Source organism: Apis mellifera, linkage group LG10 (genome assembly GCF_003254395.2).
Source record: "Apis mellifera strain DH4 linkage group LG10, Amel_HAv3.1, whole genome shotgun sequence".
NCBI classification, from domain to species: domain Eukaryota; kingdom Metazoa; phylum Arthropoda; class Insecta; order Hymenoptera; family Apidae; genus Apis; species Apis mellifera.
The window spans coordinates 12,186,884-12,247,831 of NC_037647.1; the positions used below are offsets into that span (position 1 = coordinate 12,186,884).

General features: G+C 45.0%; 1 long non-coding RNA gene across 2 annotated transcripts; it reads left to right on the top strand.

The window, feature by feature from the left end:
• Positions 1–26,537: 26,537 nt before the first annotated feature.
• Positions 26,538–58,302, top strand: LOC107965076. 2 transcript variants are annotated; one of them, XR_003305510.1, is made up of 3 exons: positions 26,538–26,624; positions 26,706–26,902; positions 44,018–58,302. It is a non-coding gene; the product is annotated as an uncharacterized LOC107965076 (long non-coding RNA). The 2 variants fall into 2 exon arrangements; XR_001704535.2 differs by lacking the exons at positions 26,538–26,624; positions 26,706–26,902 and adding an exon at positions 31,340–39,816.
• Positions 58,303–60,948: the final 2,646 nt, after the last annotated feature.

Here is a 60,948-nt window from a genome sequence, read left to right on the forward strand (position 1 = left end):
ACACACAGGTATATATAAATATACATATTCGAGTGTTGGCGTGATAGGCCGTTTTATTACGCGATCGATCCTAAAATTTATACGCGCGGAATAATAAAATTTGCTAGAGACGCGAGAGAAGGGCTATCGAAATTCATAAAGTTATAATAATAAAATTGAAAAGCAAGTTGGATTTCGCTTCGTATGACGGGTTTCGCGGTTATCGCGATAAACACGCGAATCGCGTAAAAAAATTTATAGCGGCATAACGCTCGGCTTCGTTAGTTTCCATTCGATTAAAACCACGGCCGAGAGGAATTTATATATATATGTATAAATATATATATATATATATATATATATACATATAGGTATTCCGCGGGTTGGCTAGTCACAGCGAGTCGGTTACGTACACTTGCTTGCACGGTTGCGAGCGGACCGTAGAAGGCGGGGAGCGCTCGTTACCATTCATAACGTTATCTCAAATTATAAAGTATCTCGCATTTCATATCTTTCCCTCCCCGTATCTCCTTAACGGCCGCCCGACAGGCTTAATCGACCGTTAATCGAACGAGCAACAGGCAAGTAACCTTAGTGGAAACGAGAATTAACAGGCTGACAGCTATACCTTATCGAGTATTACCGCGCTTATATTCGCGGCTATATTAGAAAGGTATAGGATAGGTATACGCTGGAATTCGTCGGTTAGGGGTGGGGATGATGACGAGGATACACCGCCGACAACGCCGCGCTTCCATTCGTAACCGTTCGCCGGATTGGCAATAGGGGAGGGGATGGAAATATTCGGTGCATTCAACGGCGTGTCAGATGAAGCTAATTGAACGTTAATCGAGCGGATAAGAGGCGACCAGTTTTGAACGGAAACGAGAGTTACGAGTTGACGGGTAATATATATATATACGTACGTATGGTAATTCTTGGCGATAATAGGGAAAAGGAGGAGAAGGAGAGCGAAGCTTAAAGCGACAGTGGCGCTAATTGACAGTGCTGCCACCGCGCGGAACCGCTGTCGCCTTCGGTCTTTTCTCCGTCAACCCACGTGCAATTAATCCAACGCGCGATCGTCGAAACGTTTGTTACACTCAACGAAAGTATCAAAAATCCATCGAGGGACAAAAAATCGCTTCGTCGTTGTTATTATTATTATTATTATTGTCGAGGAAATGGAAGGAGCAAGCGCGTTCTGTTAGCGTTACGTGTAAATCGTTGGGATGAATCATACTCGAGTTGCGTAGAATTTCGGAGCCGGGATATCGTGGGCATACAAAGTTTTCTGCATGGCCGGCCGCTATTTTCGTACGTCGACCGGGAACCGGCGATGGTCGACGACTCGCTTTGAACGAGATATCGCGATGTTGACCGCATAAATCGACGGTAGATACGGCGGTTAGTTCTCGCGTACGTGTAGACACGACACGGGTACAAACGCGGATACACCCACACGGTGTAGGATTTTAACGCGAGTCCGGGTGCCGGACAACCGAGCCGTACACGTATGTATCGAAAGTAATCTACCGTCGGATTACTTTGATGGCGCAGCCAGCCTAAGCGGATCAAAGAGACTTCTCTCTCTCTCTCTCTCTCTCTCTCTCTTTCCTCCTCCGTTTCCTTTCCTTTCGTTTCTCTTCCCCACGCTTTATCTTTGTTAGATACTTCACGGAGACGTGTCTAATGCGTTGTCCGCATTAATACCAACCGATCTCCTACACGCTCCACTCTGCCTTTCATCTCACGCTGATTTAACCGCGTTGTAAAAAGAATTTACTGGATCGTATATATCCGGACCGTAACATCCTCGGTGGGAGGGGGGAGGGGGATAGGAAGGAAGGGTGGGGAGAGCAAATCCACGCGCAGCCCGTCGTCGAAACTAAACGCAAAAATAGACACCCTGCTGCTCCTCCCCCTCCTCCTCCTCCTCTTCCTTCTCTTCTCTCGCTTCCTTCTTACGGAATACACGGGCGACGCGACGCGACGCGACGCGCATCGATAGTTGGCCGAGTGAGTCACGTAGCGCGGGTTGCGTTCAAACGGGGGCCACCTTCGGCCGTTCTCCTCTTTTTCAAATCATCTTTTACACGCGTTTTACCCAACCCAAGTTTTATGTGTCACAGGTGCGGTGCAAATTGTTCTCGCGGGATATTTTACACCACCCCCGTTATATATTTATAACCGTCGCCATGCTCGATACTCCAATTACGCCTCTCCTCGTAGTTTCTCGACGGAGAAAAATCCATCCGGGATGGGTATCGTTAATTAAAGAAAGAGAGGAGATGCGCGAGGAAACAAACTCTCCTCGTCGCAAATTTAACCGCGTGTCGTTGCGCCACGTTGGATACGTTCTCTCTTCGTACATACGTATATATATGTACATACACGCGTGACGTAAGGCTGTACAAGGTGGTGTCACAAGTCGGCGGCAATAGTCCGGGGGAACGTGAGAGAACGTTTAACGGGTAATCAAGATCGTATACAATGAAGAATAAGGTTGGTTAGGTGACAAAGGAGAGAGATAACGATCACCGTTCCCACAATGACTAACGCGATTATAGGATTGTGCAACGGTTTTATTAGTTTTGACGTGTCGCAACGTGTATACATATATCCTTATCTCGCGATCGCGCCAACAAATTGATTCAACCTTCCTATATATATATATATATATATATTTAAACTCGAATCGATTTTCCATCTGTGCGCGTATCATCCGTGGAACGGTGAGCTACTAGTAAATTTTCGAGGAGCGAGGAAAGGCTTGGATCGGACAGGTGTGGACGCGGCTGTAGCGTAATCGTGGTACGAAGCGCGGCGTCAGCGAGGGGTGAGATGCAACATATTGCCCCGTGGCCGACTCTTATCGACTGGGGGCAGACAGCAGCGAGCTGGTAGGAAGGCTGGCTGGCTGGCTGGCTGGGCTGGGCTGGGCTGGATGGAGGGCAGATTTACGAGGACCGCTCGGATAGCGAATGATAAACGCGAGTCGAGATAGCTTTATTTATTCGCGGCGTCCCTTCGCCTCGCCGGTTGGCGCGCCGATTGTCAGAACCGTGTCCGCGCCACGGGATTCCGCTGGGTCAAGATGCCTCCTTGACATAACGACTTTGTTTTACATACGCTGCCAACCGGCCGCTTGCCCCAACGTCGATATAACTTATGCGCATCCACCTTCATCCTTCCTTTTTTTAAAATTAACTCCAACCATCGATCTTCTTCCATCTCGGATCGAAAGTCGAGACCAAGTTGCACTGTGTGAATGAATATTTTAATATTACAATTTATTGCACGCGTATGTATGTTTAATAAGAAAAATGGTAGAAGAGAGGGTATGATAAATGCTAAAAAGTAGTTTCGTTGTTTTCCTTCCATTCTTAATTAACGTTAACGCTTCGAGTTATCGGCGAAAGCGTTCCCCCGAGAGAATAACACGGACATTTATGAAATATTAATAAAATTAAACGCTTTACAACCGTTGTAAAGGTATTTTTTCGATACCTTCCATTCCTTCCTATGCGTCCAAGATATTTCGTCGTGTATAAAACCTAGAAACAGAGGTGGTAGGCCTGCGTAGACGATAAAAGTCGTAATTTTGGTTTAAACGTTTTACGATTCTCCGGCTTCGTGCGTTTCGATGCTAACGTGTAATTAAAAAGAAGAAAAAAAAGAAGAGAGAGAGAGAGAGAGAAGAAATATCAAACGATTGAAATTTATCCTCATCTAACGGGCGTAAGATTTACACGTGGCAATGAATTATCTAATTGTCGCGTAAAACGGAACGATAATCGATAATGTAAAATCTGTATAAAACGTTCCGATTTTTTCCCTTCTCTCTCTCTCTTCTTTTCTTTTACGATTCGAACGTACAAATCCGTGGATCGAAAGGAAGGAAAAATATACGGCGCGATATAATGAACGCTTTCGAACGCACAGCGCTCGAATCGCTACGCATTGTTGATTGTTGGGGGAAATTTATGCGTTCTGTTCGTTTGAATTACGAGTAGAAAGTCGATAAGGTACATCGTGCGCTCACGATACAAGAATAACCCGGCATATTTACGATATTCGTTTCAATTTTATCTAATCGGCTCCAGGCCATTAATTATTAGTAGCTGTGAACAATTACTAACGTTTCGCGCTCCTCTTCCTCCGACTTTCTATCCGTATCTCGCACCCTCCCCCTCCTATTTTTCCCTCAAAAATCTCTCGCTAAATACACGCCTACTTTGCACTCGTTTCTCGAAAGAAAAAGCTCGTAAACCTTAAAAAGATCTTCCATCAATTAGTATTTTTCCTTTCGGTCGAGTAAATTTCGGAGATAAAGCTCGTCTTCCTCCAACTTTCTATCCATATCTCCTCCCCTATTTTTCCCTCAAAAATCTCTCGCTAAATACACGCTTACTCCACTTTGCACTCGTTTCTTAACAGAAAAAGTTTCTCGTATTGTTAAACGAGGATAAAAAGATCTTCCATCGATTTATTTCCGTTTCCTCGTTCGAGTAAATTTTGGAGACAAAACTCGTCTTCCTCTAACTTTCTATCCATAATAAAAATCTCTCGCTAAATACCTACTTTGCACTCGTTTCTCGAAAGAAAAAGCTCATATCGTTAGACGAGGCTAACCTCAAAAAGATCTTCCATCAACTAGTATTTTTCCTTTCGGTCGAGTAAATTTCGGAGACAAAGCTCGTCTTCCTCCAACTTTCTATCCATATCTCGCGCCCTCTCCCCTATTTTTCCCTCAAAAATCTCTCGCTAAATACACGCTTACTCCACTTTGCACTCGTTTCTGGACAGAAAAAGTTTCTCGTATCGTTAAACGAGGATAAAAAGATCTTCCATCGATTTATTTCCGTTTCCTCGTTCGAGTAAATTTTGGAGATAAAGTTCGTCTTCCTCTAACTTTCTATCCATAATAAAAATCTCTCACTAAATACACGCCTACTTTGCACTCGTTTCTCGAAAGAAAAAGCTCGTATCGTTAACCTTAAAAAGATCTTCCATCAATTAGTATTTCTCCTTTCGTTCGAGTAAATTTTGGAGACAAAGCTCGTCTTCCTCCAACTTTCTATCCATATCTCTCCCCTATTTTTCCCTCAAAAATCTCTCGCTAAATACACGTCTACTTTGCACTCATCTCTCGAAAGAAAAAGCTCGTTAGACGAGGCTAACCTTAAAAAGATCTTCCATCAACTGGTATTTCTCCTTTCGTTCGACTAAATTTTGACAAAGTTCCTGTATTTTCCTCGCTCGTTTAAGATTAATCGACAAAAGGGGATACGAATTGACTAGCTTTCGAAAATCGCGAGATAAGCAAAGTAATAGCTCGTATAAATTCGAAAATATATATTCCATTTCCCAGATCTTCTTCTTCCAAACGATCCTACGTAAAATAACTCTACTTTCACGGTAGCCACCTTGAAGAAACACCTTATCGTTCATTACCGAAAAACATTTCCAATTTTTCTTTACCTCCTCGAATGATTGGGATTCGAGAAAGAAGAGATGAGAATCACTGAGGTTCGGCGAGCAAATGAAAAGTGGAGAATGCGCGCGCGCGCGCGCGCGGTACCTTGTCGCGCCGCTTCGGCTGGCATAATGATTAGCAAGGGACCTGGACGTGGATATAAGTATGGGTACGCGCGGGGCAACACGCACGGGGGGGCGGGGGAGGAGGGAGGAAAGAAGGAGAGAAAGGAAGGAGAGACAGATTCGCCTGTCCCGTTCGTTTGTCCGTGCACCGTCGGCGGCATGCTTCGTGTCGGGCTGACAGCTCGTATCTACATTCTGCCCGCGAGAATCTTTATAAGCGTTCGTGGGCGAGTGACGAGCTCGATGACTGGCGGCCGTCACGCCTTGCCTCCGACTCCTGCCTTCCCTTCGCGCCGCCTCGTTAACCAGTTCCCCCAATCTCGCTATTCCTAAAATTTCCCAAACGTTTCCAATCATCCTTTATTCCCCTCCGATCGAATCGAGAAGGAAACGAGCTTTTTCTTTCACAGATAAAAAGACAGAGGTGGTTAAGGAAAAACGTTTCCTTTTCCAGTATTTTAACGCGACGTTAAACTGGTCTCCGCGCGTTCCTTGGACGAGGTAACGGTTTTCGTGGTGGAAGAAGAATTTGACACGAGTTTATAATTGGAAATGGACGGTGGACGATACGCAATAATGGGCAACGCCGTGCTTGTTGAATATTCGTGAGAATCGGGACTCGTTCCGTGCGGCAAAACGTGAAACAAGTTTCCCGCGTGCATTAACATTCTACGGTGTGCGTCTTTGAACTATTAAGAGGAGTCCAAAAACCAGTCCCAGGCCCCTGATGCATTATTCCGTTAAGTGGTTGTCACAAATTCGACCTTAATTGTAGGAATGACAAATGGCACGCCTATGCTCGGCTATGTTTTGCGTCCCCTGGACGGACGCCACCGACGTTACACAAACCAACGCGTCCACAGGCCTGGCCGACCATTCCATATTCGAGTACTAGGAAATACGGGCTTAATTAAGAGGGACGGCGGTGTTGCACGCCTTCGATTTTTAAACGTGTCCATTAGCTCCGCCCGATGTTTCTCATTTATCTTTACGTTTTTCTCAACCACCGAAAACCTTTCCCGATTCCGATTAACGTAATTTACACCGACGTAGCGAAACTCGATAAATATATATATATATATCTCTCTCTCTCTTTTCCTTTCCATAAATTCGGAATTCTCCGAGTGTGAATACTCGGCCGAGCTTTAAAAATAGAATGAAAGGCGACGAATCTCGGAGCCATCCTCCGCGATCACTTTCCACCGTTCGACGCTGGCGGAAACAAACTGGAACGAGCGGAGCGAGTTGAAATTAAGTTGGAAAACGGTAAGCTAAGTGCGAGAGCTAAGATCAAAGGGGGCCGCGCGAGTGACGGAAACCAGCTGCCAGACCATATCCCCGACCCTCCAGATTTATACATCCATTTTCTTCCTAACCTTACGGTTTACTTATGGCCCATCTTTGAAACCATCCACAATTTCTATATATATAGATATACAAACGAGTTAATTATTATCGTAAAATTTAACATTTCAAAATTTAACAAAAAGACTATAGAGATGATTCTAATATAAGTGAATCAAAGTATAGACGGTTGTTTAGGATTACGACACATAGAGAAAGAGAGAGAGAGGGGCACGAGATACATAATGCAGCAGGTATTGTGAACCGTACCACGCCCTCCTGCATACAATGCGCTCTACCGATGCATTCTATTGTTGTCTTTCGGAATAAACCCAGTCAGCCACCACCTCCCCCGGCTCTCTATATTATATCCTCGTGCGCATAATACATATTGCATTCGTTCAGTCTCGTTTAACCTGCCACTTTGCCACGCCACGTTTGACGGAACAGACTTCTCGAGAACGACTGTGTTAACTTTCAAATTCGCCAGGTAAACGAATACCATTTTCTTTCCTTCTCCAAACGAATCAAACCGTTGATTTGTATTCCCTCGAAACCTACAAGAAGCGAAGGAAGAACAATTTAATCACCCTTTTTCTATTCCTTATTCTCGAATCGAGGGAAGTCGACGAAGCGCAGTGCACTGTCACGCGACGTCTAACTGGAACGAACGTCCCTCGAAAACCGGTGCGTCTCATTGCGCGTGTCAATATCCCCCCTCCTCTTATATATATTGGCAACTAAGTAATTGCGGATTTTTTTTAGAAAATCAAAGACAATTTTTTGGAATGGAACTAAACAACTTTATTCTCTAATGCGTTGCCCTTTTGCCATCTTTCAGGCAGCATCATAATCCCACGTTCATGAAACTTGTGGTTTTTATTAGCAAAAAGCTGAATCAGGTACAATTTGATATCATCATCGTTATTGAAATTTTTACCATTCAAGGAGTTTCGTAAAGATCGAAACAAAAAGTAATCGGATGGTGCAAGGTCAGGACTATATGGTGGATGTGGCAAAACATCCCAACCAAGCTCCAATAATTTTTGCCGAGTGACCAAAGATGCGTGTGGCCTTGCATCGTCACGATGGGATACAACACCTTTTCGATTTGTCAATTCGGCCGCTTTTCTTCAACCGCATTGTTTAATTTCGTTAGTTGTTCAACGTAGACGACAGAATTGATCGTTCGGTTGGTAAGAGTTCAAAATAGACAATTCCTTCGTAATCCCACCAAACTGATAACAAAACCTTCTTTCGACGAATACCAGCTTTTGACGTTGTTCGAGCTGGTTCACGTGGCCTGCTCCACCATCTTTTCCGCTTGATATCGTTGTAAACAATCCATTTTTCATCGCCAGTTCTCAGTCGTTTTAAAAATGGATCATTTTCATTGCGTTTCTTTAGCAAATCGCAGCTGTTAATGCGTTGCGTTAAACGCTTTTCTTTCAGTTCGCGAGGAACCCATGTATCGAGTTTTCGAACATAGCCAAGTTGTTTTAAGCGGTTTTCGATGCATGTACGCGATACACGAAGCTTCTCTGCAATCTCACGAGTTGTACTGTGACGATCCGAATCGATTATCGCTTCGATTAGGTCGTCGTCAACTTCAACTGGACGACCAGAACGTCTTTTTCGTCTTTGAGTGAAAAATCACCAGAACGAAATTTGTCGAACCAATTTTGACACTGCCGTTCTTTTAAGGCTTCGTCGCCATAAACAGCACGTAACTTTTTGTTAGCTTGCGATGCGTTTTTCCCTTTGCGGAAATAAAAAAGCAAAATACGACGATAATGTTCCTTTTGATTTTCCATTTTTCAACGAAAACTACGCAACCGATCAAAAAACTTTTTTTACCGATTGACAGCTGAATAGCCAACTATCGAATAACAAAATGTGTTTTACATTTGGACTACGCCAGCAAACCTAAAAATTCAACTGAAGCCATCTACGAGTGAAATCCGCAATTACTTAGTTGCCGAAGCGTGCCCTTCGTTCCCTCGGATAGGAAAAGCGACGAATCCAGATCGAGAGTATAATAATAAGCACGAGAACAACAACAACAACAAGAAGAAGAAGAAGAGTTTGGAAAGTGTGGTGGCGCGACGAAGGGGCCCGCGCTTATGCAGGCCGCTCTTCCCGCCCGTTATTTATCACGGCCGCCGTAGGCGCGCAGGCGGCAACTTTGTGCCTGCGCTCGCCGCTCGCAGCCAGAATCGCGATACAGCCGGCCAGATATAATTTTATTATACCTGCGAAGTGAGCGGCGAGGGTAGTTTATCTGCAGTCGAGCGCCCTTCTCCTATGCCCGTTCCTCTCTCTCTCTCTCTCTCTCTCTCCGGTTCGCGTCGCGTCGTTTTACAGTACGCCATGCCATACCGCGCCGCGCCGCGCCGTGTCAGGGAATAATATAGTGCTGGCGGGCTCTAACGGCGGTAATGTATGGCCGACACTCGACGGGCAAAAGGGTACGGGAACTCGGAGGACGGCCGAGAGGGTGAACACAGGCCGAGCCACTCTGTCACGCAGTTTTCACTGAGCGCCTCTTCTTCTTCTTCTTCTTCCTCTCCTCCTCCTTTCTTTCTCCTCTTCCAGAGATTACCGCCTCCGATAATTACGACGTTTGCACCCACCGGGGCCGATTTGTCTTCCACGTTCGTGGAGGGGCTACGATTCCGTCCACCGCCACACGCTCACCAGACATTCTTCCTTTGCTTCCTTCCTTGCTTGCTCGCTCGCTCTCCTCGAATTCCTGCTCCTTGTAATATCGTGCTCGATCGCGAGGACCGATCGGAGGGGAGAGAGGGAGGGAGGGGGGAGGAAAAAGGGTGTTGGAGTAATTAACTCGTCGAGCGAAATATGCGGGGGATACGATGCGCGGTTTCTAACAATCGGCACGCTCGAAAAGGGTAATAAAATCAATGTTTATCGCGAACACGATATTCCAAGCGCAACGCCGGCCGATGGAACGCGTCGATTTAAACGCTTATCTGCACCTACCCGACCGCCGACTTCGATATAATTAATTTCGTAATATTCCTTGCCTCCGCCTCGCGCTTAATTGCGAGCAATTAGCGGCCAAGAGTGGCGGTTAGGCCGAGGGAAGGATTAAAGGGGGAAAAAGAGAGGGGAGCGTAGGTGGAAAGCGGCCTCTCGCCGAGCGTTTACCGGTGAAAAAAAAAACTAATTATCGCTCGAGTTTCGAGGAATCCGAGTACGAATTCCCATCGATCTGTCCTAATATAATCTTGTTCCTCTATGCTTTGAGAGGAAATATCAAGGAACAATTTCCAAATCGTTCAGACTTCAATCGAAAGGGAAAAGAAGAGAGGAGAGAAGACGAGAGAGAGAATCAGAAATATTGCACGTTTGCAGAGCGAGATTTTCGTTTATGCTTCGAGAGGGAAAATGAAGGAATCGTTCAGAAAAGAAGAAAGGAGAGGAAAGAGAGAATTAGAAAATGATGCATTTTTCGTCGAATCATAGAGCGAGATCCTTGTTTTCAGTTGAAAGGGAAAATAAAGGAACGGTCTCCAAATCGTTCAGGCTTCAGTCGAAAAGGAAAAGACAAAAGGAGAGAAGAAGAGAGAGAGAATCAGAAATATTGCACGTTTGCAGAGCGAGATTCTCGTCTACGCTTCGAAAATGAAGGAATCGTTCAGATTTCGGCCGAAAGGGAAAAGAAGAAACGTTGCACGATCGTTGAATCATTCGTAGAAATTCTCTTCTATGCTTTGGCCGAGAAGGAAAATGAAGGAACGGTCCTCGAATCGTTTAGGCTTCAGTTGAAAAGGAAAAGGAGAGAGGAGAGGAGAGGAGAGAAAAGAGAGAATTAAAAATTGTACATTCGTAGAGCAAGATCTAAGTTTCAAGACGAAAGAGAAAAGAAGAGAGGAGAGGAGAGAGAAAGAATTAGGAACGTTGGACGATCGTCGAATCTTTCGTAGAGCGAGATCTACGCTTCAGCCGAAAGGGAAAAGAAAATAGGAGAGGAAAGAAAGAATTAGGAACATTGGACGATCATAGAATCTTTCGTAAAGCGAGATCTACTCTTCAGTCGAAAAGGAAAATGAAGAAATGGTCTCCGTTCAGACTTCAGCCGAAAGAGAAAAGGAGAGAGGAAAGAAGAGGAAAGAGAGAATCAGAAACGTCGAATCGTTCGTAGAACGAGATTTACGCTAGCCGAAAGGGAAAATAAAGGAACGATCCTCGAATCGTTCAGACTTTGGATGAAAGGGAAAAGAAGAGAGGAGAGAAAGAATCAGGAACGTTGGACGGTCGTCGAATCTTTTGTAGAGCGAGATCTATTCTTCAGCCGAAAGGGAAAAAGAGAGAGAAAGAATCAGGAACGTTGGACGATCGTTCGTAGAAATCCTCGTCTACGCTTCGAAAATAAAGGAACAATCCCCGAATCATTCGTAGAACGAGATCTACGCTTCGAGAGGGAAAATGAAGGAAGGGTTCCCGAATCATTCAGATTTCGACTGAGAGAAAAAAGGAGAGAGGAGAGGAAAGGAACGTTGTATCGATCGTCGAATCATTCGTAGAAATCCTCGTCTACGCTTCGAAAATAAAGGAACAATTCGTAGAACGAGATCTACGCTTCAATCGAAAATAAAGGAATGGTCCTTGAATCGTTCAGACCTCAGCCGAAAGGAAAAAGAAGATAGAAGAGGAGAGGAGAGGATCAGGAACGTCGAATCGTTCGTAGAGCAAGATCCTCGTCTTCAGTCGAAAAGGAAAATGAAGGAATGGTCCCCGAATCGTTCAGATTTCGACCGAGAGAGAAAAGAGAGAAAGAATCAGGAACGATCATCGAATCGTCGTAGAAATCCTTCTCTACGCTTTGACTGAGAAAATGAAAGAACAGTCCCCGAATCTTTCGTAGAGCGAGATTTACTCTTCAACCGAAAGGGAAAATAAAGGAACAATCCCCGAATCATTCGTAGAACGAGATCTACGCTTCAATCGAAAATAAAGGAACGGTCCTTGAATCGTTCAGACGAAAGGGAAAAGAAGATAGGAAAGAAGAGAGAATCAGGAACGTCGAATCGTTCGTAGAGCGAGATCCACGCTTCGAGAGGGAAAATGAAGAAAGGGTCCCCAAATCGTTCAGATTTCGACCGAAAAGAAAGAGGAGAGAAGAGAGAAAGAATCAGGAACGTTGGACGGTCGTCGAATCGTTCGTAGAAATCCTCATCTACGCTTCAAGAGGAAAATGAAGGAATGGTCCTCGAATCGTTCAGATTTCGACCGAAAAGAAAGAGGAGAGAGAGAGAGAGAGATGGTGGAGCGGTAGCGCGAGATCCGCGTGTACGGTTCGGCCATAGAGAGAGAGAGAGGAAAAAAGGAGGGGGGGGGGGAGAGAAAGAATCGCGGCGGATCGTGTTCGTAATTAAACTGACGCGAATGGGGCTAATAAATTTGTGCGAGAGCATAAAACAAGTCTTGTAACTCTATCGAGGTAATTGCGGCGACCACGCCTCGTTGCCGTGGGCTGCGGTCGCCTCTCTTACACCTTTTCGCATACCGCAGTCCGATACCGGCGCGCTACAAACCGCCGTGCCCGGTGTAATATCTACGGTGTACCTTGTCAAAGCGTCAACCCGTGCCCGGTATCGGCGTCACCGCTTCGACAACGAACAGGAACAAACGATTAACGAGCCACCCGTTAACCCATAACGTGTCTATTCAATGCAAATTACGTACTAATGAAAGATAAATCTCGCATCGTCGAGACGCGCGCGTGTTATCTCTCCTCTTCTCCTATATCTCACACACATATATACATATATTTGCATAGATGTAGCGAAAATTTCGTCTCGATCGCGTGCATCGATGTTTCGTAGGGTGCAAAAAGGAGGGAGGGAGAGGGAGCGCGGCGTCGCTTTGAAACGAGCAGATTTAAAAATCAATTCTGTCGGCCGACCGTACGTGGTAATATAACGACGTTATTAAATGGTACAAAGGAACTCGCGCCATACGGGCCATTAACGTCGAGTAGACTCTCGAAAGGACTTCCGAGGGCGCTACGGTCGCCGATGTCGTCGGACACCGTTCGCTTTATACATATATACACGTGTGCGTGTTCGTAAAACTCACGACCGACTCGAAGAAGCTAACCGGTTCCTCGAGTCAAGATGGCCGCTGTGAAAGTGGAGGAAGGGTGAGAAGAAGAAGCGGAGAAGGAGGAGGAGGAGGAGGAAGAGGAGAAAGAAGGAGGAGGTAGGCAGCCGAGCAAGCAGGGTGGGCACACAGCGATCATAACTCAGGTGGCCGCGGACAAGCAGCGCTTGTTCCGTGCATTCGGAACACGGAACACACACGAGTTCGCCGACGTTCTGCACGACGTGCCTTCCATTGGCCGCCTCTCTCTCTCTCTCCCTCCTTTCCTTATCTCTTTCCTCGCCGATCGCTTCTTCTCTCTCTCCCTCCGCTGGAGCATTCGTGAACGTTCGTGGCGCGGACGGTGGCAGCCGCGGCACGCCACACCATCTCTCTCTCTCTCTCTCTCTCTCCCCCGTATACTCGCGTGCAAAAGTTCATCCATCATAAACCGCGGTTTCCAAGAAATTATCGAACCGCCGAATTTTCCCTCCCACGACGATTACGCGACTCTCGATCGAATCTACGTTAACAAACGAGGGAGAAAAGGAAGGAAGGCTCGTTCGGGAAGAGTCGATCGGAGGGAAGAGATTGGATACTTTTGCGCCGGATTGTACACCGCGACACGGTCGCGTCCGAAGAAGAACTGGATACGTGGTCGCCGTGTCCGTCCATCCGTCGCGCTACAAATGAAGACTTTAAATAATTTAGTCGCCGGCTGTAAATCCCGTCGGGGAGCGACGTTAATCGATACATACCGCTGTGTACGCCGTTATACAGAACGTTTATGAATGCGCGCTATGAATCACGAGATAATAATATCGTACGCGCGTTATAACGTTCTACCTACCCTTCTCTCCCTTTCAATCCGATCGTTTCCTTCTCCATTCGAAATCTCCCGAACGATCGAACACTTCGGGAGAAATTTCCAGGATGATTATATATTTGGATAAAAATTAAAGAAAAGAGAGAGAGAGAGAGAGGGAAGCCAATTCGGTTAACTAAATCGGGATGACCGAAGAGAGAGAGAGAGACGGAGCGTGACAATCGGAATTGGCGCGATACCTGATCGCGATGTTTCGGTTCCACGCGTGAAATACACAACGCGTTTTATTATTTAGAACCTCTTGTGCGCAGTTTCGCAGTTTGTCGTCCTTGCGGATATATTTAACGGACGTGGGCTCCCTCGGCCGGTTCAAGGTGCCAAGACGGATATAGATCGGGATGTAAATCTTGGTAATACACCCCGTTAAACGGGGGGGGGGCCGTGAACGATCCGGTTTTTCACGGTGGGGCGAAAATTTGACACAGGGTTGTCGATAACGTGGAAACGGACGTATAAACTAATTATCGAGTGGAACGGCTCGATGTAAGTCGGATTATCCGTGATCCGTTTTCGTGTAACGGTGGTGGTGGTGGTAATAGTGGTGGTGGTACGTCGGATCGATTCATTCTCCGGGAATGCCGCTAATAAATTAAGATAATAGCATTGAGATAGATGGACGGATAGACGCGTAGGCGTGGAGACGTGGCGGCGGACGATATTTTAGCGTGCAGTAGCTTTATGACCAGAGGTTACGAGCCAGGAAGAGCCATAACGCCTCGTATCTCGTTGCCTCGTACCCCCGCGTTCCTTGCATTTGCGGGAAAGCTCGGCACGGCTGCCAATTCCTAGCACCGTATCGGACCATAAACCGGGAACGTGATCTATGTTACCTTACACCCTCTTCTCTCCTCCTCCCATTCCTTCCCTCTTCGCCGGTCTGTTCGATCTCTTCTCGATTCCGTTCATCTTTCCATCGATTATCGTTATTAATATTATTGTAAATTTTGGAGGAAGAATCGGAATAAAATGGAGGGGAAGGATTTTTGGAACGGTACGTCGGTAAAGTGGAACGCGACAGGGTAGAAAAGCGCGCCCATCCAATACGAATAAATTAAACTATCCGGACGGTTGTGTATCGTAAGCACGAGTCGTAACGCTCAAAGGCGCGGTAATGAGAGTAAATCACGGATTTATGGCCGTCCGTCGGAGATTATACGGTAAACACGTATGCAGTTTATCGTGGGTAACTGCATTCAGCCGTCGTGAAGGCGCGCTCGCGAGCGCGCCTGTACACGCACGTGACGGCCCATATTTTTCGTCACCTAAATGCCGAAGGGAGACGTTTCAACACCGATATAATATTACCGGCCTATTCACTTTCAGCAACCTTCGCTCTGATGCAACTCCTCCAGTGCCGTAGCCTTCCCTCCTTTTCCCTTCCCCTCCTCTTCGTTTTTTAACAACGGAGAGAATATCGATTAGCGAAAAATCGAATAATCAGAAGGGATCGAGAATTATGGAGAATTATCTTCTTGCGAGAAGAAACTTTTGAAATGAAGAAACTTTTTTTGGAAAAAAAGTGGCGACGTCGCCACCCTTAAAAATTACGGCACTGTCTCTCTCTCTTTCTCTCTCTCTCTCGGTCGGAGAGAGACTCTTCCTATTCCCGTTCGTACACACGCCTATGGCCTCTGGATGCGGCTATAAATTAGGTTTTATGAGGGAGATAAAATGCGCGTTATTATCTAAACGGCGACGCTTTTACAGAGATCGTGGCCCACGCTATTTTTCGACCACGTAGTGTCTATATGTGTACGTAAGTAAGTAAGTAAGTACGCAAGGGGGACGTGCATTCTCTCGCGTGAAAATCGTCCACCCTCGAATACCTCGACCTTTTTTTTTCTTACAACGAATTTGCACGATAATTACACGATCGATTTTCGGGAAAAATTATCTCTCGAGAGAAGAAAATTTCGCTTTCCAACGAATACGAATACGAATGTCTCGTCGATACATCATCTCGGCGATGCGAACAAATTCCGTTTGACAAACACCGGTGATTTATTCTCTCTCTCGCCAACGCGCCGTTTCGATAATTTTAATCCGACTTCCTATATATATATATATATATATATATATAAATCTCCAACGTTTTTCAATTTAATCGTTTACTCGCAAGGAGAATCGAGGAACGTTTCCTTCTCTCTCTTTTCTTTTTTACCGACGCAACATTCTTTGGCAGTTATCGACCGATCGCTTTTTATCGATTTTTTCCTAGACGCGTCAGAGAGAGAGAGAGAGGATCCCGAAAGGAACGAAATCGAATATGAAGCCGTTACGCGGATGCAAATTAATTATTTCTCGCGGAGGGATGTTTACGCGGTTGAAAAGACGAAACGCGCGCGCGCGCGCGCGCGAGTTACGAACGACGTTCCCTATAATTTATAACGGTGGGTTTCGCAACAAGAGCAGTCAGAAATGACCACCCAGTGGCAGGGTAAAGGATGTTCGGTCATAACATCTGATGAAGCGAAACATTAACGAGGCGATATATCAGCGGCCTCTTATAGACGTGGCGTGGGCGGTATCTTGGACATCACCCAGAAGAACGAGCACGAAATGAAATGTGAAAGAAGTAATTTCTCGGGACTGGCGTGTCTGTTCATCCGAGTGGTAAGAGACTATTCGGCTTATTCAACCCTCCCTCTCCGCTCTCTTCCGACCGATGATGGACCGTCCACGCGAATCGATATTTTTCTCTCGCTCTTATATCACCTCCCATTCGGTTATACAGTTATTTACGTTATCGATCGATACGCTTCCCCCGACGGATCGATGACAAAAAGGGGGGAGGAACGTTCTAACGCTCCAGTCTCTAGACCTAGATTCCTGTTCCGAGAAAATATCGCGAGAACGTTTATTTGCTAATGTACTTTGGAGCGCGGCGGGCCGCGATTTATGCGTTACGAACGCGCGTTCCTAAAGTATCAAGGAAAGGCCGTAACAGACTACCCGTGAAAACATAATTCACAGATGTTACACGGCCGTTTATCAATGCCTCGGAGAAAAATTCACATCCTTTATTCCGCGAAACCTCCGATACTTTGCGCCCGTTAAACTTTGCCTGTCGAGATGCCCGTCCATCTCTCTATCGCCAATAACCCCTCCCCTTGCAAGAAAGAAGAAAGGGAGAGATTCAAAATTTTCCCTCCGTTAATTTTGTATCCACATAGAGGCCGATATACGAACAAACGAACATGTATACACAGCCAGCTTAAACCGAATGTAATCCGATCTATGATTTAACTATGGTTCCCAGGTTAATGAGAATTGTAATCTAGCGTAATCTCGAACGACTTTGTTATCGATCCTCTGTATATCTGTTCGAGCGTGTTAACATCGATTAAAAAGATTTTGCTCGAGGAGAGGGTAAGAATGGATGGAAGGAGGAAAGTGGCAGATTGGCGAAAAACGAAATCCCGTTTTAAAAACGGGAGAAGGAGGAGGTGGATGGCGTGGCTACACGGACGGCCAATAAAGGAAGACAATAAATCCTCGGAGAAAGATATGAGCGAGCATGACAGCGGCACTGTGTCGAGGCCCATTATTCATTGGCTTAAGCCGGACTCGAAGCGGCTAATGAGGTCGGCATACCGGCGTGTTCGCGGTGATCATAGCCGATGGACAGGCATAATAATCCGACAGAGATTGGCGATCGGCGAAACGTCGGCCGGCGTGGCACGGTAGCCGCAGATGGAGCCCGGGATACGGCTGGCCGTCGAGTGCGTGTCGAGGCCGGGCAAGAAACCATTCCTGGAACTGGTTAACTACGTCGTCGCGTCCCGACGACGCGTGTACCGATTCGTGTACCGATCCCGCCGATTAAGGTACGCGCTTTTCGCCTATCCACGCCACCTTCCTTTCTTTTTACTCTTCCTCTTCTTCTTTCTCCAACGTGGTCTTTTACTCGCCCGGTCAAGGATGATGCTTTATGATACGCAAGGTAATTGCACGTTGTTGCGGCCAGTCTCTAGCGAGGGATTTCGTTCCCAGCCGAAACTACCGGTTGCGATGTGAAAGAAACGATCGGCGCTAATAACACGGATGGAGATACGTTTACGTGCTTAACCAAATCGATTGTTTTTCCTTCCTTCGTTTTTCGAAAGGATTAACGTTGACTTTTACTCGCCTCGTGAGAGATAGGAACGTGACACGATACGTAGAAGATCGATGAATATTCGGATCTTTATCCCCCGGTGGCGCCGAATATGGAGTGGAATTCTTCTCTAGCGAGCAGTGTTCGGTTTCATGCATAGACCCCTCTCGTTACGACTTTCCGTCGTATCACGCGCGTGTAGGAAACGGAATGGTAATGGAATATCGGGTTCCTTTACCCTCCCTGTTACCCTCAACTTACCATTATTCCATATCAGTTTTATGAAAATATGAAACTCGTAGTTTTCCGCCGTATCCGATTTCTCCCATTTCCCCGCTATTCCCACGATGCTCCGTTATACTCTCTTAAAATAACTTTCTTTCTCTCCTTCAAATCTTCGAGAACGCTCTTCAAATCGTTAAAATTAAACTCTTAAGCGTATTCATATATATATATATATGTTTATGTGTATCAATAAAGGACGTTAAATAAACGTGGAACAAGTCGGAGAAATTGCGTTGACGTATGAAAAATACTTTGACAGGGTAGAATTTGCGTAGGTATCGCGTAATTGCGAATACCGTCGGATATCCGACGGGGAGAGACAGAGAGAGAGAGAGAGAGAGACGTATTAGAGCAGACTCTCGATCGGTCGACGACGCTTGACAGTTTATGATACGATCGCGTTACACATCGCCGTTTCGCCGCGTTGTATCGCGCCGCGTCAATTTATTTTTCGTTCACGTGTAAGTCGAACAAGTTGAATGATATAAAACGACAGTGGTACATGTTTCTTTCGACTTTTACACGACGCACACATCGATCGTGTCGCGAGATACCGCTCGAACCACTTCAGGAAAGCGGCTCGACTTTCTCATAACTTAATACAGGGACGGGCGAGCATGATTTTTACCGGGGCCCCGAACCATCGAAAATATTATTAACAACGCGATAACGCTTCCGTTTATTCTCATAATCGGAGATTATAAATATAAATAACGTATCTTGAATTTATATTAGGTTGGCAACTAAGTAATTGCGGATTTCATTCATAGATTGCTTCAGTTGAATTTTTAGGTTTGCTGGCGTAGTCCAAATGTAAAACACATTTTGTTATTCGATAGTTGGCAATTCAGCTGTCAATCGGTAAAAAAAGTTTTTTGATCGTTTGGCGTTCGTTGAAAAATGGAAAATCAAAAGGAACATTATCGTCATATTTTGCTTTTTTATTTTCGCAAAGGGAAAAACGCATCGCAAGCTGACAAAAAGTTACGTGCTGTTTATGATGACGAAGCCTTAAAAGAACGGCAATGTCAAAATTGGTTGGACAAATTTCGTTCTGGTGATTTTTCACTCAAAGACGAAAAACGCTCTGGTCGTCCAGTTGAAGTTGACGACGACCTAATCGAAGCGATAATCGATTCGAATCGTCATAGTATAACTCGTGAGATTGCAGAGAAGCTTCGTGTATCGCGTACATGCATCGAAAACCGCTTAAAACAACTTGGCTATGTTCGAAAACTCGATACATGGGTTCCTCGCGAACTGAAAGAAAAGCGTTTAACGCGACGCATTAACAGCTGCGATTTGCTAAAGAAACGTAATGAAAGTGATCCATTTTTAAAACGACGGATAACTGGCGATGAAAAATGGGTTGTTTACAACGATATCAAGCGGAAAAGATGGTGGAGCAGGCCACGTGAACCAGCTCGAACAACATCAAAAGCTGGTATTCGTCGAAAGAAGGTTTCGTTATCAGTTTGGTGGGATTACGAAGGAATTGTCTATTTTGAACTCTTACCACCCAACCGAACGATTCTGTCGTCTACGTTGAACAACTAACGAAATTAAACAACGCGGTTGAAGAAAAGCGGCCCGAATTGACAAATCGAAAAGGTGTTGTATTCCATCGTGACGATGCAAGGCCACGCGCATCTTTGGTCACTCGGCAAAAATTATTGGAGCTTGGTTGGGATGTTTTGCCACATCCACCGTATAGTCCTGACCTTGCACCATCCGATTACTTTTCGTTTCGATCTTTACAAAACTCCTCGAACGGTAAAAATTTCAATAACGATGATGATATCGAATCGTACCTGATTCAGTTTTTTGCTAATAAAAACCACAAGTTTTATGAACGTGGGATTACGATGCTGCCTGAAAGATGGCAAAAGATCATTGATCAAAATGGGCAACGCATTACGGAATAAAGTTATTTAGTTCCATGAAAAAATTGTCTTTGATTTTCTAAAAAAAATCCGCAATTACTTAGTTGCCAACCCAATATTTTTCTTTCTAAATTATCATGAATGTATAGAGGAAGGAAGAATGGAAGGGTGTGAATAAATTTTGCGAGGAAGGGACAGATGGGTCAGTGTCAACGTGTCTAGGATAGAAGACGAATGCCCCGGCCGAGTGCGTTCTCATTAGTGGAGCGCAGCGGGATCCGGGATCTTTTTCGTTTACCGTTCATCCTCCGTATTCCGTAAATTCCACGGAAGAGGATTCTCTCCAGGTGTTTGCCCAGTGTCAACGGAGCTTACCTGCCCGCCTACATCGACGCCTACCGACTAATCTTTCCATTCACTCGGACAAAGGTCATAACTAATGATCCCCTCCCGGTATATAACTACACCAGTCCTTGGATAAGATTTACTTCCTCTCCCTTTGTAATCCTCCAACTCCCCTCCCTCGTGTCGTGTCGTGTCGAATAATCTTGCTAATTTCTTGTCTTCTCGCCTTATCAATGGAGAAAATTGTATCTCTTTCTTTCTTTCGGGGAGAGAGAGAGAGAGAGAGGAGAGATATTTAACGGTATATTTCCTCTGGACGATGGATAAAAAACGTTTTGTCATCGATAGCGACGGGAGAACGTCTCGTTGGAATAGATATCGATCGGGGGAATTACTGGTTGATTTATAGGTTGCCCGGTTCGTTGTCGGCTTATTCTTCCACAATAATAATACTAATTTTCTTCTCTCGGTGTTTGTCGTTCGTTCGAAAGAGACTGAAACCGTGCTGGACAGATCGTATTCTTGTCGATGATTGTTGGGCGGGCTGGTCGGACAGGTCATAAATTTTCTCCCTTGAAAACTGTAATATATTCTATCCATTCTTGATGACTTTTATCGTATGCCGACACTGCGCTTAATATTTTTCACCGTTGATCGAGACAGATGGTTCTTTTTTTCTTTTCTTTCTTTTCTTTTTGCAACAAATTTCTCAAGAACGATCCGCCAACGATAATTGCGTGTTTCAATTAATTCAAGTCTTCTAATTTAAAGAAAAGGAAAAAGGTAAAAATTACGTTAATTCCCGATAAAAAGGTAGAGAAAACGCGGCGTTGTTTAATTTCCGCGCAAAAGGTATAGGGGTATAATTGCGAGGTAAAAGAGTTATAAGTTGTATCAAGTTTTATCTGGAAAGTAATTACTAGACCGCGTAACAGTAACGAATGACTCACGATTATGTTTTCCTTGGGTCGTTCGAGCTCTTTGGAAGGCGAAATGGAGCGGTTGGAGTTGGAGGAGAACGTTGGTGGGGGGAGGGGCGAAGCAAAGTAGTACAATCTGCGAGACTGCCACTTGGCCGTAACAGATACGCCAGGAAATAAATGTCTGTATAAAGGAGTTGGCAAGTTCCTCGGATGATATCAAGATGCCGCCGGCTAATACAGCTTGCCCGGAGAGAGAGAGAGAGAGAGACAAGGGTGAGGAAACGTTTCACCAAGGACGTATCCTTTTGTCCCGCACCTTTCTTATTCCCCCCTCCCACCGCCATGTATCTCGATATCAAAAGAATTTTGGCTTTATCTCCTCGGCTTTTATCCACCGGGGAAACGATATACTATATCCAATAAACAGGAATTATATTCTGCCCGAAGTGGGACTTGTGCCCGGATTCCGGAATAGCTTGGCTTCTCCCATTTTTCTTTAAATATTCTTCTTCCTATCCTATCTATATATACATATTCTATATAAATATACACACGTAAAAGATTATACAACTACATCATTGTATTCGTTTTATACCCGGAATAATTTTGCTTACCACGATTACTCCGCTATCTGCTCGAAACTACGTATATTTATTTAAATGCACGTCGACCGTCACTTATTTTTATTTTTCTTATTTCTTTTTTTTTCTCTCTCTCTCTCTTCGAAAAATACGAAAAACTCTTTCGTTTAGATAAATTTTGTCCTCGACTCGGTATCGCTATCTATTTCGTATTTATACCGTTTACGATGCGTTTAAACGACGCGTCAACTTGTATTTCCTTTTCGTTATGTTTGTCGTCGCGGACGAATGCAATGTGTGTATATTCGGTGTATACGCGGATCGCGAGAAACGAACGAAACTTGTATTCCGGGCAATTTTTGGAGAGGGGGAAGATGAATCGATGTCGCGGTTTCGAATATTATCGGGAGAGAGAGAGAGAGGGGAGGGAGAAGGGTTGCTCGTCCAATCTTGGTCGTAATCGTTCCGACGGAGCGTGCGAGAGAAGCCGACACATCGGACAGGGTGAGCACGATTCGTGACCACCTGTCCACGATCGAGACTCCCCTTCGAAGCAGGGGAGCGTGTTGTGTAGCGGTCAAGTGTACGGCCTGTACCCTGCGGCCGGGTATACTATTTGTTAATGCTCGTATACGATGATCGTATAGCCTCTGTACAAACGTGTCAAGTTGTCGCGGTGTAGTAACTCCATTCGTTGGCCAGAAACAGTTGGCCGCACGCTCGGTGTTTGCGTGTCACGGTGTTGTCGCTATTTAACCTTCTATTCGGGCGATGCGACTTTCGCGCCACTCACGTAACGCGGGCATTACCGACACCTGGCGAGGCCGGTTTCACTGCCCGTTTCCCTCGCATTTCACTTACGTAACGCCAGCTTACTTTACGCGGCCGCGAAACAACCACCCATCCAGCCGATTAACGCTAAATTATATACCCTTTAACTCTTCTCCGTCCTCTTCGAATTATTCTCGCTACCTTTACCGACCGTTTAACCGTTTCTCCAACTCCTCGATGCAACTCGTCCATCGTGCCATTGCCTTTTAACACCTGCCTTGGAAATAAATTAACACCGCTGTTCCACTGTTTTAAACCACATTTACTTTCCACGCGATCTTTATTGTAACGAGAATGAAATTTTTCGTCTTCCACTCCTCTTTTCGAATAAGAGCTTTCTTCTTCTTTCTTTTCTTTCGTACGAGATATTAGGAACCACGAACTTTCAACGAACTATACTTTACGATACGGTTGGCTGGACGGGAGGAGAGGTGGAAAAATTTCACGGAAATCAACGCCATCTCGCGCCCCAACGCTGGAAGCTTCGTTACTAGCTTCGTTGCTAGGATCGCGAGTACGAACGGATATTCCAGAACGAGAATGTTAATTTCGTTTAATTTTAATCGTTATACCTCCTTGTTATATCGCGATGGATGGACGAGTATCGAAGATACTTGTTCGATTAAAAATTTCCCAAAAGAAAAATCCATCGGCTTTTTTCCCTCGAACACGAGCACGATGATTTTTATAGTTGAAAAATAATTTTCTATTCCGATTCTATTCCGCTCGTGCGTTATTCCCGGAACTAGGCTTTTGTACGAGCACCAAGCTACGCCGGAGATACTTACGGCATAAATAACGATATCTCCGTTGGTCCGTATTCAGCTGCCGCTCCCTAACCAATAGGTGCCGCCTCCTATCACCAAAAGTGACTGACAACCACTCCATCAGCATCATATTTCGTAAACATAACGAGATTAGGTCGCATTGTGACGGGACTCCGAGTTAATTTACATTCTAATCTCTACACGCTACTGTCGGCCCGAATCCTCCTTCCCCCCCTCCCTCGATATCGATTTTATCTTTTTTCCACTGCTGTCAAAGCGCAAGCGGCCCGACAACTCTTTCTAAATTACGATTCACGTACGCGATACGACTTTTGTTCCGTGATATTTTCCTCGAGGAAAAATCAGATTTCCGTGGATAAACCGTGATTTAAGAAGAAAAGCTTTTTTTGAATAATACATGAAAATAGAGAATAGACGATTGCATAAATTGTATCTCGGATATAATAAGATGTTTAAATTAGTTTCCATTTTAGTATCTCGACGATTTATCGAATTACGCAATACATTTCGAGCATTAACATCAAAATCCAATCGAGCGGTGGTGGTGTTTAAATAGAAAAAAGAAATCTTGATTTTATTCGTTCGTTAATTCGCTTTATGAATATTGCATGAGACACTTTATTTTACGGAAGAATTTTTTCGACTTTATCGCCTTTTCTCATCGACGGCCACAATTCCGTGTTCATCTCCTCGTTACCCCTTACGAATCATAATCATCTATTACAACGCGGAAATTACGATCTCGTATCGAAATATATATACATTCTCGAATTGGATACGAATCGAAATCGGTCAATCACTCGTCGCGTAGATGCGCATGCGCGCTCGTCCCCGTCGTTTCTTCCCCGAGAGGAGCGCGATACTTGGACAGGATGCGGAGCGAGGGAAAACGAAAGAGCGCGTCAGATGGAATTAGGCATGCCTCGCCAGATTAACGGATCTGGCTTGACGCGTTGGCGGAGAGGCGCGCGGCTCAACCTCTGGTCGGATTGAATTAGTGGAACGAAGGTAACGTCCCCGAGCCATATACCGGTCAAATACATTTTGCCAATCCCTCCCCGATTATTCCAATAATATCATGATTTTTCGATCGATCGGTACCAAACTCTCGAATATTTTTTCGCATTTTTTTGAAAATTTATTCAATTCCGCAAAGCGGAAGTCACGAAATATACGCCGCGTCAAACTATCAGCGTCTTGGCGGGGAGGGTGGTGGCGTCGTTATGGGCACGACGTTGACGGACGGCTCATATACCGGTCAAATACATTTTGCCAATCCCCCTCTCCCCTCGATTATTCCAATAATACTCGATCACGATTTTTCGATCGATCGGTACCAAACTCTCGAATATTTTTTCGCATTTTTTTGAAAATTTATTCAATTCCGCAAAGCGGAAGTTACGAAATATATACGCCGCGTCAAACTATCAGCGTCTTGGCGGGGAGGGTGGTGGCGTCGTTATGGGCACGACGTTGACGGACGGCTCTCTTACGCACGGTTGACGGGAAACACAAATTGTGGGCGCAGCTGCGCCGATAGTAATCAAGAAACACGGTAGGTAGCGGAGTAGAGTGGCCGGATAATAATTCTCTCTCCGCCCGTGGAACAGTGTGTACAACGTATACGGACACGGGCCGCCGGGGGTTATGGGCTAGGAAGAGACGAGAGCGAGCGAGGGAAGGGGGGAGGAGGAGGGACGAGCGAGGGGCGAGATAAAGCGAGAGCGGGACAGGACTGGTGGCACTTCACAGGGAAACGATGTTGATCCAGGTCGATACCTGTCATCCGCTGCCCGATGCACTGTCGAGATTGCTCCTAGTTCAGGACCCGTCTCGCTTTACATCGATATTCGTGTGTCCCCCCTCCCCTCCTCTCCTGTCCGTACGATGAACGCCGCCCATAGTCCGCTGTTTAGCGACGACAGCCGCGACGCACACGGTATCCGCTTTGAAAAGGTGCAAACCCTTCGGTTAAAGCGACGAAATACACGTGATCATTACAGCAAGTTTGTGCACTCTCTTTTCTTCGTGGAATTATTCTTTGGAACGCTGTTCGTTCGAGTGTTATCGATACGAAATAACGTTTATCGCTAGGATTTTACGGATAACTCTCTCGCTTGTACTGAATTCTGAATTCAATGATAAAAATAAAGAGACGATCTATGATATTCAATATTAAAACCAGATACCGATTCAGGCTCAGCTTCGATTGAATCAAATGGAGTACGATTTAACTCAATTAACGTTCTAGTAAATATTATTAAATATAACGGATATAATAAAATTGCAAATTCGTTATCATTAATTTAAAAACTAAAGAAAATAAATTAATTTCAAATGAAACTATTGTTGACACTAATCGTATCGACCCTAAAATAATTACAATTAGAAATTCATCCAACGAATAATACTGGATAAACATTTAAACACAAAACTAATAATATAAATAAAATTCTAAATTCTATAAAATATATTGATCTAAATCAAGGATATAAAATTCATATAACCAAAGATAAAAAAAATATTATTATTGGTCTTAAATAAATATAAGATAATAACTTTAATGCATCGCTAAAAGGTTGAAATATACCGAATAATATAATTTTATTTGGCCCTTTACTTGATCTTGAATATATCCCAAAATCTTTCGTTCCAACAAAGTTAAAAATGCAATTCTAATTAAAACTATAACTATTAAAATTAATAAATCAATTAATACTCAAATTATTATTTATTAACTTAAAAATTAATATAATTAAATCCTAAATTTAATTTTAGCACTTTTATGCTAAAATAATTAATAATTTATTTATTAATAATCTTATTCATAAATAATTTACAAATTAAACTCCTTTCGTACAATTAATTTATTTTTTATTATAGATATCCGGCAAGGCGGACCATAAAGAATATTTAGAATTTCAATACGCGAAATAAGAATATTTGCAACAATCGTAGAAATCGACGTGTAAACGTAAGCGAAATTTCCAAACTTTTCGTAAGTGAATCTTTTACAATGCATAGAGGAATAATAAGAAATCGTTCACTCTTCTAGCGATTAATTAAGTTTCGAGGAAGAGGCGTGTATCGAAAGCACAGGAATAAATAAAAATCGATTTCAAAGTGACCGATTGTTGATAAAAAAAAGTCGAGGCTCTTCTTCCTTTTACCGGGTGGAACAAGGTGGAAAAAAGTTGCATAAGCGAGATTAAGCAAGGTCGTGTTACACACCGATATACCTGGGACGATGCGGTAAGCTTCTTTTCCGTGTAATACCGTTTTAACGATTGGCGAATTATCATCGGCGACGATGTAGACCGATTACATCTGTTCTCCCGTCGCTTTTTAGGCGTGGCAAATTGTCCGTCGGCACGTAATGGCGTGATTAACGGAAATTAGATTTTTCGCGTCGATCGCGTTCAATTATCTCTATGAATCGTTCGCGTCGAGTGCTACAAATAGTACAGGCGTGACGTAACGATAATTGACGCCCCGCGTCGACGAACGTGTAATCGTTTCATCGATGCTGATAAAAAAACTTTAATCTCCTTGTTTATCGAGATGTTGTAACGTGTTACGTTTACGTTTGCTTGCTTGGTCGAAAATAAAGAAGAGTAAGAAAATTTGGGAGTCTCGGTCGGTAACGCGGCGGTCGGATGTTTTACGCGGAAAGGGGAGGGGCGGCGAGGGGAGAGACGAAAGACGGTTTAAAATTTAGCGGCGACGCGACGGATAGAAAAGCGGCCCCGCTGGTGGACTGTCAACTGTTTTTCGAATTCTGTCAATTCTTGTCAGCTGCACCGACCAGTTTAGCATAAAAATGCTGTTCGGTAGAGATGGCCGGCTTTCGAAGGCTTTGGCCGACACGGTACAAACGTATCGTATATCAAAGCAGGCGGCCACGGCCGGGGAAAATAAGAAAGTTTTTGTTCTTTTTATGGAGCTACACGGTCGCCGTGGGCGGTGTCTGATATACGATCGGAGTTCAGCATTTTGTTGACGAAAAAGCTACTATCTCGGCTTCGATTTTTCTCCACCACGAATAATATAAATATCGCCCTACCCCGAAATTCCTCCGATTTATTATCCACTCGATTTCCAGACATTTCTTTCTTTCTCCCCCTTTTTTTTAATCTCTCGCGGATTATTTTTCGAGATCGCGGTGGAAAAAATCCGTCGCAGGAACAACTGGAGGATGTAAATTGGCCGGAACGCGTGTTCGAGTTATATACAGGAGGAGTGTTCGTTAAAGGGAGGGAACTGAAATTCCTCCGGTATATAATACCAGTTTCGGCCTATTCCCGGGATGCCTATTTAACTACCGTAGTTAACGTAATATGACATCCGCCACGGCAACCGATTACGGAGAACACGCGATGCAAATTTACGGTATTATCGTAATAAACAGGTTATAAAGGCTGATAGCTTCCTCGTGTATTGAAATTATACTACGGCGGGTAAGATTTCTGTGCGTGTAACGTTGCCACTATGTAAACGTGTATTTTATATATATATATATATATATCCTTCTCGTATGTGGCGCGTTTATTTTTTTTTTTTTCCCTACCTGTCAGTGTACGTACGTACGTACACGCTTGATACGTATGCGTACGCGAGCGCGCGCTTGCCCGTGTGTGTGTGTGTGTATGTGGAGGAGCGCGTTATTAAGAATGTTAACGTATGTTCGTGACGGGTTGTCAGGAACCCTCTTATCCGGCTCAACTCGCTTCGGCTGGTAGATATAAATATGCAATAGGGCTTGTCATGCGCAGCGCCTAATAATTGAATGTATAATAAAGAAGGCGTCGCTCGGTGTCATGCTGACAGACAGCCTACAGAGAGGCCTACGAGAGCGAGAGGAACACGCGAGAGGCAGACAGACGTCAACTGTCAATTTTATTCCCTTCTTTCGCCGATGCTCCGTTTTCCGATCTTTCGCCATTTCTCCAGCTTCCCCGGATATATCGCTGTTATCCATTATTTATCCTTCCTTCAATTATACGTATTCTTCTACACGCGCGAAATTTCTAATCTAGAGAAAGAAAAGGATCCATCTTCCCCGAAAGATTGGATAAAAATACGGGAGAGAGAGAGAGAGAGAGAGAGAGAGAGAGGGCTGTAAACGGCCGATTCGATATCCCATTCGAGGCCCGAGAATGCCCTCCACTTCCCTGACAGCTAGGCAAACACCCGACCGACGTTTAGAATAGCCTCTTATTTATTCTAACCTGTTTATTTAGGCTGCCGGGATCGCATTACCTGAGAGGTTTTGAGTGGCAGGGGAGGGAACAACTACCGTTGTCAGCGTTCGACTCATTGTCACGCGCGTCAGACCGCGCGCAACTGCTAATATCAACATCGCGTAACATCGCCGAATACACCGCCATTTCGCTCCATTCGTTTCAATACGCTACGCTCGAGATTCCAACGACGCCACCTTTCGTCACCGAGCATCGACCGTTTATCGATTTTACGGTAATCGGGCGTTTTTAGCACACCCGGTGTACTGGATACGAACTGCGAAGCGTAATGTATTATACCAGCCGGGCAGGTATATTACAGAGAGCCGCAGTTATGCGCGACGGGGCTATGATTGATGACAAGTCGTTGCCTGTTATGAATATAATATCGATCAATCACGCTATTTATCGGACGAATGCATAGACCCGTTCCACGCAGCCCCGCACCCGCCTACCGCCTAACCTGTCTATATCTATTTCGACTTGACCCGCTTCCATCGAAATTCAAACCCATTTTTCATTCGATTATTCATTCCCGAATAATACACAGGCCGCGTATATAATACACAGCGACTACGACTTTCCGCCCGGTGCTTTAACCGGCAATCGGTAAAGAAGATCGATATTACGGGACGGGTCTCGAAAAGAGACTGGAGAGACAAAGGGAGGAAGGAAAGCGTTGACGAATAAGATCTCTCGTTAAACTCTCGACAACGGGACGATTGCTTCTCTGCCTCTCGCGGGGTGGGCCTCTTTCGAGCGCGGTATCTTCGAGCTTCGGATCCCGTATTTCGAACGAAAAAGGAGGCGACGTGATCGCGGAGGAAGGCGTGGCCGTTGAACCGTGCTAACGACTCTCGCCAAATCGTCCCGCTCCCCGCGCCTCGAGCGCCATCTCGAGAACTCGACGCGACGTTAAAACGAACTACTACGCTTCTTCCGACTCCGCCAACTTCCGAGACGAGGAGTTAACGACAAGAAGGTAGAGGGGGCTGCCACCGCGAATCATTTATCATTCGACGCCAAGTTGCGAAACCTGTCCACCGCGATCATCCAATCTCTCCCCTGAAATCCGATAAACGGAATAGTTATATCGTGGATAGAGGTACGAGAGTATTATTCCAGCTAGCGAACGAACGGTGATAAATTGGCAAAAGTCGCAAGAGCACGGTTCTAACCCCCCCTCTCTCGCGTATAATTTCTATTTCCAGTACACTTATCCCCTCCCCTCCTTCGAGCTGCTACGCGCATCGAACCAAGAGACAAAGAAAAGGGCCAAGATGGTTGGTCCGTGAAAGGGCAACGATTTAAAGCTGGATATTGAATAAGGTAAGGTAAGGTAAGGTAGGTAGGTAGGTTGTTTGGTTGTGGACCGTGCGATATCTGATCATCGTTTCCGCACGTTGTCTCGTTCATGGGGCTGTGCGCGTACTCGACTATCGGGAGCTTATATACATTTTTTGGCTAACAAAAGGTCGTTAAAAATCCGTTAGATACGGGTGTCAGATAGGTTTGGCTCTAGCGTGCGGTTACGGGAAGAGAGAAGCTCTCGAGTTGAGCTCTTTGTGCGTGATTTGAATGCAATCGGGGGGGATGGCGTACGGTCGCCGGGGCGAACGGAGAGCGAGAGAGCGAGAGAGATGGAGGGAGAGGAAAAGTAGGGGATCGGCGAGGGGAGGGGTTAGCGGTGCTAATCTCCGATCAGTGTCGAGAGCGTAACACGATCCGACACGACGTGACGTGATCCAGACTCGATAGCCGGCCGAATACAAGCCCGCGTCAGCCGCCTTGTGTGTGCATCGTGTCGAGAAGGGCAAAGCTGTCCAGAGCCTTTACGAGCCGTACCGCGCCAGCTAAAATCGACACGGACAGCTCTACGCCTCGCGCATCTTCCCCAAATTTCCACTTGTATTTCTACGTACACCTTGCTTCCCCCAAATACACGCGAGGATTAATCATTAATTATTCTACAATCGTGGAGATGGAAAAATCGTGGATTCGACGCGCCGGGGGAGGAAACGTAGGATAACGTCAAGAGTCTCGCGCCACCCTTGCGCGCAGCGAACCGCTCGTAATACAAACTCGGGTTGTAGTGCGTGGTAGTACCCACACGATGCCGTCACAAGTGCTCACGCGTCATTGTGACATTGTGAGCGGGCACGGGAGTGTGAGGAGGCAGTTGTCGAGAGCAACAGCTGCTCGACCCGTAACCCACATACATCACCGCACGTCATTGTTCGCCGCGCGCATTATTCGGAACAGGTATGGGGACGCATCTTGGCGTTACGTCACTGCGAGACACTCGACCGGTTAATGGGTATACGTCATCCTAGCCGATCTCCAAAAGGGAAATTCCTTTTATTCGCCGATTTAAGAAATCTAGTTCTTTCCTCGGGAAAATTCGGAGGGCAAGGAGAGGAAAATTGTAAAATTTTGAAAAGGCGAAAATATCCGTTTTGACGAGCAAAGTGAATATTCGGCGCGCCGTTTCGCGGCAGCTTAACGCCAAATATCGAGAGGACGGAACAAGCACAATGGGTTCGCGCCTTCCTAATCCCACGGAATCTGGCCATATGTAAGGATTACGTTGCTCCGACTCAACATGGTCGCGTTGTAGCCGTTGCTAAAGCCGCGGACCGGCCATTAGCTCGGTGACGCGAGCCGAGCTTAGAGACGCTATCACCGATGGCTTACCTCCCCCTTTCTTTCCATCTTACAACACCACCGCTCCCCGAAAGATGTAACGAGCCGATAGTTATCTTCATCGCGCTTCGAACTATATACACCGGATCCGAGAGAGAGAGGATATCGTTCCGAGTAATGGCAAATTCGGTCCACGATTTCGCCTTCCTTGCGAATCTTTCTCTTCTTCCTTCCACACGGCTTTTAAATACTCGTTCCAATAATAATCGAGTAAAATCACGTCCCCCTCTTTTTCATCGAGATGTATAGATCCGTTTGAAAAAAGTCGATTCGAGAAAAAGGAAGAAGAGGTAAAATTGGCGATATTAAGAGAGTCGGGTTTGATTTTCTTCGGGCGCATTTCTTCGGTAGACCCGTAGCATTTCTCGTCCGTGTTCGAGGTCGCGGCGTTGAGCGTTACGTGTCTGCGGAAGACAGGATCGGGCAATTTATCAATCCACGGAGCGGGAGAAACGACTGCTGGCCAGGCGGGTAGGTAATTTAACAAGATTGATGCGAAGCCGACATGCCACAGTTTCGCAGCTCGCGAGAAGGGGCCGGTGTCGGCGATGTCGGCGGTGACGTCGGAGGATTCCGGGAGAGGATGAGGGAGAGGAGAGAGGTAAAACTAGACGCGTGAGCGACTGGTTATTAGGGGCGCGGAACGTTGAAACAATGCCGCGAGTGACGGAGCCGGTTGCCAACGTCGCCTTCCACCGCTTTCGCCACCAAAATCCTCTTCTCCCGGTTTATCGATCCAACTCGTTCGAACGAATTTCGAATCGTTCGAGAAATTTGTCGTCCTTCGGTATCTCTGCGAGTCCATTCGAAAAGTCAAAGTTTGGGAAAGAAGGAGCGGATAGAGGCAGCGGCTACGTTTTAAACGTATTCGAGGGGGGAGGGGGAGGGGAAATTGGCCGCGATATCGGCGCCAATTTATCGCCGTGGGATAGTGGAAAGTTGCGGCGATGGCATCCGCGGATGGCTCCGCAAACGCGCCAGTTGTCGTCGCCACGGTAACGCAGAACCACTCGCGACCGCCAACATTTGAATAATTCGGCCGTTTGCAAGCCAACTTACAACGCCATGCGCATACACCCGGATCATGGCCGCTACTTACCGCTCCCCGCACTTTTCCAACCCGTTCTCGCGTCCCGTGAAACTGCACGTGTTTTCGAAACGCTTCTTTCCACCGTCCGCTTTACGATCATATACGCTCGAAAGACCAAATCGACCAGAAACAGGATCGATCGCTCCCCCAAACTTCCTTCTGCGTTATATTTTTCAACCATTTTTCGTATCCCTCGACAACGTTCGTTCCTGTCTATCGACGATTAGATATTCGGTAATTCACGATTCACGTTGGAAATGCGGAAGAGTAAATCCTCTCTTCCGTCCACGCGCGTGTGTCTGGAAGGAAAAAAGTGATATTATTTTGGAAGTGGAAAAAATGGTTAGAGAAGGTTAAATAGAGCGGGTCCAAAAGTATTTATCTTATGTAAATGATGCGCATTGGCTCGATTATTAAACGGGGGATAAAGTTTAAGTCCGTTCGTAGCTGGCACAGTTTTGTCAGCACGAATTTACATTCGGATGGCGCTATCTAATCCCCGGTAAGTTTAAAAAATTTACGACTTTCGGTAAATCATGGCTGCTTTACCCCGGCAACCGAACGGTGCCGTGCGTCTGAATTGTTTATGGTTCCGCCATAAAACAATGATACGAGAGATTATAAGTCAACGAGTGGCAAAACTTCTTCTATCGTCTCGTTCTCGAAATTACGATACCTTCCCTTACCATCCGTTCTTCCATTACTAATAATTAAGAGATTTAACCCTTTCCTAACTTTTTCCATCTCTTCAATTTTAATAATCGCGCATTAAATACGCGCGGGATCGATAACAGATATCGTCGCAAAGTTCACACGCGTATAAATGATAGCTGTCCATATTCGAGGCGTATTCAATTTCCTGCGTCGCATCCGATATTATTACGTGGAACACGATGAACGGGATTTTCGATTTTTTCCCAAAGAAACGAACCATTTCGCGCCTCGTTCTTCCCTCCATTTTTCCCGCCAAACGAAGCGAAGGATAAAAGGGTATATATATATATAAATATATATGTATAAGCGAGAATATAGGCGAGTCGAGTCGATTTAAAGTAGAGTCAGGCCGGGTTGTTCGAGTTGAACGTTCTTTCCTCTCCGAGCGTTGTTACGCCACTGAGTCGTAATTTAACCGGAGCATTTATGGCATTGTTGTGAAGCAGTGCTTGGCGTCGTCTTATAAAACCAATTTCGCGGGTATTATGCAAGCTGTCACTCCCATAGGTGAGTTATGGCAAACGTAGCCTACAGCACAAACACGTATTACCAGTGTGCCAGAGTTTTTTTTTTCTTTTTTTTTTTTTCTTTTTAATATTTTACAACAATGCTCGTTACGACGTGAAACGAATAGCTCTTGTTTACGTCGTATCGTATGTACGCGATCAATTTATTTTTGCTAAATTTTCATCAACGGTTTACGTTTACTCCCCGTCGTATTTCATTTCGCAACCATTTACTTTCCACCAACTTTCCCTCGTTTCGATATTTTTTCCTCCTTCTCTTCTTCTGTTTATCCGTCTAAAATTCGTTGGGGAAAAATACGCGTTTTTAGTAATCGACGAGGGAATTATACTCTACGCCGCTGAATATCTTTTATCTTTTAACGCGTTATACGGCGTCACGAATGGATTCACAAAATGCGTGTAATATAGGATGGGAGTAGTGGTGGTAATAATAGCAGTGATGGCGTTTCCCGGACATCTATCGACGAACAATAAAGCAGCGTGTACATACGTGTGCCGGGAGTGGAAGGAAAACTATCCGAACGTCGCGTTCAACTCCATTGGAATATACGGCGCTATATCCGGAATTTCGTTCCAGACCGTTAAGACACTAGATTCCACTTTATCGGAACCGTAATGGTTATATAGCTGTTAAAGTTGCCCCTCGTACAACTTTTCCAATCTTATCTCCGCGTATGGCTTCTTCCTCCCTCCCTGTCCTTCCCCCTCTCTTTCCCCCCCGTCCCGGGGAAAAGCGGAAAGGATTTAGTTAAATTGGACTGCGCGCGAGGAGTTGTCGGCGAGATTTGTTCGGGCATCGGCGGAGAGCGCTGACCGTTGTAAAAGCGCTCGGGACGGGAGGAGAAATGAAGAGGCGACGGCGTCTTTCTCCTTTCTTTCTATTTAGGGTTGCCATCGGTGACCGGCTTGTCGATACGTGCTCGACATCCCTATTCCATTCCTATCCCCACCGGTAAAAACTCGAAATTGTACTCTCCTCCTTTTCCTTCTCCTTCTTCTTCGCGATCGCTTTCCGATTTCTTCAACTTTATCCCCCCGTTTACCGTGCCACGTTATCTCGACATAGCCCTTTCTTAAAAATCTCTCGAAACGTTTGGAAATAAAAAAAGAGATTCGGATCAATTCGATTCTTGCGTTCCTACGTTTTTTGCGCAATGACGCAACGGGGAGGGGAGAAAATTTCGACCGATAAAAGATGTTGGATGGTTCCTAGAAACTGATAAACGTTGCCAAATACTCTCCGGTCTATGCCAATAATGTTGGCAATAATTTCACCGAGGCACCGATTAAAACCAGTCGACGTATCTAATTGCCTGTCGCGCAATCATTCCGCAATTTATTTTCCGCACGCTGAAAACTCGCAGTCGCGATACCCGATAATTTTTCACGCGTCAAGAACCCGGGCCCGTTAATGTAAGGCAAATTAGCGACGTGGAGTAACGTTTATTCCGAGACAACGTGCAATTTTAAACACGATATTATATAAAGGGGAGGGGAGAAGAGAGAGAGAAAAAACATTAAGAAGTTACACATATATCAAACGCGTAAATTATTTAATAAAGGCTAATGGTAGAAATCAGCAGGTACTCGAGATCGCGCGTGGCAAGCAATTAATTCCGTTCGAAGTAAACTTTATCCTCCGTCGAACGATCGCAACATTTGTGTTTTCTTATTAAACGCGATATTTCATCAGAGGATGGACGTGGTATTAACATTAGATAGCCATTAATTTCCTCCACGTCACTCGCGATTCAAACGTGAGATATCGTGCCGTTGAATTGATTACAATTCGAAATCTCGTTCCTGCAATTCTCATTTCTCTCCTAGATTTCGTGAAATTTTGCAAAAGAAGAAATAAAAAAAACTCGCGAAAGAATCGATCTATGCCGAGAGAAATCCGCGTCGATGGAAAAGACAGGCGTAATGGGGCGAGAATCACTTAACCCCCCGGTCGATGGGAGGCGAGCTTGCGTTATTCAATTCGCGCTTAAGCCAAGGATAATAACATCAGCCGTTGGGCAGGAGGCAGGAGGCAGGAGCGGTAGGCGGCAAAGTCAAGGGCTGACGTAGCGGTGAAGATTTACGGGCACGGGCCGGGGCATGCATCCTGTATGAATGTCGGGGCAGCTTGTAATAATTCAACTCCGCGGCCACACCTCGGCCACTTCCCGTCTGCAGTCTGGCAGGGCACGACCACCGAGCGGACTGCTGCTGCTGCTGCTGCCGCTGCTGCGGAGAGGTTTCCGGTAACTGCGCGCTCCGCGTCTCTCTCTCTCTCTCTCCTTCCTTCGTTTCGCTCCGTCTCCACACCCACGCCCCCCAACCGAGAGCCACCCTTATCCGAGAGAGCGAAGAGCTCTGATATATCGGCCGCACACATTGCACTGGATGGAACGCAATATGTCCGCCGAGAAAGGCAATAACCATTAGGTCCCGAGAAAACTGCCCCATTTCAAACGACACGAACGGTCGAATATCAGGAAATTTATATCTGGTAGCCTTCGCTCTCTCTCTTTCTCTCTCTTCCCTCCTTCGTCCCATTCGTCGAGGAGAGGGAGAGAGAATACGCGTCGCGTTCGAGAAGAGGTTATAAACGCGGAGGCAAAAGTTTTCTGCGTGGGACCTCGCATAGGCGGGACGAAACCGGATATCGAATAGAGCGGTGGTCACGCGCTCTTTACCGATTTCCTCCCCCTTTTTTCCTTTCCTCGCCTCGCGCTTTATCCTCCTCCTCCTCCTCCCTTCTCGCGATAGGAAATCTGGCGAGCCAGACGCGATTTCGTTATTTATACGATCGATAAAAGATAAACGGGCGATATATAAACGCGGCGGATTTATGGCGGAAAGCCGGCGCGAGAGTGGTAGGCGTAGCTCGATCATCGCGTCGATCGCGGCAGAGATATATCGGCGGGGGATATACGAAACGTAAGAGGCTCTCGCTCGGTGGAAATTTTCTAGGGACGATTCTCGAAAACTCGGGGAAATAACTCGGGGGTTACTGCTAATCGGTAAAAGGAGAGCTCGAGGATATTAGAGAGCGGAGTAGTATCCGCGGCACGTCGTAACGTGGATCGAGCGCACGAAGGCGGCGGGTCTGGTGCAGCCAGAAATTGCTTTTCCCCTATAAGGCGCCATTATCACGCACCATCTTGTTCGAATGGCTTCGTAAAATGCCAAACTGGGAACTCGGTATTGCTGTGTCCAGCGCTGCGGTCAGCTTCGACCGTGGCAAAAACTCCTCTCCCTTCCCCTCCCCTCCCGCCGCAGTAACACGATTGTGCGGCGAAATTGTGGTCGCTCTTTCTCCACCTCTCTCCCTCCTCCTTTACATCCTTCCCTTCCCTCCGACGCGAGGTAAGGAACCGGTGCTTTTCTTCCAGGGTGTTCGGGTGTAGTGGCGAGCGCGAATACCGGGGGCACCGGTTGGAGCCGAGATAGAGCGGATAACTCGACGTAATATCACCGGGGAACTATCTTACACATGCCGGCCAAAACGTAACGGTACAACTTTTGCCAAATGATGCCATTCGTTTAATTTCTTGGAACGACCGAGCCGACGTTTCCCGCCCGAAATATTAATAACGCGCCACGTCCACCGCCAAAATTCTACGCCGAAATTTTGTCACGCTTCTCTCCTCTTCTAGATCTGTCTAGAATTAGAGGACTCCGATATTACGACGATGCAAATTGACGAGAATTCAGAAGAAACAACAGGTACGAATATTCTTCCGTATCGCGGCAATATCGTCCACGATCGGAACGAAATCGAAAAACTTTCGATCCTCGGAGGAGCTATCGTGACAAACGTGGCCAATAAACGCCGACTCGGTGGTATCGAGCTAGAAACGCACCCTTGAGATGCGCCCTAAGGTTGACGACTTAAAAAGACCATAATATCCCACCCTCTCTCTCTCTCTCCTTTTATCGTTCGACGCGATGAAAGAATCGACGAAAGGAAAAGGAAGAAATTAAAAACGTTAAAACGAGAACGACGACAGGGTCTAAAAATGATTAACCACCGTACGTTACACGCTACTAAACTAGACCGATGCCGATGGGGTGCGTGGCTCGAGAGACGGAGGTGCTCAGCGTGAGTATTGAGACGTTCATTAGCGGCGGGTACGCTCTCAGCGTGAGTCAATAGGGACGATGGCGTTACGCGTCAGAGAGAGAGAGAGAGAGGCGGCATTGATAGTTGATGAAAGGTTGTCCCCCGTGGTGGCTTTATACGTACAGATAGATGTACTATACGAGCATACCCGTGACCCGTGTCAGCCCTCTCCCTCCTCTGAATTATGCTCGCGGCATGCGGTTCGATCGAACGCACGCACACACCAATATCCTCTCCTCTCCTCTCCTTCTTTTTAAGAAAAGAATATATATCCTTCGTTTCCTTATCGCCGGGAAGAGGGTCTCGAGAGCCGCGACACGTCGTCGATTCGTCTCTTATCCGTCTCTTCGTCCGGATAAGACAGAGTACTCGGTCTCTTTTTTCGTTCCAGAGGCGGTCGCTCCACATAGCCGGAGCATCATTAGCCTCGCATTGTACTCGCAACACGCATACCTACTCGAGGTAAGAGTTACCGCGACACCCGCTGCGCCACGGAGATCTGCGATAGAGTTAATGATGCTGGGACCGCGGCGATTTAACAATAAGCCGCATTATTTACAGTCGGCTCTCGGCTCCATTACCACCGGTTCTGTGTCCGACTCACCTGGTCCTCCCTTCTTTCGCCCTCCCTTTATCCTCCCCCCCTCCCGTCGGCGGCGGCGGCGGCGGCTCGCGTTACCTCGCCGCAAATGCGCCCGATATTAAATCTTTGCAATCAGTCGGCACCTACGCCTTCTCCTCCGTGCGTATTTACGCTTCGATTCGAGGGAACGAGATGGCCATTCGAATAAATCGAACGTTGTGACAATTGTGAATCCGAATTGTAAATTATCTCTCGAAGAGGACGACTCCTTCGATTCGTTAAACTGTCGGCGATAATTGCTGGGCGGAGTTTCGTCGGCGGCAACGCTTTTAGGAAGGATTTCAAGTAGCGAAACGGGGCGTGAATCTTGTTATTTTAGATTCGTCCCTTCCGCTTGAAAGGAGGAGGGGAAGGAAATGTCCTACGAAAATGAAAAGATACGTTGGCAAATGAACTTTTAACCGGATAAACGCGCAAGAAGATATACGTATATGTATGTAAATTCGTGGTACACGCCAAGTTAATAAGAGCAACAACGCGATAATAACTGTTGGGGTTTCGAGTGGAGCAAGGTTTAATTTTGGGTAAAGCTTGATAGTCGCCGAGGGAGGTTGCTCGTTACACCTTGGGCAAACCGTGGTGGCTAAAACGGTACACGCGACAACACGCTTGGGAAATACCGTGGCCGAGTTTCGATCTTAAGGATTTCTCGATTTCATCCACCATTTATTCGTTCTTCAACCCTCTTCGTATTACTCCTCTTTCGTCCAATCTTCCTCTCTCGCTCGAGCGGTCGTGACGTTTCGAGGAAAGAAAGAAAGAATGAAAGAAAGAAAGATGGTCGGAACGCGGCGTATAAATTTTTTTCTCCCCCCCCGATGGCAGGATAGAAACGAAGCCGGTGAACGCTCAACAGCTGTTTCTGATAAAAAGCACGCGGTGTTACGGTGTCAGGAACAGCGAACCATTCCTAACCGGATCTAAACTTGTCCGTTAGCATTGGCATTTAAGACGAATCCATTCGAAGCAACGTGGAAAACTATGCCGTAAATTTCGATTAATTGCCAACAGGTTCTGGTCGAGAAGAAGGAAAAGAAAAAAAAAAGGAAAAAAGACGATTAAAAACGACTCGACGACAACTCGTAAGAAGATCGAAACTCGACGATGACCAAACGGGGAGAAGATCTGGATACATCTCGTAAATCTTTCTCTTCAAACTTTTTCTCTCTATCGGTCTAAATATCTAATTTCTAGAAAGAAATATAGTCGCGAATATCATTTATTTCAATATCGCGCGAGAAACAAACACGAGTCTAAAATTTACGAATTTCGTTATATATTTTTTTTTTTCTAATCTCTTGATGAAATGTTACGTTTTTTTAGGATAGAAAAGATGGAAGAAATTCGGTAATCTTGGCGATCGTATTTATAATTATAAGACGGAAATACGAGATTCGATCGGCGAAATCGATTCGCGAGAGGACGTAATCGGTCTAAATATCTTTTCTAGAAAGAAATATAGTCGCGAATATCATTTATTTCAATATCGCGCGAGAAACAAACACGAGTCTAAAATTTACGAATTTCGTTGTATATTTTTTTTTTTTCTTGATGAAATGTTACGTTTTTTTAGGATAGAAAAAATGGAAGAAATTCGGTATACTTCGGCGATCGTATTTATAATTATAAGACGGAAATACGAGATTCGATCGGCGAAATCGATTCGCGAGAGGACGTAAGAGGCGTCAAGGAGGGATTAAAATACGGCCATTTGCTGGCGTCGAATTCGATTTAATAAATACGTTGCATCTGTCCCCTCCCTTAATGAATTCCTGATTTATCATCCATTAAGGTGTCAGGACGCGCTCGGGTTTCGTTGTCCGCCACGGACTGGCGGAAATTTATGTGGATAGGTGTGATTAATGCGATGTTCGCGGAAACACACGGACATCTGTGTTAATGGTGACGGATAGCTGCGCTAATGGTGTCAGCCACCGTCACCCGTTCTCGTCGCGTTCTCCTCCGCCTCGCCTCGCCTCGCCTCTCCACACTTTCTGACCGCCTCTTTCGCCAAACCATCCACCGCTTACATCGCGCCCATCCACTTTCCTTCCTTCGGATCGCCACATTTCACGGATTAATCACGCGCCGAGGTTCGGACAGTTGGCGAGTACAAACCGTCGATCACCGACTTTCCTTCCGTGAAAAATCCCGAGAGATCGATCGAACCGCTCTTATTATCGCGTGATTTATTTCTCCTTCCCTCTTGACGAGGGGATAAAACGCGTTATAATTAATCGTTCGTGTATAAATTTCGACGAATCTTTTCTCGATCGCAAAGATGGATTCGGAAGGAGGAAGATCTATTCGATATACAACGCTGACTTACGATCGTTAATGTTAATCAATGCTGGTAGTTTTAATCAAGATAATTAATTATTTTCCTACGAATCGAAGGAGCGGATTCAAAATATCGAGTAGTGGAAGGGATTCGTCGATAGGGGTGACGAGGTGGTGAAAATAATTTTCCCGTGCAAGATGCGCGCGATTACCAACGAGGTGAACGAAAACTACCCCGACACGGATGGAAGGAAAGGGGAGGAAAGCTGCGGAACGCGTTGGGTAGGCAGGTAGGCAGCCAGGCAGGCAGATATTGAGCTCTATATTTCCATAAGCTGATATTTACGCGGCAATATACGCGGCCGTGCCCGCTACTTTATGGTCCTCGTAAATATAGCGGGCCGCCGGGAATTGGCTGGCAAGGCGGCCGTGCGCGTTTCTCTCTCCCTCCGACCATCCTCTCTTTCCCTCTTCCCACATTCCCCGTGCCCGGCCTCATCCGGCGCGGAGACATAAATCGCCGCCAATTGTAAATAATACGCGACGTATGCTGATCTTCGTTTCTACGTATCAACGCGTACGTACGTACGTACGTAAGGTGAAACTAGTCGCCAAGAATTCGCTTCCCATCTGCGAAACAAGCGTTTTCGCCCGATCCTCCGACACCTTGCGCTCGCGAAAATTCTCGAAACAAGGAGCATAGAGTCTCTTTGGAACAGAAATAGAATTTTTTCGAAAGTGCTCACGTTACGAGCTAATGCTTTCTACGTGATGGATGACGTTGTATCCACAGTTACAGCGATATTATTATTATTATCATTACGTTAATATCGAAATTTAACGGGACAATTTTTCTTCCAAGCGTGCTATACAAAGACGTGATCCTTTTAGAGGTCCGTGAGATCTTACTCCGATTTTGGCTTGGCAACCGGTGATTATCCGTGAAGTGGAAAGGGGCTGATAGATGGGGGTGCTTCCCGTCGATATGCTTCACCACACGCTACTACTTTATCATCCCTCGCCACCCGACCGTCCATCATTCGCAATCACTTCCTTGCGCGTTTACCGCTCACGGCGAGGTGGCGCGATCGATCCAAATTTTGTCTCGGCCTCCTCCGTTCTAATAGGTTCTTCTCGATTTTCTTCCAACCTGTATTTGTTATGATCGAACCACGAGAGAACGCTTTTCTCTGTATACTCGATTTTTGCCTGTTGAGTCGAAGTTTTCAAAGGTGAAAGGCGAGTATCGTATCGAATCGTGTATAAATATATATATAGATAGGTAATTGATCTGTTTGTTAAAATTTGGAGAAAGATAAGCGGGGATTTTCCCGGAGTGAATCTGGCTCGCCGTCGGTATCTCTCGTAAAAGGAGGCATTCTTCGACAAACCGAGCAACCATTTATCTCGCGCAGTTTCTTGTCTTCTTTCTACTCCATTTACCGTTACGTCCGGAACATTAATTTCCCCTTATAGCCGCCAACAGTCGTGTTTATCGTTAGTTCCTCGCCACTTAGTCCTGGAAAATATACACGTACAGGCCCCCTTCTGACACCCGGGTTATACGCCTGTATCGTACGTGTAAATATCCACGTGGTACGCGATAATTTTCACTCACTGAAAACCAAACGATCGAAAGAAGAAAAGAAGAAAAAGCAAAAAAAAAAAAAGAAAGAGGAAGGGAGGAGGGAAAAAACAGCGCAGCTGTTGGCCATAATTTTATCCAACGAGTATCTTCCAACGTTGTTATAATAACGTTGCGGGGAGGGAGGGAGAGAAAGAAGGAAGAAGTGGAAGCGAAAATCTCTCTCTTCTTCTCGTAGATAAAGGAGAAGATAAAGGGAAATGTCGATGAATAAATAATCATCGTTCCGTTTCCTCGTTCCATTCCCCTCTCTCTCTCGAACGACGACTAAATCTATCCGCGACTCTTTAGCATATCAGTTTTTGTAATGATAAAAATAAATTGATACGTTGTATCCACGAGTCGAGTTTTTGCTCGTATTAAATATATACGTGTGTATATTTTTATACAAGCATATACGAATCGTTAGATGGCCGTAAATCTTACGATTGCTAAAGATGACAATTTATGTACGGTACACGCTATATATTTTCCAGTCTACGCTTCCCTTCCTGCCAGATTTTCTTTCCCTTTTCAACTTGGCCGATACGTGACCTCGTAGTGTATTAACGGTACTAAATAAATTCCACGATATAATCTACGGCAAGCTAGAGTTAATAACCCAGAGAGTTTACGACCAAGTACATCGTTAGCTTAATTTTATTCGCTGTAAGTAACGATGCGTGACTGGCTGATGGTTCGAGTTAGAGAACCACCGTAGTATTTAGCGGTCGGGATGGAAAAATATATTTCGGGACGGGAATATTCCCTTTTTTGTCGAATTTTTCTTCCTTCTCTTTCTTTTCTTCTTTTTTTCCTCTTTCGATTCGAAATCGCGAAATAATATACGAACGATCGGAATCGGATATGGATACTTTTCGGTCGGCGCGAAGGATATTTTGGTGGCGCTTTAAACCGCCGTGTCGCGAGATCTACGAGGCTGTTTGTCGGTGAGCACAAAAATAGGCCTCACTCCGCACTCACTTCATCACCGTGGCGAGAAGCCGCGCGATACTTATCCCCCCCCTGCCCTTCCACCGCCTCGTTCTTCGCTCGACGAAGAACGAAAAGACGATTGGCTGAAAACGTTGGCGACGCGCTGTTGCGTGCCATTAGCCCGGCCGTCGCCGCTTTACCGTCGGATCGAAATCCTTACCTCGGTTCGAGTTGAAAATTTTGAAAATTTTCACTCGAAAATTTTCCAGACGATCTATCTATGAGAGTGGAGAAAAGTTTGAACGTTGATTACGTGGATTATCGACTGATTAGAGAAGTGAAAAGAAAGTGTTCGAATTAATAATCGATAAGAGGGAGAGCTTCGTTACCGGTGTCGCCTCGCTATACTTTATTCCGATCGGTAGAATGGTTTCACGTTGGCGACATTTGTTAAATCGTATGTATAAATGTCGTAATTATTCAATCTTTTGAATCGCAGGTTGGAACGATGATAAATGTCAGCCAGGATGCCGAATAAGCGAACCAGGGACGAAGATCTAGCGCTAACTATATTCACCTTGTCAAGTCATTCCGACTTGGTAAACACACCACGACAAGTAATGCCTAAGATTTTACGGTGACTCGACTTACGACAGAAGCGGCTGTTTATCACGGTGTCAGAGTGACGCTCGTGCCGTTCAAGACGATAAAACGAATGAGCTATGCGAGGAACACTCTGAGAAATGGTGTGCCGCTTTCGAGGACCTTTTGTTGCGACACTGATTTTAAATTAGAATTTATAGGGTGCCTGAAAACGTTTCGACGAGGCCACTGTATTTACTCGAAGAATACGTTTATCCCGATAATCTTTTCCTCTCTCTCTCTCTCTCTCTCCTCCTCCTCGTTTTCGTCAACCGATATAAACCTGTCCACCGTGAAAATTGTCACTGCATCGAACGAAATAAACTAGTAACGTAATCGTTACCACTTTCGATACGGCGACTCTTTATTCGAATTTTTATTTGTTTCTCGAAAATTTCCAAAATTTCCTTTCCCTCCTCTCGAAATATCGAGTGGGACGGGATCCGTGATTTATTTTCGTCGCACGGATATCGAATCGAAACAACTGGCAACCGTTTGGCAGCGATTTAGAGCGTGAAAATTTCAATCATGTTACACATTAGGGGCATTCCAATCATCCGGATCAGTCGTCGACGCGTTTTAAGCCGCGCATCAATCTGTTCGGTTCGATCGAGGTGCGTCGCGATGAAAAGACGAATGCTTACGCGGATAGGTGCTCTGGCCGCGCGCCAATGCTGTGCCACCGCTGCGTTTATTCCGGCCAACTGGTTCGTGCAACGCATCCTTACCCTCTCCGCCTTTTATTCCCCAACTGTTTCACCTTTATTCGCAGCTTATTCGTGTATTAAACCTCCGAGATCGATGAAACTCCGTTTCGTTTCGTTTCCTTGTCGAATAAAATTAATCAATTATTCGTTCTTTAAAGTAGAGAGGAAGGGATAAAAATAAATCGTATCCCGAAACGTATTTATATATTTCGAAACAACGTTTCGAAGCGTTTGAAAATTATCCATTTGTTATTACGTTACGCGCGCGATTATGATGAAATATAAGATGCAATTTGTGGGACGCATTAATGCAAATGACCCAAATATGACAGTTAACTGTTTATAGGTCGCGATAAATAATGGGCATTTGTTAACGTGACAACGCGAACATTATATGCAAGGATCGATGTACGGTTAGCTTAGCGTTCATTTCTCTCCATTAATCACATTCATGAAATCCAAGTGTGCCTATGTAATGGCCTATTAATAGGATATAATGGCCATTACGTTCGCTGACATGCCACTTATTGTCGGCGACTGAGTAATGCGTTAAACGTGGGATCATACCCGACCAAAGTGTCACTTTTATACATTAGCCGATAAAAAATATATTTTATAAAAACGACGATACGTTGGACACGTGTTACAAAATGTGTATTCGATCGAAAACACGTTCTTCTTCTATCGTTCTTTATCATCGGCATCGTTTTAAAAATTAAACGAAAATTGGCAAAGTTTCGAGATTACTACATCTTCTTTCCGTTTTATTCCGCGGATAGAGAAATATCCATCCGTGGATTAAAAGGAAAAAAATCGAAAAATCTCCGTTCGATTTCGTTGGACAAACGATCCAAGTCGTTTCGATAGTTTTTTTTATCCTTATCACGCCACCACCACGCCACGTTTTCTCTTCGCGGCGTCGAGAAATATAACTCGAGCCAAGAAAGTGCAAACGATAGAAGTCCTCACGCAGTATCGAGATCGCGATAAATTTTTCCGGGCGGTGGACGAGGGTGGCGGGCGTATCTTCTTTCAGAAAATTGTACGGCCGCTCGTAAAGATAAGTACTTAATTCCCTGTTTTGCCGGAAATTGTTTTTCTCCGCAAAGGAGTCCATTTCGCTTTATGAATCGCTCAGCCGACTTTACGCGACGAGTAAAAGCTTAACACCACCGCGAAAAGCTGTTCTCTCTCTCTCTTTACCCTCGGCTTTCCACCACCTGGTATTCAAACTCGACGACTATATTTCCCCTCCTCCTCCTCCTCCTCCTCCTCTATCTTTATCCTTGCCTCTTTTTCTTCCTTTCCTTTCCTTTCTTTCTTTTTTTTTTTATTACTATTTTTCACGCTTCTTTATAGATTATCAAGTTGTATAATCGCCTTCTCTAATTATTATCTTTTGTATTACAGCTATCGTAAACTTGAAATAACGTTACCCGTCAAACCGCTCCAAGCAATCATCGTAAATTACAAATAGCTGTATTATGCTTTCGTTGATCGCGCACGGTTCTAAGAAACATTTAGTATCGTATATCACGTGGAACGATGGTAGGTAGGTAGATAGGTAGGTAGGTAGATAGGTAGGTAGGTAGGTAGGTAGGTAGGTAGGTGAAAGTGAAGTCGAGGAACGTATCCTTCTTCTTTCACCGACTATATCTTAATAATATTTATAAAAGCTCGAGAGAAGAATATTCGACTTTGGTGTATCGTTGTATTATTACGACGTTGTACGGCGCGAGAAACGAAAGTATAATGGAAAATTGATCCGCTTTTCTCGATTCTCGTCCTCCTACGGATAATAATAAGAACGATTGTTGGCAAGAATCGATGAAAGAAGAAAAGAAAGAAAGAAGAAAAATGTCGGTTTCTTACTTGTTAATGAGAATACCGTGGAGTCCGGCAAGAAAAGGTGGAGAATATTTCTACGCACACAGGTTATTTCCCGCAAGGTTTTGAAATGCTTCCCCGTAAAACCGGCAATCAGTCAGTGACTAATGCTACAAGACTACGGTAGAAAGGCTTCGGTTCTTTGACGCGAGTACGCATAGAAATAAAGTGTCGATGGAAACGATGCTTGGCGTTGCACCGAGACATTAATAGCCTTTAGACACGGAGTATTTTATTGCCGGTAACCTTTCAGTACGTGCAATCCACCAGTTCTGCAGCGTTGGCAACCGTTACCGTCCGAAGGTTCCACAGTTCCTTACAGGCAAAACGTCGGACGATGCATACTTAATGAGCGACTCAATACCATGCTTTCTTAATGCATGTCGATTCGAGTAATTAATTATTATGCCTGACACACGTGAAATAAGTGTTTGACGTCGGTATAAAATTCATCTAAATCACTCACGATTGATTTCTACGAGTCACGCATTACCAATGATACTACGTCATTTTAGATTTACACCACTCTCGGTGTATATCGAAAATTAAATGTTTACTCGATTATTACGCCGTACGCCACTTTTCCTTCGTATATATTATCCATCTCGTTAAATCACTCGGAATATCCATCTATTACCCAGCGATGAAATCTTCGTAATTGGGCATAGCATACATGCCTGCTTTTCTCTCTTTCTTTTTTTTCCACAAACCTATTTTTCCTCTTCCTCCTTGTTCTTTTTTTTTTTTTTTTTCGAATCGACGATCTCCTCCCTGAATCTAGCGTGGACCGCTAGATGTGTCGAATGGAAAATCCAAAGATTCCTCGTACGTTTCGTTCGAGCTTCGATCAAACGAAGAGGTATCCCCGGTAATTGGACGTTAACGAATAAAGATAATACGTGTAATAATATATACGATACGCGCGCGGTTAATTTTTAATTAAAACCAGCCTTTGCATCTCGTTAATTTATATATATATATACACACGTTTATTATCGTTTTCTCATCGTTCGTATTCCACGTGACTGGTATCGTCTTATATCGTACACGCTCTATTAATTTCTTAAAGGACGGTAAGATAGTTTGTCTCGTATTACACGATTCGTAATGATATACCCGCTTGTCCGATACGTGTTAAAAGCGGTAATTCATTTTCACCGTGGTCTTTTTCTCTCGAAAATCTTCATCAAGCACGCCAACTTTCTCGTATATATAAAGTATATATAAAGAAAATACGGATAAATAGATCATCGTGCATTTACGCTGCCACTCGTGACAGGAATTATGAATAAATTTCGAAATAACCTGTTATTAACATCTATTAATCATCGGCTTCCGTGACGTTGACGTTCGTTCCTACCAACATAATTGCACCACCGATGTGTTTAACCGAAAGATAAAGATCGAGAGATATTACGTAACGCGCTTCGTTATTTCTTTATACACCTCGATCCTCCCCCCTTTTTACTTACTTCGAACGAAACGTGGAAACGCGTCTCGGACATTTCTTTCTCGAAACAACGATACGATACGCCTGTCGCTGTGGAAAACACGCGACAATTTATTCGCAAGTGGAATAATATACGCGTTTCACGCGTAATCACACGCGTGAAGTTAGCTAAACTCCGACTAATCTAGGATCGTACGAGTTGGTAAACGATTGTATATAATACGATTCGATCGACGAAATTTGTACAATTGAAGAATTTTCGATATGGATAAATAGTTATTTACCTTGCGCGATATGTCTCGTGTATTTATAGTTGGGAACGTTGACGTATTACACGCGGCCATTAATGGTGAAAATGTCACAAAGAGATTTATCGAACGTTATTTACCATTATTGTTGTGGATATAGTTGTCGCGGTGGACGGATAGCGTGGATGGTATCGCGAGGAAAAACTCGTGGCTCCATCACTCATTTCGCGCTACGCGTCATACGTGTTACAAAATCCTTCGTAAACATTTATCCCCGGTGATGGTTTTTCCGATGTTGGACGGAGTTTTCGTTCAGAAGTAAAGAGGGAGAAAGAAAGAAAGAGAGGAAGAAGAATGGAGCATTCGAATGATCGAAAAGAAAAGGAGAGAGAGAGAGAGAGAGAGAGATGGAAGAGGAAAAAGCGGTGCAGACGGAAGCAGAGGTTCGGCGGCGCGCGATAAATTAATGGGCGGTCGTCATTGCGCTCATACACGGCTCGTACAGGCATGCGGACACATCGTAACGCATCGTTTGTCTTCTCATTATAAATGTGAGCCACCGCTCTACCGCACCGGTGACAGTCGGCCGAAATAAATTGCCACGCGTTACGTTTGTACTTTCGTTTTATATTTAAAACGACTACACAGGGGAAGGCTCGTGCGGTCCCACCGCCTCCAGACAAATTGCCCATTTGCATAATGCCGTTATTTATTAATGATCGCGATACAGCCACTTCCGATCCTACATAAATACCCACCTGCGGCGTCGGCCAATCGACACAACCTTCTAATTCGACGCCCGCTCCACAAATTTATATTACCGATTCGTTCCTCCTATTATTTCCACCTTTGAAACGCGCATCCTTTCCAACTCACGATCCCTTTCTCGTTCTCGACACCGATTAATAAACAACAATATTCGCGAGGATGAGAAGAAATATTTCGTATCGAATGAAACGCGTGATCGAAAGGAACAAAGTTTTGCTTAGCAATAGAACGCATTATTTTCTATGTAAAACGGATCAATGAAATAATAAATCGAAGAAGAAGAAGAAGAAGACGAATGGAAAAGCGCGCACGAATAATTTCGAAAGTTTTTTTCCTTTTGCGAATTTTTCTTCGTTCCTCATCGAGGATTTATGTCGACGAGTTTCACGTACAACGGGTTTTCGTACGAATATCGTAGCCTGTGTCAGCTTCCTGGTTACGCGAATTATATATATCGATAACAGAACGAGCATCTGGACACGTGGAAAAAGAAGATCGAAGGCATAAACGCGAAAAACCTGTTCGTTAAATGTAACGCATCGCGTGTCGTTCGAGGAGATCGGGCAGAAGAAATATGAAATGGGACGAGTATTTATGGCGAAGAAAGAGAGAGAAGAAAGAGAGAGAGAGAGCGTTGCAAAAAAGGTGTACGGGTACGCGATGGTTGATATAATGGGTAAACGAAAGGAGAATGGCGAAGGGAAAGAAAAGGCGAAATGTAAAATATCGAGGAAGGAGTGGAGTGTACGTACGAGTGTCGGAGTTTGCGCGACTTGGTGGCGTAACCAAGATATACGACCGTTTTCCCCCAAAAAAGTGTTAAGGAATTATGCTTCGCGGAGTAAATGAGATGTGTCTGCGCCGGGACATAGATCACGGCCGCGCTATCCGTTCTCACCACCGTGGAAATAAATACGATTTTCTCGACGGCGAAAGAGACTAGGGTTTGGAAAGGAGGAGGAAAGGAGGTGGTGGCAGTTGGAACGGAGCAAGCGGATGGAGCGAGAGGATGGCACGAGTCGGAAGGGGATAGGAGAATAGGTCTCCTAGCGGGCCGCATCCCGCGCCACATCTTTCTACCCGACACACGAGGGATCCAACGTAGCCATTTCTCTGCCCCGTTATACGCCTCCTATATACGTATCTACTACCCCCCCAACACCTACCTACACCCGGCAAATAAATTGATCCATTACTCAACCGAGCAGTCATCTTCCTTCCTTTCCCTCCCTTCGCTCTTCTCTCGCCGCCGTCGCCGCCGTCGTCGCCACTACCACCATCACCACTACTACCGCCACCACCACCGCCCTTTTTCCTTCGCGCTTTTCCGGGAATGCTGCCAGAGATTCGGCAAAGCCCCTTTCACGCCCTGTTGCAGAGACGATGATACGCCGCGATTTACTCACCCGAGTCCGTCTCTTCTCACCCACGGAACCGGGAAACCGGGAAATTGATGCCACTTCCAAAGGATTCACCGCCGTCTTATGCCAATTTATTCCGTATCATCTCGATTTCACCTATATTCGAATTAATCTTTCCTTCCACCGGGATCTCTCTCTTAAAATTGTGATCAATTTGTCGCAAAAAGTTGCATCGACTTCACCCTTTTGCTCTAAGATGTGACGATCCTGTTAAACAGTTGAGAGTGGATTCGCGGAAAATGAATTTTGCTGATTCGAATTAAGAAAGTAATGGATCGAGATCGCGTCTCGGTCGGTAACTAATGTATCCGTCGATGTCCTCCTCGGCCACGTTTCATTATCCGGGCTTAGTTTTCTGTTGCTCGCAATCAACATCCGGATCATGTTTTAACGACTATTTCGCGTGTGTAAATTGGTATATAATTCAGTCTCGCTACATGATTTTCCTTGTGCTGATGAAATGACTTACCGCTTTCATTGTTACATACGTCCATCCGCGTTGGTTAATTAAACAAGAGATTAATTAACGCGCTTCGAATTTCCTGTTTTATACAATTGCTAATTTGTAAAATATCAAACCGCGACTCGTTATCTCGGTGGAACCGAGAGAGATGCTTTCAAGCTTCGTTGCTCGAAATAAAGTATCAAACTTTTTTAACTCCGGGGTATACCTGATACCTTTTAAATAATACTCGCCCGATGATTTACGGATTCTCTTACGGATATATTTTAATCTTAATTATCGTTTCGCACAATTTCGAACACACCGAACACGAATTCTCTCGATATTTCTTATTATCTCGCGTTTCTCTCGAAAAAAGGAGGGAGAGAGAGAGAGAGAGAGAGAGAGAGGAAAAAAAGAAGCATAAACATCATACGCGTCAATTTGCATATTTAAACGTCGAATAAATTTAAATAATCGGCCTCTTTGGAAAACCAATTATCGTTATTTCTTTTTTTTCTCTCTCCCTCTCTCTCTCTTTTTTTTTATTTTTCGCGTTAATATCACGATCCCGCGTTATTTATTGTGCACGTATATATCCACGGATTGGAATAATTTAACAGGGAATAGAAAGCAAATGGATGGAATAATAATTTTTTTCCCCGATTCGCGCGTAAAATTATTATCCTCCCCCCCCCCCCCTCTCTCTTTCCCTATTCTTTTTTATCGAACGACCACTATCGAACGATTAAACCTGTAGCTGTTTGCATATCCGGTTTATGTTTCAATCTGGTTCCATCAATATGAATAAACACCGGCATGTGAGGTAGCTCGGCGCTGCATTAATATGTATTGGCAATAAATCGATATCGATAATTAAAATCTGTGCCTGCCATAAGGCCTTTGGACGTGAGCGCGTTTATATAAAAGTTCAATTTGTTATATGTAACTGCGCGAGAGATGACTATAAATATTGCGTTACCCTTTTTAACCGGGGCTCGTAAATCCCCGTGATTTATATCCCCCCCCCCCTCCCCTCCCTCCCGTTGACTGTCCGTAAAGCGTGTGAAGGGGTCGAGGTTTTACGTATCGTTGCACGTATCGTCCCACGATTTTCATATTTCTTCCCGCCAGAGACAAAAGCCAGTTTTCGTTTTCCGTTTAATTTACGCGATCGATGATAACGCGCGAACGTCAACGCGCATTTACACACCGCGAGATAAATACCGCGAGAAACGTGATCATCACCGTCCAATTAATCCCGTACGTATATATAATTCCAAGATCGAAAATGGATTCGCGCCGACCCAAGTTTAAATCTGTCACGAATCGAAACTTTTCAATTTCCCTCTCCGTCTCTCTTTTATTTAGGAATATCGAGCTGATAATTAAGGATAATTAAGGTAAAGGAGAAATGAATTCTTCGCAGGATGGATACGGATATTGGATATCGTGGGTGGGGCGAAAAAATATTTTCGCAGGCAGATGCGTTGTAACGGGGCCAACGAGTTTGAACATCAGTCACGAAAAAGAGAGATTAAAAAAAGGAGGTAGGAGAGAAGACGAAAAAAGTCCGGGAGATGGGTTGTCCGAATGAGTGGGTTGAGCGAGTGAATGACAGATAGACAGCAACCAGACAGGAGACTGACAGTACGGCGGCGGGCTGACAGCTTGCCACTCTGCCGGCCGTTCGCAACATCCAGTATTACCGACTACCGTACGTGTTGATCCTTGTCCCATTCATCGACAAAAAGCGAACCAACCCCCGATTTCGTCCCATCTCCCTCTCTCTTTCTCTCTCTCTCTCTCCAGGATCGATGATCATTTTTCAGGGAACAACCATCGCCAACACCAGCTCGCTCCAGTTTTGTTATTAATAATATCTATCTCTATCTCTATCCATTTCCATTTACGAGTATTTTTTCTATTTCCATCGTACGATCGCTCGAAACAAATATCGTCTCCTTGAGGATTGAAACGAAAAGGAATCGGAAAGTCGGTATTAAAAGATATTAATCTGGAGCTCGCGTAAAATGAATTACAGGATTCGTTAGGGAGGCGTTATCGTTGAATAGGAGCGGCAGTTCCAAGAAAGTACGAATTACTGTCAAAAGTAAACCAAAGTAGGGTATACTTATGACTACAAATTAAGTATAATTCCGACGGTCGTAATAACGTAACAACGGGCCGCTACGTAATTATTCGGCGTAATCGGCAACAGCCCGGAGCGGTGTACTTTAACTACCTTTTAAAATTGCGCTTAAATTACAGTACATACGATATTTGAGGAATATCATTCACGTGCACGCCGCTAAATATATTTTCACGTACGGAGGAAGGTGTTTGGGATATCGCGTTGAAAACACCGCGTGTGCACGTTTCGTTCGAGATAAATTAAATGAATCGCTGTGTAAAAAAAGAATTTGCCGTATTTTCAACATATTGCGTACGTTCCTCCTGTATATTTACCGTCCTTATCCTTAGATAATCCATCTATTCACCTTTCTTTTTTCAACCGAACGTGTAAATAAATCTTACCGAGAGATATCCATCGTCGAGAGAGAGAGAGAGAGAGAGAGTTTGTAAGCGAAGGAGGGAAAAGGAGGAAAAAGTAGTTGGACGAATTCACGACGGAAGTTCTCGCGATGATGCGAGTGAGAATAATTAATCAACGTTCGCTAGAAACGTACGTATATAATTACGTTGGAGGAGAGGAGGGGGGGGGGGGCAAAACGTCGCAACCGATTTAATCGGTTACTCGCGATCACGCTTGTTAGAGTTTACGAGGAAACGGAAGTACAAAAAACTCGCAAATTATGAAGATAAACATGCAGCCCGTACGTAAAAAAGATTATTATCTCCTTTTCCACTCTTGCGTCTTGCTTTTCGTTAAAACTTGATTTATACTTTCTTTCGAATATGAGATGCGAGATTACCATTAGATATCGTAATTATTGCTGAATTATTTTCCGCTTTACGTGTCAATTATAATAACACGATATTTATTCTTTCGATTAAATATTTACGCCAGTTTGAAACTTAACGCGCTCGTTAAAAAATAAAAAAAGAAAAGAAAAATAATAATAACAACAACAACGTTTGTTTAACGTTAATTAAAAGAAAGAGAGAGAGAGAGAAAAGAGAAGAAACGTTTAATTTTCGAGGTCACGCGAGTTTCGTTACGGCTACAAATCATTCAACGCGTTATTATTCCTTGTTTCGTTATTATTCGCTATATTTTAACGAACGCGTTATATATTCCCGAAATATACCTTTCTTTCGTCCCCACTTTTTTCTCTGCAACTTGGATTTATAACAAATTTACAAAATACACGAATACAAGAAGATTCGACTGCAGATTTATCATTTCGCACAAACCGATGACGTTATAATTGGAAAGGAAGAAAGCGAAGCGTTGCGAAACGACGACGACGACGGACGAGTCGAAGCTCGAAAAGCGGAGGAAACGAGAATGGAAAGGAAACGGGGAAATAAACGCAGGAGCTTAGAGGGAGGCGGCGAAGGAGAGGCGAAGCGGGCGCCGCGCGTCTCCCCCTTTTCCTCGCCGTGGCGTGCACACACACACACACACACACACACACACACACACACGTCTCTTCTCTTCTCTTCTCTCCTCCGCTCGCTAGGCAGGTGAGCAGCTCTCCGTTGGCTGTTCGTGGTGCGGGTTACCATTATGTCTACAACCTTGAATTAAAATGCCGTATAATGACACAGCTAGGCAGCCTGTATAATTTATGTCCATAAAAATAAAATCATAATTACAGAGGCGCGGACTGCGAAAAGACGGTAATAATATGGCTGGCCGGTGTGCTCGTTGCGTGCTCAGCGCGTGTATATCGCGTTCGTTCCTTCGTTCCTCGATGCTTCTCGCTCTCGTTATTGTTACCGTTCCCGTTATTCCGCTCCGTGTCGCAATGCGTTTTGCGTTTTCGCGCACAGATGCGATAACAGGATCGATTAGATGGGGAAAAATGGGATGTCGTTACGCGTGTCTGTCGCGATATCTGCGAACGCGTGAGAAAGATAAGAAAGAAAGACAGGAGAAAAGAAGAAAAAGATGAATATGTATATATATATATATCGAGCGGAGGAGAGGAAAATTAATAAACGCGGAGGGGAAAAATTAATGGCGGCGAAAACTTGGGTTCGACGACATTAATCTTACGTGGCAAAGTGGGAAGGACGGTTGGGCTTTTCCAACTACGCGGCCAGAAAGAAATCGTTTCAGCTCCGTTTCTCACCGTCCGCTCGTAGCGCGAATCGTCATGAGACTCTGAAACGCGAACGGAAAGGCGATGCGAGATCGCGTTGATGAATGCCCCCATTACACGAACACCGCTAGTTACTCCTCGGAGATAAACCGCCTTCATTACTCACTTTCTGGCGTGACCTTATTCCCCCCTACGGCCTCTCTCTCTCTCTCTCTCTCTCTCTCCTCCCTCTCCTACCTCCCTCCCTCCCTCCCTCCCCTCTACCCGCCTTCTTTCCAACGCTCGCTCTCCATCCTTGCCTCTCTCACGGCTATTAAGTTAACGCGAATTAATAACGCAGGCTTTTTCTAGTCAACAGCCGTTTTCTTGCGCCGATATACAGGTATTTTAGCGGATAATAAATTTTCACCTCGGGGGAATATATATAATCCCCGCGATGCGAAAGCGCAAGCATCAAGGGATGGCGCACTACTACCACTCTTAACAGATTGGATCGTTTGTCTTTCCTTTCGGGTCTTGCCCCGAACAACTGCGTTACGTTATAGATACGTATATTAATGCGACGATGCAATTATCAGTGGGTAGGTAGACACGACCTACTTTGTCTTTTTTTTTTACCGTTCGTTACACGGCTACGCGATCATTTTTCAACTTCTGATTTACGGCTTGATTATCGAGAAGCGGAAAGTTTATCGGTATTCGTTAACGAGAGAGGTAAGCCGATAAATTTCCAAACGATCGCCGAACGGCAAAACCGCTTTGCGACTTTCTTGCAGGATCGAAACTGTACGAGTGTTCTTCTAACTTCTAACTTTTGTTTTTGAAATCGCGCTTTATTTTTCGAATTTTATTCTTACTTTTCTCTCTCTTTCTTTCTCCTCTTTGCTAAAATAATTAATCACGAAGCTAGGAAGGGTATCTCTGTTTTCCTTTCACGATCATCTTATGTTCAGAGGAAACGAAATTGTACCAAGTTTACGAAATTTATTCGTTTCGCATTCTAAATTCGCGCGCATTTGTCAATATCGTTCAAATAAATATCGGGCAATTACGCTTAATGGGTCACGATACGAGTTTAATGAAACCAGTACACGCTTAATTGGATATTAAATTAACGACCACGACGTGTGAATCAAACAAAACACTGTAAATCCGGTTAAAAGAGAAATGATAATTTATGTCTCGCTAGTGTATTTTTGCGATAAATTAATATATATATATATATATATATATTTTTTTTAATACCTCATCGATGCTTGCACTTTGAGATAATTCATAGATTATTTACGAGCGAGCCTTTTCTTTTCAAAAAAGAAAAAGGAAACAGGAAGGGAAGAAATTGGTATTTATCGATACATCTCGTATAAACAAGAGTACCGATATAATTATACGATATAATTACAAGGTTCCCGAAGAAAAATTGTATCCATTTTCTTCTCCTCGTTTTATTTTACATCGATACGTATTAATTACGTCGTTTAGCATTTAACGTTTTCGAGTTTAGCCGTTCACAAAGATCGTTCGCGCCTTTTCCCTTATGAATATTTATTCCCATGAATTTTCATAATTATCGCTGGCGATAATTTAATAATAACGGCCAATTAATTACGATCAGACCGTAGCAATATAATCGGATCAAGATCTGTATCCGCGAGGCATAAAATACACATATATATACAATTTCGATATATATTTTCGAAAAACTCTCGCTCTTCCTTAATATCCTTTTCCCCGTTATAAGGAGAGAGAAAGAGAAAGAGAGAGGGAAGGATTTGGAATCGCGATAACGAAGATAAAATCGCGGGTAACGCGCGTGCGCGTCGCGTCTACCACGGAATATGCAAGAATATTTAACACGGGAGGGGGATAGGGTAGGGAATGGGATGGCCGCAGAAAGAATATTTAACACGGCGCGGCGTGGCGCGACGTCGCGCATACCCGTCCATCTTCATACGTCGTAGGTTACACGGTTACATTAGTAGGAATGTCACGATAACGAACGCCGGTACACCGTCAGCGGTGGAGACGTCTTCCTGTTTCTGGGGGAGTGGGGCGGCGCGGGCGCTGCGTGGCGCGAATCCCCGAGCCACGTCGGCCTTCTTTCGCCCTACGCCACTGCCTGTATCCGATATTCCAGCCACGACCGCGAAAAACAAAACGCGCAGGGGAATACGTTCCCCGCATATGCGTCTCGCGTGTTTCGCTCGCTGGATTCATTTTGGCCGGGACATTCCGCTGTCACCGCGACGTTATCGACCATCGGTAAAACGTTTCGCCCGATCGATAAACCATGAATCCGCAATTTACGGGAAACGCGAGCGATTCGTTTGCGCACCCGCACCTTTTTTTTTTTCCCCCTTTTGTTCCGATCGACGTGCATATTTTCCTCTCGTCTAAAATATATGAAAAAATATTTCAGTACAGGCAGCGTAGCAATGGAGAAGAAAAGACGAATACGAGATATATACGGATACAGTATTCGATTCTCGTTCGACGCCAATGCGGAAAGAGAGAGAGAGAGAGAGAGAGGGCAGGAGTAGAGTCGAAATGGAATAAACTAACCGTCGTTTTCCTGACGACAGGCGATACGTCACTGTGACCAATTCACAATAGAGCATTACACCCCGAGACCGGGACGACAATAGTTATCTCCGGGATGTACGAACGTGTAGGTGGTTATTATTCGCACGCGCACACGTGTCACCGGAGCGACGGCGACAAGTAGCGGCATTGGCGCTGCTTGAAACGCGAGTTTCGAGTAGCCGTTGCGGAAGCACCTCGACACACCGAGCTTCGCTCAATTACCGTCCCACTTAATGCACTCGCGCGGTGATTCACCGCGTGCCACCCTCTCCTCCCTTCCCTCTTCGTCTTCCGTTCCGAAACCGGGTAATTTTTCATATTCGCGTCTCTTTCACCTCTTCCTTAATTCCAATTAGACTCGTTGCTAATTACCGCTCCGATTACCATCATCGCCGATGTATAAATCGAATAAACGATCGGATTCGATCCGATCGAATTTCAAGTATTTTGCAATATCGCGAACGGGCGGGCGAATTTCGTGATAATGGAAAATAATGGACCGTCAATTCTTCCCGATTATTCATTTCGTTCGTCGATGTTTCCCGCCGTCGGTGATCCAATCAACATTTTTCTTCCAACAATTAGATCCTATCTCGCGATTTCGCCGAGCGCCTCGGCTCTAATTACACCGTGACTCGACTCGATGCTGCGAGATAATGCTATGGATATTCAAAGTCCACGTCTATTAACGATTTTTCTAAATTAACAACACTACGTCCAACACGTGTTATCTGATAAAATAGAATCTTACGGGTTTACACGCGGCGCGACCAACTTATTTACAAACGACACGTTTTAATTTTAAGTTTAACAGAGCGGTAGCGGAGATTATCTTATCGAGATTGCAAAAAATTTGTTCGCGTTGCACGAGTATAAATTATTATAACCAGTTTTAATTTTTTGATCGAGCCAGATGCGCGTAAAAATTTGCGTAAAAAAGAAATTACAGAACAAACTTTTACGCTCGATCGAGTTGGCGATGAATATCGGTACAGCCGATTGTATATAAAGAGGAGATGAATTAACGAAGGAAGGAGACGCGCAACTCGCATCAGGAAGGGTCATAAAAGACTTATCGGCCGAGTCCGGAGTCGTAATCACTTTCCCGGTAGGGTTGAAAGTGCGCTGTAAAGTTTCGGGGTGGACGGGAAAGTAAATCAAACTAGAATTACCGGCTGCTTAGCATACGGACCCGGGTCTCGTACGGACAAGATGGCAGGGGAGAGGGAGCGGAGCCGACGACGACCGTGGAAGGCAACCAGAAATAATATCGCCATGAATACAAGAGTGAGCGCCATTACACGTAATTGTGATCTATAGGTGTCATATATTACGGCCTCGACGACGTATAAAGGGCGTTCAGGCTTGCACGCGTAAATCCTCGTCGTCCTCTCCCTACCGTCATTTTCCCCTTCGACTCGTACCCCTCGCGCAAAGCCCCTCTCCGTTCCAGCTTCCTTCGCCCCACTCCCCGGAATTATCACCCACGCGTACGTCGCTCCAACTTTTTACCATTTTCATTTTTCCACGGAGAGAAAAAATGATGATCTCGAGACGTTTGAACGATATAAGCGATACTTTCATCCCTCTCCAACCTATTCTCTTTCTCTTTCGTTTGGTAAAAAAAAAAAAAGAAAAGAAAAGAAAAAGAAAAAATCGATATCGACGCGGAACATAGGCGCAACGTGGCGCGGATAGGAAATGCATAAATCACGGGAATACAATACGCGGGAGAAATCAATCTTCTTTCACGGTTCATAGTTTCTCGTTGGCGTTCCGTGGCGCGAATGTTTTCACGGTTCGAAAGTGGCGCGCGCGCGAGAAGATCGATCGACGCTGGCCAGGGCGATCGATCGGTCGATGGCTCTCCACGTCGGCCCGGGACACCTCTCTTCTGTTCCCTTTCTTCTTCGCGTCGAGGCGAAAGCGATATTACATATCGCGGTGATGTATCGTCTCCCCAACGTTCGGGGTGCGTCACGGTACGTTACGCCCGGACCGCTCGCCGCGAATAAAATCATTGTTGGTAAGTGATTAATGATCGCGTTATAAGGGGCGAGGCGAACGCCCCAACACTCCCCGGTCGATATCGCGAACTTGGCGACATTTTCGCGCCGATTCCTTTTTCGCGATCGATTTATAACGTTCCGTCGATAAAGCCGTTCCCGATAATTCGTAAATTCGTGACAATTTTTCTCCTCTCTTTTTCCGAACGTATCGCGTTTCTCCTTCGCGTCTAATTCGCGGGTAGTTGTGTTTACGTTCGATTTCGATTATCCCTCTTAAACTGTTAAACCGGGATCGATTCACCGAACGTATTCGACGATTCTATCAAGGGAAAGAAACGTTAACGATTGAATCGTAGAAGGTTCGCCTCGATCGTATCTCAGCAACAGCAACTTCAATCTACGCAATTTATCAACACGATACCGACTCACCCCGCGCTTCTTTCAGATTGATGTTACTATAACAACACGTCAGTTATTCATTGTGCGCCCGGCAGTGCATTAATCAAGCCCTCGCTCTGACATCAAATACAAATGATATTTTATAGCGTCATAAATCTTCGGTGGCTGTCACCGTTCGTGGGCGTTTGCTACGAACACGTCTCTTGGGACGTCCCCTACTCGCTCAATCTCTCTCCTTCTCTCTCTCTCTCTCTCTCTCTCTCTCTGACTCCTCCTTCTCCCCCCGTATCCTGCTTTGTCCTGTCGAGTCGTATGACTTCTCGCTTGTCGTGCCACTTCGATTTAGCCTAATCATTTCTCTTCCCAATTTCCTTCCACGCTATCGATTCGATGCCTTGCTGCCCGTTTCATTATTCCAAAACCATTTATCCTTTTCCGCTCTACGAGTACGAGTACGAGCTCGAGTAAATGCTCGTTTCTTCGATCTTTTGTTCGACGATTTGTACTCCATTAACCGATAAACCGATCCTTTTTGTCGAGAAAAGTGAACGGAGTTATAAAAAGCAATTATTCGCTCGAAAGAATGGTATATTGGCATTTTTTTCCTTCTTCGTTTTCGATCTTTCCCCACGGAGGAAATCT